Source organism: Ascaphus truei, chromosome 7 (assembly GCF_040206685.1).
Source record: "Ascaphus truei isolate aAscTru1 chromosome 7, aAscTru1.hap1, whole genome shotgun sequence".
Classification (NCBI taxonomy): Eukaryota; Metazoa; Chordata; class Amphibia; order Anura; family Ascaphidae; genus Ascaphus; species Ascaphus truei.
Window position 1 is genome coordinate 443,670 of NC_134489.1, and position 72,089 is coordinate 515,758.

A 72,089-nucleotide genomic window follows, 5' to 3' on the forward strand; every position below is an offset into this window, starting at 1 on the left:
GTACTTTTTCTCCCTTCCTGTTAATGCCACAGACTTCGCCTTTACAGGGCACACGTTTTCTATCTTCCCCGCTTCAGCCCATGAAATATTGAGCTTCAAATGTGTTGTTAACATTGTGTAAAAAAGTTGCTCACAGCTGTTCTAGGAACACATTGTGAAATCGCGTATATCTTTGCTTCTACACAAAGGAATGTATTGTGCTTTGCTTTACACACTATTCTACAGTCAAGAGGAGAGAATTCATCAAGTTTAATAAGCAAATACACTGTATAAGTCGAATTTCAGCATTTTTGTGTAACCGGGAAAACCACAGTCACAAGCCGAGATGCAGTTCCATAGAAACTTGCCATTTTACCGCTGAACCTAAAAATGGGTAGAAAGTACTTTTTCTCCCTTCCTGTTAATACCACAGACTTCGCCTTTACAGGGCACACGTTTTCTATCTTCCCCGCTTCAGCCCATGAAATATTGAGCTTCAAATGTGTTGTTAACATTGTGTAAAAAAAGTTGCTCACAGCTGTTCTAGGAACACATTGTGAAATCGCGTATATCTTTGCTTCTACACATAGCAATGTATTGTGCTTTGCTTTACACACTATTCTACAGTCAAGAGGAGAGAATTCATCAAGTTTAATAAGCAAAAACACTGTATAAGTCGATTTTCAGCATTATTGTGTGACCGGGAAAACCACAGTCACAAGCCGAGATGCAGTTCCATAGAAACTTGCCATTTTACCGCTGAACCTAAAAATGGGTAGAAAGTACTTTTTCTCCCTTCCTGTTAATGCCACAGACTTCGCCTTTACAGGGCACACGTTTTCTATCTTCCCCGCTTCAGCCCATGAAATATTGAGCTTCAAATGTGTTGTTAACATTGTGTAAAAAAGTTGCTCACAGCTGTTCTAGGAACACATTGTGAAATCGCGTATATCTTTGCTTCTACACAAAGGAATGTATTGTGCTTTGCTTTACACACTATTCTACAGTCAAGAGGAGAGAATTCATCAAGTTTAATAAGCACAAACACTGTATAAGTCGAATTTCAGCATTTTTGTGTGACCGGGAAAACCACAGTCACAAGCCGAGATGCAGTTCCATAGAAACTTGCCATTTTACCGCTGAACCTAAAAATGGGTAGAAAGTACTTTTTCTCCCTTCCTGTTAATGCCACAGACTTCGCCTTTACAGGGCACACGTTTTCTATCTTCCCCGCTTCAGCCCATGAAATATTGAGCTTCAAATGTGTTGTTAACATTGTGTAAAAAAGTTGCTCACAGCTGTTCTAGGAACACATTGTGAAATCGCGTATATCTTTGCTTCTACACATAGCAATGTATTGTGCTTTGCTTTACACACTATTCTACAGTCAAGAGGAGAGAATTCATCAAGTTTAATAAGCAAAAACACTGTATAAGTCGATTTTCAGCATTATTGTGTGACCGGGAAAACCACAGTCACAAGCCGAGATGCAGTTCCATAGAAACTTGCCATTTTACCGCTGAACCTAAAAATGGGTAGAAAGTACTTTTTCTCCCTTCCTGTTAATGCCACAGACTTCGCCTTTACAGGGCACACGTTTTCTATCTTCCCCGCTTCAGCCCATGAAATATTGAGCTTCAAATGTGTTGTTAACATTGTGTAAAAAAGTTGCTCACAGCTGTTCTAGGAACACATTGTGAAATCGCGTATATCTTTGCTTCTACACAAAGGAATGTATTGTGCTTTGCTTTACACACTATTCTACAGTCAAGAGGAGAGAATTCATCAAGTTTAATAAGCACAAACACTGTATAAGTCGAATTTCAGCATTTTTGTGTGACCGGGAAAACCACAGTCACAAGACGAGATGCAGTTCCATAGAAACTTGCCATTTTACCGCTGAACCTAAAAATGGGTAGAAAGTACTTTTTCTCCCTTCCTGTTAATGCCACAGACTTCGCCTTTACAGGGCACACGTTTTCTATCTTCCCCGCTTCAGCCCATGAAATATTGAGCTTCAAATGTGTTGTTAACTTTGTGTAAAAAAGTTGCTCACAGCTGTTCTAGGAACACATTGTGAAATCGCGTATATCTTTTCTTCTACACATAGGAATGTATTGTGCTTTGCTTTACACACTATTCTACAGTCAAGAGGAGAGAATTCATCAAGTTTAATAAGCAAATACACTGTATAAGTCGAATTTCAGCATTTTTGTGTGACCGGGAAAACCACAGTCACAAGCCGAGATGCAGTTCCATAGAAACTTGCCATTTTACCGCTGAACCTAAAAATGGGTAGAAAGTACTTTTTCTCCCTTCCTGTTAATGCCACAGACTTCGCCTTTACAGGGCACACGTTTTCTATCTTCCCCGCTTCAGCCCATGAAATATTGAGCTTCAAATGTGTTGTTAACATTGTGTAAAAAAGTTGCTCACAGCTGTTCTAGGAACACATTGTGAAATCGCGTATATCTTTGCTTCTACACATAGCAAAGTATTGTACTTTGCTTTACACACTATTCTACAGTCAAGAGGAGAGAATTCATCAAGTTTAATAAGCAAAAACACTGTATAAGTCGATTTTCAGCATTATTGTGTGACCGGGAAAACCACAGTCACAAGCCGAGATGCAGTTCCATAGAAACTTGCCATTTTACCGCTGAACCTAAAAATGGGTAGAAAGTACTTTTTCTCCCTTCCTGTTAATGCCACAGACTTCGCCTTTACAGGGCACACGTTTTCTATCTTCCCCGCTTCAGCCCATGAAATATTGAGCTTCAAATGTGTTGTTAACATTGTGTAAAAAAAGTTGCTCACAGCTGTTCTAGGAACACATTGTGAAATCGCGTATATCTTTGCTTCTACACATAGCAATGTATTGTGCTTTGCTTTACACACTATTCTACAGTCAAGAGGAGAGAATTGATCAAGTTTAATAAGCAAAAACACTGTATAAGTCGAATTTCAGCATTTTTGTGTGACCGGGAAAACCACAGTCACAAGACGAGATGCAGTTCCATAGAAACTTGCCATTTTACCGCTGAACCTAAAAATGGGTAGAAAGTACTTTTTCTCCCTTCCTGTTAATGCCACAGACTTCGCCTTTACAGGGCACACGTTTTCTATCTTCCCCGCTTCAGCCCATGAAATATTGAGCTTCAAATGTGTTGTTAACATTGTGTAAAAAAGTTGCTCACAGCTGTTCTAGGAACACATTGTGAAATCGCGTATATCTTTGCTTCTACACAAAGGAATGTATTGTGCTTTGCTTTACACACTATTCTACAGTCAAGAGGAGAGAATTCATCAAGTTTAATAAGCACAAACACTGTATAAGTCGAATTTCAGCATTTTTGTGTGACCGGGAAAACCACAGTCACAAGACGAGATGCAGTTCCATAGAAACTTGCCATTTTACCGCTGAACCTAAAAATGGGTAGAAAGTACTTTTTCTCCCTTCCTGTTAATGCCACAGACTTGGCCTTTACAGGGCACACGTTTTCTATCTTCCCCGCTTCAGCCCATGAAATATTGAGCTTCAAATGTGTTGTTAACATTGTGTAAAAAAGTTGCTCACAGCTGTTCTAGGAACACATTGTGAAATCGCGTATATCTTTTCTTCTACACATAGGAATGTATTGTGCTTTGCTTAACACACTATTCTACAGTCAAGAGGAGAGAATTCATCAAGTTTAAATTGCAAAAACACTGTATAAGTCGAATTTCAGCATTTTTGTGTGACCGGGAAAACCCCAGTCACAAGCCGAGATGCAGTTCCATAGAAACTTGCCATTTTACCGCTGAACCTAAAAATGGGTAGAAAGTACTTTTTCTCCCTTCCTGTTAATGCCACAGACTTCGCCTTTACAGGGCACACGTTTTCTATCTTCCCCGCTTCAGCCCATGAAATATTGAGCTTCAAATGTGTTGTTAACATTGTGTAAAAAAGTTGCTCACAGCTGTTTTGGGAACACATTGTGAAATCGCGTATATCTTTGCTTCTACACATAGGAATGTATTGTGCTTTGCTTTACACACTATTCTACAGTCAAGAGGTGAGAATTCATCAAGTTTAATAAGCAAAAACACTGTATAAGTCGAATTTCAGCATTTTTGTGTGACCGGGAAAACCACAGTCACAAGCCGAGATGCAGTTCCATAGAAACTTGCCATTTTACCGCTGAACCTAAAAATGGGTAGAAAGTACTTTTTCTCCCTTCCTGTTAATGCCACAGACTTCGCCTTTACAGGGCACACGTTTTCTATCTTCCCCGCTTCAGCCCATGAAATATTGAGCTTTAAATGTGTTGTTAACGTTGTGTAAAAAAGTTGCTCACAGCTGTTCTTGGAACACATTGTGAAATCGCGTATATCTTTGCTTCTACACATAGAAATGTATTGTGCTTTGCTTTACACACTATTCTACAGTCAAGAGGAGAGAATTCATCAAGTTTAATAAGCAAAAACACTGTATAAGTCGAATTTCAGCATTTTTGTGTGACCGGGAAAACCACAGTCACAAGCCGAGATGCAGTTCCATAGAAACTTGCCGTTTTACCGCTGAACCTAAAAATGGGTAGAAAGTACTTTTTCTCCCTTCCTGTTAATGCCACAGACTTCGCCTTTACAGGGCACACGTTTTCTATCTTCCCCGCTTCAGCCCATGAAATATTGAGCTTCAAATCTGTTGTTAACGTGGTGTAAAAAAGTTGCTCACAGCTGTTCTAGGAACACATTGTGAAATCGCGTATATCTTTGCTTCTACACATAGCAATGTATTGTGCTTTGCTTTACACACTATTCTACAGTCAAGAGGAGAGAATTCATCAAGTTTAATAAGCAAAAACACTGTATAAGTCGAATTTCAGCATTTTTGTGTGACCGGGAAAACCACAGTCACAAGACGAGATGCAGTTCCATAGAAACTTGCCATTTTACCGCTGAACCTAAAAATGGGTAGAAAGTACTTTTTCTCCCTTCCTGTTAATGCCACAGACTTGGCCTTTACAGGGCACACGTTTTCTATCTTCCCCGCTTCAGCCCATGAAATATTGAGCTTCAAATGTGTTGTTAACATTGTGTAAAAAAGTTGCTCACAGCTGTTCTAGGAACACATTGTGAAATCGCGTATATCTTTTCTTCTACACATAGGAATGTATTGTGCTTTGCTTAACACACTATTCTACAGTCAAGAGGAGAGAATTCATCAAGTTTAATAAGCAAAAACACTGTATAAGTCGAATTTCAGCATTTTTGTGTGACCGGGAAAACCACAGTCACAAGACGAGATGCAGTTCCATAGAAACTTGCCATTTTACCGCTGAACCTAAAAATGGGTAGAAAGTACTTTTTCTCCCTTCCTGTTAATGCCACAGACTTCGCCTTTACAGGGCACACGTTTTCTATCTTCCCCGCTTCAGCCCATGAAATATTGAGCTTCAAATGTGTGTTAACATTGTGTAAAAAAGTTGCTCACAGCTGTTCTAGGAACACATTGTGAAATCGCGTATATCTTTGCTTCTACACATAGCAATGTATTGTGCTTTGCTTTACACACTATTCTACAGTCAAGAGGAGAGAATTCATCAAGTTTAATAAGCAAAAACACTGTATAAGTCGATTTTCAGCATTATTGTGTGACCGGGAAAACCACAGTCACAAGCCGAGATGCAGTTCCATAGAAACTTGCCATTTTACCGCTGAACCTAAAAATGGGTAGAAAGTACTTTTTCTCCCTTCCTGTTAATGCCACAGACTTCGCCTTTACAGGGCACACGTTTTCTATCTTCCCCGCTTCAGCCCATGAAATATTGAGCTTCAAATGTGTTGTTAACATTGTGTAAAAAAGTTGCTCACAGCTGTTCTAGGAACACATTGTGAAATCGCGTATATCTTTGCTTCTACACAAAGGAATGTATTGTGCTTTGCTTTACACACTATTCTACAGTCAAGAGGAGAGAATTCATCAAGTTTAATAAGCACAAACACTGTATAAGTCGAATTTCAGCATTTTTGTGTGACCGGGAAAACCACAGTCACAAGACGAGATGCAGTTCCATAGAAACTTGCCATTTTACCGCTGAACCTAAAAATGGGTAGAAAGTACTTTTTCTCCCTTCCTGTTAATGCCACAGACTTCGCCTTTACAGGGCACACGTTTTCTATCTTCCCCGCTTCAGCCCATGAAATATTGAGCTTCAAATGTGTTGTTAACTTTGTGTAAAAAAGTTGCTCACAGCTGTTCTAGGAACACATTGTGAAATCGCGTATATCTTTTCTTCTACACATAGGAATGTATTGTGCTTTGCTTTACACACTATTCTACAGTCAAGAGGAGAGAATTCATCAAGTTTAATAAGCAAATACACTGTATAAGTCGAATTTCAGCATTTTTGTGTGACCGGGAAAACCACAGTCACAAGCCGAGATGCAGTTCCATAGAAACTTGCCATTTTACCGCTGAACCTAAAAATGGGTAGAAAGTACTTTTTCTCCCTTCCTGTTAATGCCACAGACTTCGCCTTTACAGGGCACACGTTTTCTATCTTCCCCGCTTCAGCCCATGAAATATTGAGCTTCAAATGTGTTGTTAACATTGTGTAAAAAAGTTGCTCACAGCTGTTCTAGGAACACATTGTGAAATCGCGTATATCTTTGCTTCTACACATAGCAAAGTATTGTACTTTGCTTTACACACTATTCTACAGTCAAGAGGAGAGAATTCATCAAGTTTAATAAGCAAAAACACTGTATAAGTCGATTTTCAGCATTATTGTGTGACCGGGAAAACCACAGTCACAAGCCGAGATGCAGTTCCATAGAAACTTGCCATTTTACCGCTGAACCTAAAAATGGGTAGAAAGTACTTTTTCTCCCTTCCTGTTAATGCCACAGACTTCGCCTTTACAGGGCACACGTTTTCTATCTTCCCCGCTTCAGCCCATGAAATATTGAGCTTCAAATGTGTTGTTAACGTTGTGTAAAAAAGTTGCTCACAGCTGTTCTTGGAACACATTGTGAAATCGCGTATATCTTTGCTTCTACACATAGAAATGTATTGTGCTTTGCTTTACACACTATTCTACAGTCAAGAGGAGAGAATTCATCAAGTTTAATAAGCAAAAACACTGTATAAGTCGAATTTCAGCATTTTTGTGTGACCGGGAAAACCACAGTCACAAGCCGAGATGCAGTTCCATAGAAACTTGCCGTTTTACCGCTGAACCTAAAAATGGGTAGAAAGTACTTTTTCTCCCTTCCTGTTAATGCCACAGACTTCGCCTTTACAGGGCACACGTTTTCTATCTTCCCCGCTTCAGCCCATGAAATATTGAGCTTCAAATCTGTTGTTAACGTGGTGTAAAAAAGTTGCTCACAGCTGTTCTAGGAACACATTGTGAAATCGCGTATATCTTTGCTTCTACACATAGCAATGTATTGTGCTTTGCTTTACACACTATTCTACAGTCAAGAGGAGAGAATTCATCAAGTTTAATAAGCAAAAACACTGTATAAGTCGAATTTCAGCATTTTTGTGTGACCGGGAAAACCACAGTCACAAGACGAGATGCAGTTCCATAGAAACTTGCCATTTTACCGCTGAACCTAAAAATGGGTAGAAAGTACTTTTTCTCCCTTCCTGTTAATGCCACAGACTTCGCCTTTACAGGGCACACGTTTTCTATCTTCCCCGCTTCAGCCCATGAAATATTGAGCTTCAAATGTGTGTTAACATTGTGTAAAAAAGTTGCTCACAGCTGTTCTAGGAACACATTGTGAAATCGCGTATATCTTTGCTTCTACACATAGCAATGTATTGTGCTTTGCTTTACACACTATTCTACAGTCAAGAGGAGAGAATTCATCAAGTTTAATAAGCAAAAACACTGTATAAGTCGATTTTCAGCATTATTGTGTGACCGGGAAAACCACAGTCACAAGCCGAGATGCAGTTCCATAGAAACTTGCCATTTTACCGCTGAACCTAAAAATGGGTAGAAAGTACTTTTTCTCCCTTCCTGTTAATGCCACAGACTTCGCCTTTACAGGGCACACGTTTTCTATCTTCCCCGCTTCAGCCCATGAAATATTGAGCTTCAAATGTGTTGTTAACATTGTGTAAAAAAGTTGCTCACAGCTGTTCTAGGAACACATTGTGAAATCGCGTATATCTTTGCTTCTACACATAGCAAAGTATTGTACTTTGCTTTACACACTATTCTACAGTCAAGAGGAGAGAATTCATCAAGTTTAATAAGCAAAAACACTGTATAAGTCGATTTTCAGCATTATTGTGTGACCGGGAAAACCACAGTCACAAGCCGAGATGCAGTTCCATAGAAACTTGCCATTTTACCGCTGAACCTAAAAATGGGTAGAAAGTACTTTTTCTCCCTTCCTGTTAATGCCACAGACTTGGCCTTTACAGGGCACACGTTTTCTATCTTCCCCGCTTCAGCCCATGAAATATTGAGCTTCAAATGTGTTGTTAACATTGTGTAAAAAAGTTGCTCACAGCTGTTCTAGGAACACATTGTGAAATCGCGTATATCTTTTCTTCTACACATAGGAATGTATTGTGCTTTGCTTAACACACTATTTTACAGTCAAGAGGAGAGAATTCATCAAGTTTAATAAGCACAAACACTGTATAAGTCGAATTTCAGCATTTTTGTGTGACCGGGAAAACCACAGTCACAAGACGAGATGCAGTTCCATAGAAACTTGCCATTTTACCGCTGAACCTAAAAATGGGTAGAAAGTACTTTTTCTCCCTTCCTGTTAATGCCACAGACTTCGCCTTTACAGGGCACACGTTTTCTATCTTCCCCGCTTCAGCCCATGAAATATTGAGCTTCAAATGTGTTGTTAACTTTGTGTAAAAAAGTTGCTCACAGCTGTTCTAGGAACACATTGTGAAATCGCGTATATCTTTTCTTCTACACATAGGAATGTATTGTGCTTTGCTTTACACACTATTCTACAGTCAAGAGGAGAGAATTCATCAAGTTTAATAAGCAAATACACTGTATAAGTCGAATTTCAGCATTTTTGTGTGACCGGGAAAACCACAGTCACAAGCCGAGATGCAGTTCCATAGAAACTTGCCATTTTACCGCTGAACCTAAAAATAGGTAGAAAGTACTTTTTCTCCCTTCCTGTTAATGCCACAGACTTCGCCTTTACAGGGCACACGTTTTCTATCTTCCCCGCTTCAGCCCATGAAATATTGAGCTTCAAATCTGTTGTTAACGTGGTGTAAAAAAGTTGCTCACAGCTGTTCTAGGAACACATTGTGAAATCGCGTATATCTTTTCTTCTACACATAGGAATGTATTGTGCTTTGCTTTACACACTATTCTACAGTCAAGAGGAGAGAATTGATCAAGTTTAATAAGCAAAAACACTGTATAAGTCGAATTTCAGCATTTTTGTGTGACCGGGAAAACCACAGTCACAAGACGAGATGCAGTTCCATAGAAACTTGCCATTTTACCGCTGAACCTAAAAATGGGTAGAAAGTACTTTTTCTCCCTTCCTGTTAATGCCACAGACTTGGCCTTTACAGGGCACACGTTTTCTATCTTCCCCGCTTCAGCCCATGAAATATTGAGCTTCAAATGTGTTGTTAACATTGTGTAAAAAAGTTGCTCACAGCTGTTCTAGGAACACATTGTGAAATCGCGTATATCTTTTCTTCTACACATAGGAATGTATTGTGCTTTGCTTAACACACTATTCTACAGTCAAGAGGAGAGAATTCATCAAGTTTAATAAGCACAAACACTGTATAAGTCGAATTTCAGCATTTTTGTGTGACCGGGAAAACCACAGTCACAAGACGAGATGCAGTTCCATAGAAACTTGCCATTTTACCGCTGAACCTAAAAATGGGTAGAAAGTACTTTTTCTCCCTTCCTGTTAATGCCACAGACTTCGCCTTTACAGGGCACACGTTTTCTATCTTCCCCGCTTCAGCCCATGAAATATTGAGCTTCAAATCTGTTGTTAACGTGGTGTAAAAAAGTTGCTCACAGCTGTTCTAGGAACACATTGTGAAATCGCGTATATCTTTTCTTCTACACATAGGAATGTATTGTGCTTTGCTTTACACACTATTCTACAGTCAAGAGGAGAGAATTGATCAAGTTTAATAAGCAAAAACACTGTATAAGTCGAATTTCAGCATTTTTGTGTGACCGGGAAAACCACAGTCACAAGACGAGATGCAGTTCCATAGAAACTTGCCATTTTACCGCTGAACCTAAAAATGGGTAGAAAGTACTTTTTCTCCCTTCCTGTTAATGCCACAGACTTGGCCTTTACAGGGCACACGTTTTCTATCTTCCCCGCTTCAGCCCATGAAATATTGAGCTTCAAATGTGTTGTTAACATTGTGTAAAAAAGTTGCTCACAGCTGTTCTAGGAACACATTGTGAAATCGCGTATATCTTTTCTTCTACACATAGGAATGTATTGTGCTTTGCTTAACACACTATTCTACAGTCAAGAGGAGAGAATTCATCAAGTTTAATAAGCACAAACACTGTATAAGTCGAATTTCAGCATTTTTGTGTGACCGGGAAAACCACAGTCACAAGACGAGATGCAGTTCCATAGAAACTTGCCATTTTACCGCTGAACCTAAAAATGGGTAGAAAGTACATTTTCTCCCTTCCTGTTAATGCCACAGACTTCGCCTTTACAGGGCACACGTTTTCTATCTTCCCCGCTTCAGCCCATGAAATATTGAGCTTCAAATGTGTTGTTAACTTTGTGTAAAAAAGTTGCTCACAGCTGTTCTAGGAACACATTGTGAAATCGCGTATATCTTTTCTTCTACACATAGGAATGTATTGTGCTTTGCTTTACACACTATTCTACAGTCAAGAGGAGAGAATTCATCAAGTTTAATAAGCAAATACACTGTATAAGTCGAATTTCAGCATTTTTGTGTGACCGGGAAAACCACAGTCACAAGCCGAGATGCAGTTCCATAGAAACTTGCCATTTTACCGCTGAACCTAAAAATGGGTAGAAAGTACTTTTTCTCCCTTCCTGTTAATGCCACAGACTTCGCCTTTACAGGGCACACGTTTTCTATCTTCCCCGCTTCAGCCCATGAAATATTGAGCTTCAAATGTGTTGTTAACATTGTGTAAAAAAAGTTGCTCACAGCTGTTCTAGGAACACATTGTGAAATCGCGTATATCTTTGCTTCTACACATAGCAATGTATTGTGCTTTGCTTTACACACTATTCTACAGTCAAGAGGAGAGAATTCATCAAGTTTAATAAGCACAAACACTGTATAAGTCGAATTTCAGCATTTTTGTGTGACCGGGAAAACCACAGTCACAAGACGAGATGCAGTTCCATAGAAACTTGCCATTTTACCGCTGAACCTAAAAATGTTTAGAAAGTACTTTTTCTCCCTTCCTGTTAATGCCACAGACTTCGCCTTTACAGGGCACACGTTTTCTATCTTCCCCGCTTCAGCCCATGAAATATTGAGCTTCAAATGTGTTGTTAACATTTTGTAAAAAAAGTTGCTCACAGCTGTTCTAGGAACACATTGTGAAATCGCGTATATCTTTGCTTCTACACAGCAATGTATTGTGCTTTGCTTTACACACTATTCTACAGTCAAGAGGAGAGAATTCATCAAGTTTAATAAGCACAAACACTGTATAAGTCGAATTTCAGCATTTTTGTGTGACCGGGAAAACCACAGTCACAAGACGAGATGCAGTTCCATAGAAACTTGCCATTTTACCGCTGAACCTAAAAATGGGTAGAAAGTACTTTTTCTCCCTTCCTGTTAATGCCACAGACTTCGCCTTTACAGGGCACACGTTTTCTATCTTCCCCGCTTCAGCCCATGAAATATTGAGCTTCAAATGTGTTGTTAACTTTGTGTAAAAAAGTTGCTCACAGCTGTTCTAGGAACACATTGTGAAATCGCGTATATCTTTTCTTCTACACATAGGAATGTATTGTGCTTTGCTTTACACACTATTCTACAGTCAAGAGGAGAGCATTCATCAAGTTTAATAAGCAAATACACTGTATAAGTCGAATTTCAGCATTTTTGTGTGACCGGGAAAACCACAGTCACAAGCCGAGATGCAGTTCCATAGAAACTTGCCATTTTACCGCTGAACCTAAAAATGGGTAGAAAGTACTTTTTCTCCCTTCCTGTTAATGCCACAGACTTCGCCTTTACAGGGCACACGTTTTCTATCTTCCCCGCTTCAGCCCATGAAATATTGAGCTTCAAATGTGTTGTTAACATTGTGTAAAAAAAAGTTGCTCACAGCTGTTCTAGGAACACATTGTGAAATCGCGTATATCTTTGCTTCTACACATAGCAATGTATTGTGCTTTGCTTTACACACTATTCTACAGTCAAGAGGAGAGAATTCATCAAGTTTAATAAGCAAAAACACTGTATAAGTCGATTTTCAGCATTATTGTGTGACCGGGAAAACCACAGTCACAAGCCGAGATGCAGTTCCATAGAAACTTGCCATTTTACCGCTGAACCTAAAAATGGGTAGAAAGTACTTTTTCTCCCTTCCTGTTAATGCCACAGACTTCGCCTTTACAGGGCACACGTTTTCTATCTTCCCCGCTTCAGCCCATGAAATATTGAGCTTCAAATGTGTTGTTAACATTGTGTAAAAAAGTTGCTCACAGCTGTTCTAGGAACACATTGTGAAATCGCGTATATCTTTTCTTCTACACATAGGAATGTATTGTGCTTTGCTTTACACACTATTCTACAGTCAAGAGGAGAGAATTCATCAAGTTTAATAAGCAAATACACTGTATAAGTCGAATTTCAGCATTTTTGTGTGACCGGGAAAACCACAGTCACAAGCCGAGATGCAGTTCCATAGAAACTTGCCATTTTACCGCTGAACCTAAAAATGGGTAGAAAGTACTTTTTCTCCCTTCCTGTTAATGCCACAGACTTCGCCTTTACAGGGCACACGTTTTCTATCTTCCCCGCTTCAGCCCATGAAATATTGAGCTTCAAATGTGTTGTTAACATTGTGTAAAAAAGTTGCTCACAGCTGTTCTAGGAACACATTGTGAAATCGCGTATATCTTTTCTTCTACACATAGGAATGTATTGTGCTTTGCTTTACACACTATTCTACAGTCAAGAGGAGAGAATTCATCAAGTTTAATAAGCAAATACACTGTATAAGTCGAATTTCAGCATTTTTGTGTGACCGGGAAAACCACAGTCACAAGCCGAGATGCAGTTCCATAGAAACTTGCCATTTTACCGCTGAACCTAAAAATGGGTAGAAAGTACTTTTTCTCCCTTCCTGTTAATGCCACAGACTTCGCCTTTACAGGGCACACGTTTTCTATCTTCCCCGCTTCAGCCCATGAAATATTGAGCTTCAAATGTGTTGTTAACATTGTGTAAAAAAAGTTGCTCACAGCTGTTCTAGGAACACATTGTGAAATCGCGTATATCTTTGCTTCTACACATAGCAATGTATTGTGCTTTGCTTTACACACTATTCTACAGTCAAGAGGAGAGAATTCATCAAGTTTAATAAGCAAAAACACTGTATAAGTCGAATTTCAGCATTTTTGTGTGACCGGGAAAACCACAGTCACAAGCCGAGATGCAGTTCCATAGAAACTTGCCATTTTACCGCTGAACCTAAAAATGGGTAGAAAGTACTTTTTCTCCCTTCCTGTTAATGCCACAGACTTCGCCTTTACAGGGCACACGTTTTCTATCTTCCCCGCTTCAGCCCATGAAATATTGAGCTTCAAATGTGTTGTTAACATTGTGTAAAAAAGTTGCTCACAGCTGTTCTTGGAACACATTGTGAAATCGCGTATATCTTTTCTTCTACACATAGGAATGTATTGTGCTTTGCTTTACACACTATTCTACAGTCAAGAAGAGAGAATTGATCAAGTTTAATAAGCAAAAACACTGTATAAGTCGAATTTCAGCATTTTTGTGTGACCGGGAAAACCACAGTCACAAGACAAGATGCAGTTCCATAGAAACTTGCCATTTTACCGCTGAACCTAAAAATGGGTAGAAAGTACTTTTTCTCCCTTCCTGTTAATGCCACAGACTTCGCCTTTACAGGGCACACGTTTTCTATCTTCCCCGCTTCAGCCCATGAAATATTGAGCTTCAAATGTGTTGTTAACATTGTGTAAAAAAGTTGCTCACAGCTGTTCTAGGAACACATTGTGAAATCGCGTATATCTTTGCTTCTACACAAAGGAATGTATTGTGCTTTGCTTTACACACTATTCTACAGTCAAGAGGAGAGAATTCATCAAGTTTAATAAGCACAAACACTGTATAAGTCGAATTTCAGCATTTTTGTGTGACCGGGAAAACCACAGTCACAAGCCGAGATGCAGTTCCATAGAAACTTGCTATTTTACCGCTGAACCTAAAAATGGGTAGAAAGTACTTTTTCTCCCTTCCTGTTAATGCCACAGACTTGGCCTTTACAGGGCACACGTTTTCTATCTTCCCCGCTTCAGCCCATGAAATATTGAGCTTCAAATGTGTTGTTAACATTGTGTAAAAAAGTTGCTCACAGCTGTTCTAGGAACACATTGTGAAATCGCGTATATCTTTTCTTCTACACATAGGAATGTATTGTGCTTTGCTTTACACACTATTCTACAGTCAAGAGGAGAGAATTCATCAAGTTTAATAAGCAAAAACACTGTATAAGTCGATTTTCAACATTATTGTGTGACCGGGAAAACCACAGTCACAAGCCGAGATGCAGTTCCATAGAAACTTGCCATTTTACCGCTGAACCTAAAAATGGGTAGAAAGTACTTTTTCTCCCTTCCTGTTAATGCCACAGACTTGGCCTTTACAGGGCACACGTTTTCTATCTTTCCCGCTTCAGCCCATGAAATATTGAGCTTCAAATGTGTTGTTAACATTGTGTAAAAAAGTTGCTCACAGCTGTTCTAGGAACACATTGTGAAATCGCGTATATCTTTTCTTCTACACATAGGAATGTATTGTGCTTTGCTTAACACACTATTCTACAGTCAAGAGGAGAGAATTCATCAAGTTTAATAAGCAAAAACACTGTATAAGTCGATTTTCAGCATTATTGTGTGACCGGGAAAACCACAGTCACAAGCCGAGATGCAGTTCCATAGAAACTTGCCATTTTACCGCTGAACCTAAAAATGGGTAGAAAGTACTTTTTCTCCCTTCCTGTTAATGCCACAGACTTGGCCTTTACAGGGCACACGTTTTCTATCTTCCCCGCTTCAGCCCATGAAATATTGAGCTTCAAATGTGTTGTTAACATTGTGTAAAAAAGTTGCTCACAGCTGTTCTAGGAACACATTGTGAAATCGCGTATATCTTTTCTTCTACACATAGGAATGTATTGTGCTTTGCTTAACACACTATTTTACAGTCAAGAGGAGAGAATTCATCAAGTTTAATAAGCACAAACACTGTATAAGTCGAATTTCAGCATTTTTGTGTGACCGGGAAAACCACAGTCACAAGACGAGATGCAGTTCCATAGAAACTTGCCATTTTACCGCTGAACCTAAAAATGGGTAGAAAGTACTTTTTCTCCCTTCCTGTTAATGCCACAGACTTCGCCTTTACAGGGCACACGTTTTCTATCTTCCCCGCTTCAGCCCATGAAATATTGAGCTTCAAATGTGTTGTTAACTTTGTGTAAAAAAGTTGCTCACAGCTGTTCTAGGAACACATTGTGAAATCGCGTATATCTTTTCTTCTACACATAGGAATGTATTGTGCTTTGCTTTACACACTATTCTACAGTCAAGAGGAGAGAATTCATCAAGTTTAATAAGCAAATACACTGTATAAGTCGAATTTCAGCATTTTTGTGTGACCGGGAAAACCACAGTCACAAGCCGAGATGCAGTTCCATAGAAACTTGCCATTTTACCGCTGAACCTAAAAATAGGTAGAAAGTACTTTTTCTCCCTTCCTGTTAATGCCACAGACTTCGCCTTTACAGGGCACACGTTTTCTATCTTCCCCGCTTCAGCCCATGAAATATTGAGCTTCAAATCTGTTGTTAACGTGGTGTAAAAAAGTTGCTCACAGCTGTTCTAGGAACACATTGTGAAATCGCGTATATCTTTTCTTCTACACATAGGAATGTATTGTGCTTTGCTTAACACACTATTCTACAGTCAAGAGGAGAGAATTCATCAAGTTTAATAAGCACAAACACTGTATAAGTCGAATTTCAGCATTTTTGTGTGACCGGGAAAACCACAGTCACAAGACGAGATGCAGTTCCATAGAAACTTGCCATTTTACCGCTGAACCTAAAAATGGGTAGAAAGTACATTTTCTCCCTTCCTGTTAATGCCACAGACTTCGCCTTTACAGGGCACACGTTTTCTATCTTCCCCGCTTCAGCCCATGAAATATTGAGCTTCAAATGTGTTGTTAACTTTGTGTAAAAAAGTTGCTCACAGCTGTTCTAGGAACACATTGTGAAATCGCGTATATCTTTTCTTCTACACATAGGAATGTATTGTGCTTTGCTTTACACACTATTCTACAGTCAAGAGGAGAGAATTCATCAAGTTTAATAAGCAAATACACTGTATAAGTCGAATTTCAGCATTTTTGTGTGACCGGGAAAACCACAGTCACAAGCCGAGATGCAGTTCCATAGAAACTTGCCATTTTACCGCTGAACCTAAAAATGGGTAGAAAGTACTTTTTCTCCCTTCCTGTTAATGCCACAGACTTCGCCTTTACAGGGCACACGTTTTCTATCTTCCCCGCTTCAGCCCATGAAATATTGAGCTTCAAATGTGTTGTTAACATTGTGTAAAAAAAGTTGCTCACAGCTGTTCTAGGAACACATTGTGAAATCGCGTATATCTTTGCTTCTACACATAGCAATGTATTGTGCTTTGCTTTACACACTATTCTACAGTCAAGAGGAGAGAATTCATCAAGTTTAATAAGCACAAACACTGTATAAGTCGAATTTCAGCATTTTTGTGTGACCGGGAAAACCACAGTCACAAGACGAGATGCAGTTCCATAGAAACTTGCCATTTTACCGCTGAACCTAAAAATGTTTAGAAAGTACTTTTTCTCCCTTCCTGTTAATGCCACAGACTTCGCCTTTACAGGGCACACGTTTTCTATCTTCCCCGCTTCAGCCCATGAAATATTGAGCTTCAAATGTGTTGTTAACATTTTGTAAAAAAAGTTGCTCACAGCTGTTCTAGGAACACATTGTGAAATCGCGTATATCTTTGCTTCTACACATAGCAATGTATTGTGCTTTGCTTTACACACTATTCTACAGTCAAGAGGAGAGAATTCATCAAGTTTAATAAGCACAAACACTGTATAAGTCGAATTTCAGCATTTTTGTGTGACCGGGAAAACCACAGTCACAAGACGAGATGCAGTTCCATAGAAACTTGCCATTTTACCGCTGAACCTAAAAATGGGTAGAAAGTACTTTTTCTCCCTTCCTGTTAATGCCACAGACTTCGCCTTTACAGGGCACACGTTTTCTATCTTCCCCGCTTCAGCCCATGAAATATTGAGCTTCAAATGTGTTGTTAACTTTGTGTAAAAAAGTTGCTCACAGCTGTTCTAGGAACACATTGTGAAATCGCGTATATCTTTTCTTCTACACATAGGAATGTATTGTGCTTTGCTTTACACACTATTCTACAGTCAAGAGGAGAGCATTCATCAAGTTTAATAAGCAAATACACTGTATAAGTCGAATTTCAGCATTTTTGTGTGACCGGGAAAACCACAGTCACAAGCCGAGATGCAGTTCCATAGAAACTTGCCATTTTACCGCTGAACCTAAAAATGGGTAGAAAGTACTTTTTCTCCCTTCCTGTTAATGCCACAGACTTCGCCTTTACAGGGCACACGTTTTCTATCTTCCCCGCTTCAGCCCATGAAATATTGAGCTTCAAATGTGTTGTTAACATTGTGTAAAAAAAAGTTGCTCACAGCTGTTCTAGGAACACATTGTGAAATCGCGTATATCTTTGCTTCTACACATAGCAATGTATTGTGCTTTGCTTTACACACTATTCTACAGTCAAGAGGAGAGAATTCATCAAGTTTAATAAGCAAAAACACTGTATAAGTCGATTTTCAGCATTATTGTGTGACCGGGAAAACCACAGTCACAAGCCGAGATGCAGTTCCATAGAAACTTGCCATTTTACCGCTGAACCTAAAAATGGGTAGAAAGTACTTTTTCTCCCTTCCTGTTAATGCCACAGACTTCGCCTTTACAGGGCACACGTTTTCTATCTTCCCCGCTTCAGCCCATGAAATATTGAGCTTCAAATGTGTTGTTAACATTGTGTAAAAAAGTTGCTCACAGCTGTTCTAGGAACACATTGTGAAATCGCGTATATCTTTTCTTCTACACATAGGAATGTATTGTGCTTTGCTTTACACACTATTCTACAGTCAAGAGGAGAGAATTCATCAAGTTTAATAAGCAAATACACTGTATAAGTCGAATTTCAGCATTTTTGTGTGACCGGGAAAACCACAGTCACAAGCCGAGATGCAGTTCCATAGAAACTTGCCATTTTACCGCTGAACCTAAAAATGGGTAGAAAGTACTTTTTCTCCCTTCCTGTTAATGCCACAGACTTCGCCTTTACAGGGCACACGTTTTCTATCTTCCCCGCTTCAGCCCATGAAATATTGAGCTTCAAATGTGTTGTTAACATTGTGTAAAAAAGTTGCTCACAGCTGTTCTAGGAACACATTGTGAAATCGCGTATATCTTTTCTTCTACACATAGGAATGTATTGTGCTTTGCTTTACACACTATTCTACAGTCAAGAGGAGAGAATTCATCAAGTTTAATAAGCAAATACACTGTATAAGTCGAATTTCAGCATTTTTGTGTGACCGGGAAAACCACAGTCACAAGCCGAGATGCAGTTCCATAGAAACTTGCCATTTTACCGCTGAACCTAAAAATGGGTAGAAAGTACTTTTTCTCCCTTCCTGTTAATGCCACAGACTTCGCCTTTACAGGGCACACGTTTTCTATCTTCCCCGCTTCAGCCCATGAAATATTGAGCTTCAAATGTGTTGTTAACATTGTGTAAAAAAAGTTGCTCACAGCTGTTCTAGGAACACATTGTGAAATCGCGTATATCTTTGCTTCTACACATAGCAATGTATTGTGCTTTGCTTTACACACTATTCTACAGTCAAGAGGAGAGAATTCATCAAGTTTAATAAGCAAAAACACTGTATAAGTCGAATTTCAGCATTTTTGTGTGACCGGGAAAACCACAGTCACAAGCCGAGATGCAGTTCCATAGAAACTTGCCATTTTACCGCTGAACCTAAAAATGGGTAGAAAGTACTTTTTCTCCCTTCCTGTTAATGCCACAGACTTCGCCTTTACAGGGCACACGTTTTCTATCTTCCCCGCTTCAGCCCATGAAATATTGAGCTTCAAATGTGTTGTTAACATTGTGTAAAAAAGTTGCTCACAGCTGTTCTTGGAACACATTGTGAAATCGCGTATATCTTTTCTTCTACACATAGGAATGTATTGTGCTTTGCTTTACACACTATTCTACAGTCAAGAAGAGAGAATTGATCAAGTTTAATAAGCAAAAACACTGTATAAGTCGAATTTCAGCATTTTTGTGTGACCGGGAAAACCACAGTCACAAGACAAGATGCAGTTCCATAGAAACTTGCCATTTTACCGCTGAACCTAAAAATGGGTAGAAAGTACTTTTTCTCCCTTCCTGTTAATGCCACAGACTTCGCCTTTACAGGGCACACGTTTTCTATCTTCCCCGCTTCAGCCCATGAAATATTGAGCTTCAAATGTGTTGTTAACATTGTGTAAAAAAGTTGCTCACAGCTGTTCTAGGAACACATTGTGAAATCGCGTATATCTTTGCTTCTACACAAAGGAATGTATTGTGCTTTGCTTTACACACTATTCTACAGTCAAGAGGAGAGAATTCATCAAGTTTAATAAGCACAAACACTGTATAAGTCGAATTTCAGCATTTTTGTGTGACCGGGAAAACCACAGTCACAAGCCGAGATGCAGTTCCATAGAAACTTGCTATTTTACCGCTGAACCTAAAAATGGGTAGAAAGTACTTTTTCTCCCTTCCTGTTAATGCCACAGACTTGGCCTTTACAGGGCACACGTTTTCTATCTTCCCCGCTTCAGCCCATGAAATATTGAGCTTCAAATGTGTTGTTAACATTGTGTAAAAAAGTTGCTCACAGCTGTTCTAGGAACACATTGTGAAATCGCGTATATCTTTTCTTCTACACATAGGAATGTATTGTGCTTTGCTTTACACACTATTCTACAGTCAAGAGGAGAGAATTCATCAAGTTTAATAAGCAAAAACACTGTATAAGTCGATTTTCAACATTATTGTGTGACCGGGAAAACCACAGTCACAAGCCGAGATGCAGTTCCATAGAAACTTGCCATTTTACCGCTGAACCTAAAAATGGGTAGAAAGTACTTTTTCTCCCTTCCTGTTAATGCCACAGACTTGGCCTTTACAGGGCACACGTTTTCTATCTTTCCCGCTTCAGCCCATGAAATATTGAGCTTCAAATGTGTTGTTAACATTGTGTAAAAAAGTTGCTCACAGCTGTTCTAGGAACACATTGTGAAATCGCGTATATCTTTTCTTCTACACATAGGAATGTATTGTGCTTTGCTTAACACACTATTCTACAGTCAAGAGGAGAGAATTCATCAAGTTTAATAAGCAAAAACACTGTATAAGTCGAATTTCAGCATTTTTGTGTGACCGGGAAAACCACAGTCACAAGACGAGATGCAGTTCCATAGAAACTTGCCATTTTACCGCTGAACCTAAAAATGGGTAGAAAGTACTTTTTCTCCCTTCCTGTTAATGCCACAGACTTCGCCTTTACAGGGCACACGTTTTCTTTCTTCCCCGCTTCAGCCCATGAAATATTGAGCTTCAAATGTGTTGTTAACTTTGTGTAAAAAAGTTGCTCACAGCTGTTCTAGGAACACATTGTGAAATCGCGTATATCTTTTCTTCTACACATAGGAATGTATTGTGCTTTGCTTTACACACTATTCTACAGTCAAGAGGAGAGAATTCATTAAGTTTAATAAGCAAATACACTGTATAAGTCGAATTTCAGCATTTTTGTGTGACCGGGAAAACCACAGTCACAAGCCGAGATGCAGTTCCATAGAAACTTGCCATTTTACCGCTGAACCTAAAAATGGGTAGAAAGTACTTTTTCTCCCTTCCTGTTAATGCCACAGACTTGGCCTTTACAGGGCACACGTTTTCTATCTTCCCCGCTTCAGCCCATGAAATATTGAGCTTCAAATGTGTTGTTAACATTGTGTAAAAAAAGTTGCTCACAGCTGTTCTAGGAACACATTGTGAAATCGCGTATATCTTTGCTTCTACACATAGCAATGTATTGTGCTTTGCTTTACACACTATTCTACAGTCAAGAGGAGAGAATTCATCAAGTTTAATAAGCACAAACACTGTATAAGTCGATTTTCAGCATTATTGTGTGACCGGGAAAACCACAGTCACAAGCCGAGATGCAGTACCATAGAAACTTGCCATTTTACCGCTGAACCTAAAAATGGGTAGAAAGTACTTTTTCTCCCTTCCTGTTAATGCCACAGACTTCGCCTTTACAGGGCACACGTTTTCTATCTTCCCCGCTTCAGCCCATGAAATATTGAGCTTCAAATGTGTTGTTAACATTGTGTAAAAAAGTTGCTCACAGCTGTTCTTGGAACACATTGTGAAATCGCGTATATCTTTTCTTCTACACATAGGAATGTATTGTGCTTTGCTTTACACACTATTCTACAGTCAAGAAGAGAGAATTGATCAAGTTTAATAAGCAAAAACACTGTATAAGTCGAATTTCAGCATTTTTGTGTGACCGGGAAAACCACAGTCACAAGACAAGATGCAGTTCCATAGAAACTTGCCATTTTACCGCTGAACCTAAAAATGGGTAGAAAGTACTTTTTCTCCCTTCCTGTTAATGCCACAGACTTCGCCTTTACAGGGCACACGTTTTCTATCTTCCCCGCTTCAGCCCATGAAATATTGAGCTTCAAATGTGTTGTTAACATTGTGTAAAAAAGTTGCTCACAGCTGTTCTAGGAACACATTGTGAAATCGCGTATATCTTTGCTTCTACACAAAGGAATGTATTGTGCTTTGCTTTACACACTATTCTACAGTCAAGAGGAGAGAATTCATCAAGTTTAATAAGCACAAACACTGTATAAGTCGAATTTCAGCATTTTTGTGTGACCGGGAAAACCACAGTCACAAGCCGAGATGCAGTTCCATAGAAACTTGCCATTTTACCGCTGAACCTAAAAATGGGTAGAAAGTACTTTTTCTCCCTTCCTGTTAATGCCACAGACTTCGCCTTTACAGGGCACACGTTTTCTATCTTCCCCGCTTCAGCCCATGAAATATTGAGCTTCAAATGTGTTGTTAACATTGTGTAAAAAAGTTGCTCACAGCTGTTTTGGGAACACATTGTGAAATCGCGTATATCTTTGCTTCTACACATAGGAATGTATTGTGCTTTGCTTTACACACTATTCTACAGTCAAGAGGTGAGAATTCATCAAGTTTAATAAGCAAAAACACTGTATAAGTCGAATTTCAGCATTTTTGTGTGACCGGGAAAACCACAGTCACAAGCCGAGATGCAGTTCCATAGAAACTTGCCATTTTACCGCTGAACCTAAAAATGGGTAGAAAGTACTTTTTCTCCCTTCCTGTTAATGCCACAGACTTCGCCTTTACAGGGCACACGTTTTCTATCTTCCCCGCTTCAGCCCATGAAATATTGAGCTTCAAATGTGTTGTTAACGTTGTGTAAAAAAGTTGCTCACAGCTGTTCTTGGAACACATTGTGAAATCGCGTATATCTTTGCTTCTACACATAGAAATGTATTGTGCTTTGCTTTACACACTATTCTACAGTCAAGAGGAGAGAATTCATCAAGTTTAATAAGCAAAAACACTGTATAAGTCGAATTTCAGCATTTTTGTGTGACCGGGAAAACCACAGTCACAAGCCGAGATGCAGTTCCATAGAAACTTGCCGTTTTACCGCTGAACCTAAAAATGGGTAGAAAGTACTTTTTCTCCCTTCCTGTTAATGCCACAGACTTCGCCTTTACAGGGCACACGTTTTCTATCTTCCCCGCTTCAGCCCATGAAATATTGAGCTTCAAATCTGTTGTTAACGTGGTGTAAAAAAGTTGCTCACAGCTGTTCTAGGAACACATTGTGAAATCGCGTATATCTTTGCTTCTACACATAGCAATGTATTGTGCTTTGCTTTACACACTATTCTACAGTCAAGAGGAGAGAATTCATCAAGTTTAATAAGCAAAAACACTGTATAAGTCGAATTTCAGCATTTTTGTGTGACCGGGAAAACCACAGTCACAAGACGAGATGCAGTTCCATAGAAACTTGCCATTTTACCGCTGAACCTAAAAATGGGTAGAAAGTACTTTTTCTCCCTTCCTGTTAATGCCACAGACTTGGCCTTTACAGGGCACACGTTTTCTATCTTCCCCGCTTCAGCCCATGAAATATTGAGCTTCAAATGTGTTGTTAACATTGTGTAAAAAAGTTGCTCACAGCTGTTCTAGGAACACATTGTGAAATCGCGTATATCTTTTCTTCTACACATAGGAATGTATTGTGCTTTGCTTAACACACTATTCTACAGTCAAGAGGAGAGAATTCATCAAGTTTAATAAGCAAAAACACTGTATAAGTCGAATTTCAGCATTTTTGTGTGACCGGGAAAACCACAGTCACAAGACGAGATGCAGTTCCATAGAAACTTGCCATTTTACCGCTGAACCTAAAAATGGGTAGAAAGTACTTTTTCTCCCTTCCTGTTAATGCCACAGACTTCGCCTTTACAGGGCACACGTTTTCTATCTTCCCCGCTTCAGCCCATGAAATATTGAGCTTCAAATGTGTGTTAACATTGTGTAAAAAAGTTGCTCACAGCTGTTCTAGGAACACATTGTGAAATCGCGTATATCTTTTCTTCTACACATAGGAATGTATTGTGCTTTGCTTTACACACTATTCTACAGTCAAGAGGAGAGAATTCATCAAGTTTAATAAGCAAAAACTCTGTATAAGTCGAATTTCAGCATTTTTGTGTGACCGGGAAAACCACAGTCACAAGCCGAGATGCAGTTCCATAGAAACTTGCCGTTTTACCGCTGAACCTAAAAATGGGTAGAAAGTACTTTTTCTCCCTTCCTGTTAATGCCACAGACTTCGCCTTTACAGGGCACACGTTTTCTATCTTCCCCGCTTCAGCCCATGAAATATTGAGCTTCAAATGTGTTGTTAACGTTGTGTAAAAAAGTTGCTCACAGCTGTTCTAGGAACACATTGTGAAATCGCGTAAATCTTTCCTTCTACACATAGCAATGTATTGTGCTTTGCTTTACACACTATTCTACAGTCAAGAGGAGAGAATTCATCAAGTTTAATAAGCAAAAACACTGTATAAGTCGAATTTCAGCATTTTTGTGTGACCGGGAAAACCACAGTCACAAGCCGAGATTCAGTTCCATAGGAACTTGCCATTTTACCGCTGAACCTAAAAATGGGTAGAAAGTACTTTTTCTCCCTTCCTGTTTATGCCACAGACTTCGCCTTTACAGGGCACACGTTTTCTATCTTCCCCGCTTCAGCCCATGAAATATTGAGCTTCAAATGTGTTGTTAACATTGTGTAAAAAAGTTGCTCACAGCTGTTCTAGGAACACATTGTGAAATCGCGTATATCTTTGCTTCTACACATAGGAATGTATTGTGCTTTGCTTTACACACTATTCTACAGTCAAGAGGAGAGAATTCATCAAGTTTAATAAGCAAAAACACTGTATAAGTCGAATTTCAGCATTTTTGTGTGACCGGGAAAACCACAGTCACAAGACGAGATGCAGTTCCATAGAAACTTGCCATTTTACCGCTGAACCTAAAAATGGGTAGAAAGTACTTTTTCTCCCTTCCTGTTAATGCCACAGACTTCGCCTTTACAGGGCACACGTTTTCTATCTTCCCCGCTTCAGCCCATGAAATATTGAGCTTCAAATGTGTTGTTAACGTTGTGTAAAAAAGTTGCTCACAGCTGTTCTAGGAACACATTGTGAAATCGCGTAAATCTTTGCTTCTACACATAGCAATGTATTGTGCTTTGCTTTACACACTATTCTACAGTCAAGAGGAGAGAATTCATCAAGTTTAATAAGCAAAAACACTGTATAAGTCGAATTTCAGCATTTATGTGTGACCGGGAAAACCACAGTCACAAGCCGAGATGCAGTTCCATAGAAACTTGCCATTTTACCGCTGAACCTAAAAATGGGTAGAAAGTACTTTTTCTCCCTTCCTGTTAATGCCACAGACTTCGCCTTTACAGGGCACACGTTTTCTATCTTCCCCGCTTCAGCCCATGAAATATTGAGCTTCAAATGTGTTGTTAACGTTGTGTAAAAAAGTTGCTCACAGCTGTTCTTGGAACACATTGTGAAATCGCGTATATCTTTGCTTCTACACATAGAAATGTATTGTGCTTTGCTTTACACACTATTCTACAGTCAAGAGGAGAGAATTCATCAAGTTTAATAAGCAAAAACACTGTATAAGTCGAATTTCAGCATTTTTGTGTGACCGGGAAAACCACAGTCACAAGCCGAGATGCAGTTCCATAGAAACTTGCCATTTTACCGCTGAACCTAAAAATGGGTAGAAAGTACTTTTTCTCCCTTCCTGTTAATGCCACAGACTTCGCCTTTACAGGGCACACGTTTTCTATCTTCCCCGCTTCAGCCCATGAAATATTGAGCTTCAAATGTGTTGTTAACGTTGTGTACAAAAAGTTGCTCACAGCTGTTCTTGGAACACATTGTGAAATCGCGTATATCTTTGCTTCTACACATAGAAATGTATTGTGCTTTGCTTTACACACTATTCTACAGTCAAGAGGAGAGAATTCATCAAGTTTAATAAGCAAAAACACTGTATAAGTCGAATTTCAGCATTTTTGTGTGACCGGGAAAACCACAGTCACAAGCCGAGATGCAGTTCCATAGAAACTTGCCATTTTACCGCTGAACCTAAAAATGGGTAGAAAGTACTTTTTCTCCCTTCCTGTTAATGCCACAGACTTCGCCTTTACAGGGCACACGTTTTCTATCTTCCCCGCTTCAGCCCATGAAATATTGAGCTTCAAATGTGTTGTTAACGTTGTGTACAAAAAGTTGCTCACAGCTGTTCTTGGAACACATTGTGAAATCGCGTATATCTTTGCTTCTACACATAGAAATGTATTGTGCTTTGCTTTACACACTATTCTACAGTCAAGAGGAGAGAATTCATCAAGTTTAATAAGCAAAAACACTGTATAAGTCGAATTTCAGCATTTTTGTGTGACCGGGAAAACCACAGTCACAAGCCGAGATGCAGTTCCATAGAAACTTGCCGTTTTACCGCTGAACCTAAAAATGTGTAGAAAGTACTTTTTCTCCCTTCCTGTTAATGCCACAGACTTCGCCTTTACAGGGCACACGTTTTCTATCTTCCCCGCTTCAGCCCATGAAATATTGAGCTTCAAATCTGTTGTTAACGTGGTGTAAAAAAGTTGCTCACAGCTGTTCTAGGAACACATTGTGAAATCGCGTATATCTTTGCTTCTACACATAGCAATGTATTGTGCTTTGCTTTACACACTATTCTACAGTCAAGAGGAGAGAATTCATCAAGTTTAATAAGCAAAAACACTGTATAAGTCGAATTTCAGCATTTTTGTGTGACCGGGAAAACCACAGTCACAAGCCGAGATGCAGTTCCATAGAAACTTGCCATTTTACCGCTGAACCTAAAAATGGGTAGAAAGTACTTTTTCTCCCTTCCTGTTAATGCCACAGACTTCGCCTTTACAGGGCACATGTTTTCTATCTTCCCCGCTTCAGCCCATGAAATATTGAGCTTCAAATGTGTTGTTAACATTGTGTAAAAAAGTTGCTCACAGCTGTTCTAGGAACACATTGTGAAATCGCGTATATCTTTGCTTCTACACATAGGAATGTATTGTGCTTTGCTTTACACACTATTCTACAGTCAAGAGGAGAGAATTCATCAAGTTTAATAAGCACAAACACTGTATAAGTCGAATTTCAGCATTTTTGTGTGACCGGGAAAACCACAGTCACAAGCCGAGATGCAGTTCCATAGAAACTTGCCATTTTACCGCTGAACCTAAAAATGGGTAGAAAGTACTTTTTCTCCCTTCCTGTTAATGCCACAGACTTCGCCTTTACAGGGCACACGTTTTCTATCTTCCCCGCTTCAGCCCATGAAATATTGAGCTTCAAATGTGTTGTTAACATTGTGTAAAAAAGTTGCTCACAGCTGTTCTAGGAACACATTGTGAAATCGCGTATATCTTTTCTTCTACACATAGGAATGTATTGTGCTTTGCTTAACACACTATTCTACAGTCAAGAGGAGAGAATTCATCAAGTTTAATAAGCACAAACACTGTATAAGTCGAATTTCAGCATTTTTGTGTGACCGGGAAAACCACAGTCACAAGACGAGATGCAGTTCCATAGAAACTTGCCATTTTACCGCTGAACCTAAAAATGGGTAGAAAGTACTTTTTCTCCCTTCCTGTTAATGCCACAGACTTCGCCTTTACAGGGCACACGTTTTCTATCTTCCCCGCTTCAGCCCATGAAATATTGAGCTTCAAATGTGTTGTTAACGTTGTGTAAAAAAGTTGCTCACAGCTGTTCTTGGAACACATTGTGAAATCGCGTATATCTTTGCTTCTACACATAGAAATGTATTGTGCTTTGCTTTACACACTATTCTACAGTCAAGAGGAGAGAATTCATCAAGTTTAATAAGCAAAAACACTGTATAAGTCGAATTTCAGCATTTTTGTGTGACCGGGAAAACCACAGTCACAAGCCGAGATGCAGTTCCATAGAAACTTGCCATTTTACCGCTGAACCTAAAAATGGGTAGAAAGTACTTTTTCTCCCTTCCTGTTAATGCCACAGACTTCGCCTTTACAGGGCACACGTTTTCTATCTTCCCCGCTTCAGCCCATGAAATATTGAGCTTCAAATGTGTTGTTAACGTTGTGTAAAAAAGTTGCTCACAGCTGTTCTAGGAACACATTGTGAAATCGCGTAAATCTTTGCTTCTACACATAGCAATGTATTGTGCTTTGCTTTACACACTATTCTACAGTCAAGAGGAGAGAATTCATCAAGTTTAATAAGCAAAAACACTGTATAAGTCGAATTTCAGCATTTTTGTGTGACCGGGAAAACCACAGTCACAAGCCGAGATGCAGTTCCATAGAAACTTGCCATTTTACCGCTGAACCTAAAAATGGGTAGAAAGTACTTTTTCTCCCTTCCTGTTAATGCCACAGACTTCGCCTTTACAGGGCACACGTTTTCTATCTTCCCCGCTTCAGCCCATGAAATATTGAGCTTCAAATGTGTTGTTAACGTTGTGTACAAAAAGTTGCTCACAGCTGTTCTTGGAACACATTGTGAAATCGCGTATATCTTTGCTTCTACACATAGAAATGTATTGTGCTTTGCTTTACACACTATTCTACAGTCAAGAGGAGAGAATTCATCAAGTTTAATAAGCAAAAACACTGTATAAGTCGAATTTCAGCATTTTTGTGTGACCGGGAAAACCACAGTCACAAGCCGAGATGCAGTTCCATAGAAACTTGCCGTTTTACCGCTGAACCTAAAAATGTGTAGAAAGTACTTTTTCTCCCTTCCTGTTAATGCCACAGACTTCGCCTTTACAGGGCACACGTTTTCTATCTTCCCCGCTTCAGCCCATGAAATATTGAGCTTCAAATCTGTTGTTAACGTGGTGTAAAAAAGTTGCTCACAGCTGTTCTAGGAACACATTGTGAAATCGCGTATATCTTTGCTTCTACACATAGCAATGTATTGTGCTTTGCTTTACACACTATTCTACAGTCAAGAGGAGAGAATTCATCAAGTTTAATAAGCAAAAACACTGTATAAGTCGAATTTCAGCATTTTTGTGTGACCGGGAAAACCACAGTCACAAGCTGAGATGCAGTTCCATAGAAACTTGCCATTTTACCGCTGAACCTAAAAATGGGTAGAAAGTACTTTTTCTCCCTTCCTGTTAATGCCACAGACTTCGCCTTTACAGGGCACATGTTTTCTATCTTCCCCGCTTCAGCCCATGAAATATTGAGCTTCAAATGTGTTGTTAACATTGTGTAAAAAAGTTGCTCACAGCTGTTCTTGGAACACATTGTGAAATCGCGTATATCTTTGCTTCTACACATAGAAATGTATTGTGCTTTGCTTTACACACTATTCTACAGTCAAGAGGAGACAATTCATCAAGTTTAATAAGCAAAAACACTGTATAAGTCGAATTTCAGCATTTTTGTGTGACCGGGAAAACCACAGTCACAAGCCGAGATGCAGTTCCATAGAAACTTGCCATTTTATTGCTGAACCTAAAAATGGGTAGAAAGTACTTTTTCTCCCTTCCTGTTAATGCCACAGACTTCGCCTTTACAGGGCACATGTTTTCTATCTTCCCCGCTTCAGCCCATGAAATATTGAGCTTCAAATGTGTTGTTAACATTGTGTAAAAAAGTTGCTCACAGCTGTTCTAGGAACACATTGTGAAATCGCGTAAATCTTTGCTTCTACACATAGCAATGTATTGTGCTTTGCTTTACACACTATTCTACAGTCAAGAGGAGAGAATTCATCAAGTTTAATAAGCAAAAACACTGTATAAGTCGAATTTCAGCATTTTTGTGTGACCGGGAAAACCACAGTCACAAGCCGAGATGCAGTTCCATAGAAACTTGCCATTTTACCGCTGAACCTAAAAATGGGTAGAAAGTACTTTTTCTCCCTTCCTGTTAATGCCACAGACTTCGCCTTTACAGGGCACACGTTTTCTATCTTCCCCGCTTCAGCCCATGAAATATTGAGCTTCAAATGTGTTGTTAACGTTGTGTAAAAAAGTTGCTCACAGCTGTTCTTGGAACACATTGTGAAATCGCGTATATCTTTGCTTCTACACATAGAAATGTATTGTGCTTTGCTTTACACACTATTCTACAGTCAAGAGGTGAGAATTCATCAAGTTTAATAAGCAAAAACACTGTATAAGTCGAATTTCAGCATTTTTGTGTGACCGGGAAAACCACAGTCACAAGCCGAGATGCAGTTCCATAGAAACTTGCCGTTTTACCGCTGAACCTAAAAATGGGTAGAAAGTACTTTTTCTCCCTTCCTGTTAATGCCACAGACTTCGCCTTTACAGGGCACACGTTTTCTATCTTCCCCGCTTCAGCCCATGAAATATTGAGCTTCAAATCTGTTGTTAACGTGGTGTAAAAAAGTTGCTCACAGCTGTTCTAGGAACACATTGTGAAATCGCGTATATCTTTGCTTCTACACATAGCAATGTATTGTGCTTTGCTTTACACACTATTCTACAGTCAAGAGGAGAGAATTCATCAAGTTTAATAAGCAAAAACACTGTATAAGTCGAATTTCAGCATTTTTGTGTGACCGGGAAAACCACAGTCACAAGCCGAGATGCAGTTCCATAGAAACTTGCCATTTTACCGCTGAACCTAAAAATGGGTAGAAAGTACTTTTTCTCCCTTCCTGTTAATGCCACAGACTTCGCCTTTACAGGGCACATGTTTTCTATCTTCCCCGCTTCAGCCCATGAAATATTGAGCTTCAAATGTGTTGTTAACATTGTGTAAAAAAGTTGCTCACAGCTGTTCTAGGAACACATTGTGAAATCGCGTATATCTTTGCTTCTACACATAGGAATGTATTGTGCTTTGCTTTACACACTATTCTACAGTCAAGAGGAGAGAATTCATCAAGTTTAATAAGCAAAAACACTGTATAAGTCGAATTTCAGCATTTTTGTGTGACCGGGAAAACCACAGTCACAAGCCGAGATGCAGTTCCATAGAAACTTGCCATTTTACCGCTGAACCTAAAAATGGGTAGAAAGTACTTTTTCTCCCTTCCTGTTAATGCCACAGACTTCGCCTTTACAGGGCACACGTTTTCTATCTTCCCCGCTTCAGCCCATGAAATATTGAGCTTCAAATGTGTTGTTAACATTGTGTAAAAAAGTTGCTCACAGCTGTTCTAGGAACACATTGTGAAATCGCGTATATCTTTTCTTCTACACATAGGAATGTATTGTGCTTTGCTTAACACACTATTCTACAGTCAAGAGGAGAGAATTCATCAAGTTTAATAAGCAAAAACACTGTATAAGTCGAATTTCAGCATTTTTGTGTGACCGGGAAAACCACAGTCACAAGACGAGATGCAGTTCCATAGAAACTTGCCATTTTACCGCTGAACCTAAAAATGGGTAGAAAGTACTTTTTCTCCCTTCCTGTTAATGCCACAGACTTCGCCTTTACAGGGCACACGTTTTCTATCTTCCCCGCTTCAGCCCATGAAATATTGAGCTTCAAATGTGTTGTTAACGTTGTGTAAAAAAGTTGCTCACAGCTGTTCTTGGAACACATTGTGAAATCGCGTATATCTTTGCTTCTACACATAGAAATGTATTGTGCTTTGCTTTACACACTATTCTACAGTCAAGAGGAGAGAATTCATCAAGTTTAATAAGCAAAAACACTGTATAAGTCGAATTTCAGCATTTTTGTGTGACCGGGAAAACCACAGTCACAAGACGAGATGCAGTTCCATAGAAACTTGCCATTTTACCGCTGAACCTAAAAATGGGTAGAAAGTACTTTTTCTCCCTTCCTGTTAATGCCACAGACTTCGCCTTTACAGGGCACACGTTTTCTATCTTCCCCGCTTCAGCCCATGAAATATTGAGCTTCAAATGTGTTGTTAACGTTGTGTAAAAAAGTTGCTCACAGCTGTTCTAGGAACACATTGTGAAATCGCGTAAATCTTTGCTTCTACACATAGCAATGTATTGTGCTTTGCTTTACACACTATTCTACAGTCAAGAGGAGAGAATTCATCAAGTTTAATAAGCAAAAACACTGTATAAGTCGAATTTCAGCATTTTTGTGTGACCGGGAAAACCACAGTCACAAGCCGAGATGCAGTTCCATAGAAACTTGCCATTTTACCGCTGAACCTAAAAATGGGTAGAAAGTACTTTTTCTCCCTTCCTGTTAATGCCACAGACTTCGCCTTTACAGGGCACACGTTTTCTATCTTCCCCGCTTCAGCCCATGAAATATTGAGCTTCAAATGTGTTGTTAACGTTGTGTACAAAAAGTTGCTCACAGCTGTTCTTGGAACACATTGTGAAATCGCGTATATCTTTGCTTCTACACATAGAAATGTATTGTGCTTTGCTTTACACACTATTCTACAGTCAAGAGGAGAGAATTCATCAAGTTTAATAAGCAAAAACACTGTATAAGTCGAATTTCAGCATTTTTGTGTGACCGGGAAAACCACAGTCACAAGCCGAGATGCAGTTCCATAGAAACTTGCCGTTTTACCGCTGAACCTAAAAATGTGTAGAAAGTACTTTTTCTCCCTTCCTGTTAATGCCACAGACTTCGCCTTTACAGGGCACACGTTTTCTATCTTCCCCGCTTCAGCCCATGAAATATTGAGCTTCAAATCTGTTGTTAACGTGGTGTAAAAAAGTTGCTCACAGCTGTTCTAGGAACACATTGTGAAATCGCGTATATCTTTGCTTCTACACATAGGAATGTATTGTGCTTTGCTTTACACACTATTCTACAGTCAAGAGGTGAGAATTCATCAAGTTTAATAAGCAAAAACACTGTATAAGTCGAATTTCAGCATTTTTGTGTGACCGGGAAAACCACAGTCACAAGCCGAGATGCAGTTCCATAGAAACTTGCCATTTTACCGCTGAACCTAAAAATGGGTAGAAAGTACTTTTTCTCCCTTCCTGTTAATGCCACAGACTTCGCCTTTACAGGGCACATGTTTTCTATCTTCCCCGCTTCAGCCCATGAAATATTGAGCTTCAAATGTGTTGTTAACATTGTGTAAAAAAGTTGCTCACAGCTGTTCTTGGAACACATTGTGAAATCGCGTATATCTTTGCTTCTACACATAGAAATGTATTGTGCTTTGCTTTACACACTATTCTACAGTCAAGAGGAGACAATTCATCAAGTTTAATAAGCAAAAACACTGTATAAGTCGAATTTCAGCATTTTTGTGTGACCGGGAAAACCACAGTCACAAGCCGAGATGCAGTTCCATAGAAACTTGCCATTTTATTGCTGAACCTAAAAATGGGTAGAAAGTACTTTTTCTCCCTTCCTGTTAATGCCACAGACTTCGCCTTTACAGGGCACATGTTTTCTATCTTCCCCGCTTCAGCCCATGAAATATTGAGCTTCAAATGTGTTGTTAACATTGTGTAAAAAAGTTGCTCACAGCTGTTCTAGGAACACATTGTGAAATCGCGTAAATCTTTGCTTCTACACATAGCAATGTATTGTGCTTTGCTTTACACACTATTCTACAGTCAAGAGGAGAGAATTCATCAAGTTTAATAAGCAAAAACACTGTATAAGTCGAATTTCAGCATTTTTGTGTGACCGGGAAAACCACAGTCACAAGCCGAGATGCAGTTCCATAGAAACTTGCCATTTTACCGCTGAACCTAAAAATGGGTAGAAAGTACTTTTTCTCCCTTCCTGTTAATGCCACAGACTTCGCCTTTACAGGGCACACGTTTTCTATCTTCCCCGCTTCAGCCCATGAAATATTGAGCTTCAAATGTGTTGTTAACGTTGTGTAAAAAAGTTGCTCACAGCTGTTCTTGGAACACATTGTGAAATCGCGTATATCTTTGCTTCTACACATAGAAATGTATTGTGCTTTGCTTTACACACTATTCTACAGTCAAGAGGTGAGAATTCATCAAGTTTAATAAGCAAAAACACTGTATAAGTCGAATTTCAGCATTTTTGTGTGACCGGGAAAACCACAGTCACAAGCCGAGATGCAGTTCCATAGAAACTTGCCGTTTTACCGCTGAACCTAAAAATGGGTAGAAAGTACTTTTTCTCCCTTCCTGTTAATGCCACAGACTTCGCCTTTACAGGGCACACGTTTTCTATCTTCCCCGCTTCAGCCCATGAAATATTGAGCTTCAAATCTGTTGTTAACGTGGTGTAAAAAAGTTGCTCACAGCTGTTCTAGGAACACATTGTGAAATCGCGTATATCTTTGCTTCTACACATAGCAATGTATTGTGCTTTGCTTTACACACTATTCTACAGTCAAGAGGAGAGAATTCATCAAGTTTAATAAGCAAAAACACTGTATAAGTCGAATTTCAGCATTTTTGTGTGACCGGGAAAACCACAGTCACAAGCCGAGATGCAGTTCCATAGAAACTTGCCATTTTACCGCTGAACCTAAAAATGGGTAGAAAGTACTTTTTCTCCCTTCCTGTTAATGCCACAGACTTCGCCTTTACAGGGCACATGTTTTCTATCTTCCCCGCTTCAGCCCATGAAATATTGAGCTTCAAATGTGTTGTTAACATTGTGTAAAAAAGTTGCTCACAGCTGTTCTAGGAACACATTGTGAAATCGCGTATATCTTTGCTTCTACACATAGGAATGTATTGTGCTTTGCTTTACACACTATTCTACAGTCAAGAGGAGAGAATTCATCAAGTTTAATAAGCAAAAACACTGTATAAGTCGAATTTCAGCATTTTTGTGTGACCGGGAAAACCACAGTCACAAGCCGAGATGCAGTTCCATAGAAACTTGCCATTTTACCGCTGAACCTAAAAATGGGTAGAAAGTACTTTTTCTCCCTTCCTGTTAATGCCACAGACTTCGCCTTTACAGGGCACACGTTTTCTATCTTCCCCGCTTCAGCCCATGAAATATTGAGCTTCAAATGTGTTGTTAACATTGTGTAAAAAAGTTGCTCACAGCTGTTCTAGGAACACATTGTGAAATCGCGTATATCTTTTCTTCTACACATAGGAATGTATTGTGCTTTGCTTAACACACTATTCTACAGTCAAGAGGAGAGAATTCATCAAGTTTAATAAGCAAAAACACTGTATAAGTCGAATTTCAGCATTTTTGTGTGACCGGGAAAACCACAGTCACAAGACGAGATGCAGTTCCATAGAAACTTGCCATTTTACCGCTGAACCTAAAAATGGGTAGAAAGTACTTTTTCTCCCTTCCTGTTAATGCCACAGACTTCGCCTTTACAGGGCACACGTTTTCTATCTTCCCCGCTTCAGCCCATGAAATATTGAGCTTCAAATGTGTTGTTAACGTTGTGTAAAAAAGTTGCTCACAGCTGTTCTTGGAACACATTGTGAAATCGCGTATATCTTTGCTTCTACACATAGAAATGTATTGTGCTTTGCTTTACACACTATTCTACAGTCAAGAGGAGAGAATTCATCAAGTTTAATAAGCAAAAACACTGTATAAGTCGAATTTCAGCATTTTTGTGTGACCGGGAAAACCACAGTCACAAGCCGAGATGCAGTTCCATAGAAACTTGCCATTTTACCGCTGAACCTAAAAATGGGTAGAAAGTACTTTTTCTCCCTTCCTGTTAATGCCACAGACTTCGCCTTTACAGGGCACACGTTTTCTATCTTCCCCGCTTCAGCCCATGAAATATTGAGCTTCAAATGTGTTGTTAACGTTGTGTAAAAAAGTTGCTCACAGCTGTTCTAGGAACACATTGTGAAATCGCGTAAATCTTTGCTTCTACACATAGCAATGTATTGTGCTTTGCTTTACACACTATTCTACAGTCAAGAGGAGAGAATTCATCAAGTTTAATAAGCAAAAACACTGTATAAGTCGAATTTCAGCATTTTTGTGTGACCGGGAAAACCACAGTCACAAGCCGAGATGCAGTTCCATAGAAACTTGCCATTTTACCGCTGAACCTAAAAATGGGTAGAAAGTACTTTTTCTCCCTTCCTGTTAATGCCACAGACTTCGCCTTTACAGGGCACACGTTTTCTATCTTCCCCGCTTCAGCCCATGAAATATTGAGCTTCAAATGTGTTGTTAACGTTGTGTACAAAAAGTTGCTCACAGCTGTTCTTGGAACACATTGTGAAATCGCGTATATCTTTGCTTCTACACATAGAAATGTATTGTGCTTTGCTTTACACACTATTCTACAGTCAAGAGGAGAGAATTCATCAAGTTTAATAAGCAAAAACACTGTATAAGTCGAATTTCAGCATTTTTGTGTGACCGGGAAAACCACAGTCACAAGCCGAGATGCAGTTCCATAGAAACTTGCCGTTTTACCGCTGAACCTAAAAATGTGTAGAAAGTACTTTTTCTCCCTTCCTGTTAATGCCACAGACTTCGCCTTTACAGGGCACACGTTTTCTATCTTCCCCGCTTCAGCCCATGAAATATTGAGCTTCAAATCTGTTGTTAACGTGGTGTAAAAAAGTTGCTCACAGCTGTTCTAGGAACACATTGTGAAATCGCGTATATCTTTGCTTCTACACATAGGAATGTATTGTGCTTTGCTTTACACACTATTCTACAGTCAAGAGGTGAGAATTCATCAAGTTTAATAAGCAAAAACACTGTATAAGTCGAATTTCAGCATTTTTGTGTGACCGGGAAAACCACAGTCACAAGCCGAGATGCAGTTCCATAGAAACTTGCCATTTTACCGCTGAACCTAAAAATGGGTAGAAAGTACTTTTTCTCCTTTCCTGTTAATGCCACAGACTTCGCCTTTACAGGGCACACGTTTTCTATCTTCCCCGCTTCAGCCCATGAAATATTGAGCTTCAAATGTGTTGTTAACGTTGTGTAAAAAAGTTGCTCACAGCTGTTCTTGGAACACATTGTGAAATCGCGTATATCTTTGCTTCTACACATAGAAATGTATTGTGCTTTGCTTTACACACTATTCTACAGTCAAGAGGAGAGAATTCATCAAGTTTAATAAGCAAAAACACTGTATAAGTCGAATTTCAGCATTTTTGTGTGACCGGGAAAACCACAGTCACAAGCCGAGATGCAGTTCCATAGAAACTTGCCGTTTTACCGCTGAACCTAAAAATGGGTAGAAAGTACTTTTTCTCCCTTCCTGTTAATGCCACAGACTTCGCCTTTACAGGGCACACGTTTTCTATCTTCCCCGCTTCAGCCCATGAAATATTGAGCTTCAAATCTGTTGTTAACGTGGTGTAAAAAAGTTGCTCACAGCTGTTCTAGGAACACATTGTGAAATCGCGTATATCTTTGCTTCTACACATAGCAATGTATTGTGCTTTGCTTTACACACTATTCTACAGTCAAGAGGAGAGAATTCATCAAGTTTAATAAGCAAAAACACTGTATAAGTCGAATTTCAGCATTTTTGTGTGACCGGGAAAACCACAGTCACAAGCCGAGATGCAGTTCCATAGAAACTTGCCATTTTACCGCTGAACCTAAAAATGGGTAGAAAGTACTTTTTCTCCCTTCCTGTTAATGCCACAGACTTGGCCTTTACAGGGCACACGTTTTCTATCTTCCCCGCTTCAGCCCATGAAATATTGAGCTTCAAATGTGTTGTTAACATTGTGTAAAAAAGTTGCTCACAGCTGTTCTTGGAACACATTGTGAAATCGCGTATATCTTTGCTTCTACACATAGAAATGTATTGTGCTTTGCTTTACACACTATTCTACTGTCAAGAGGAGAGAATTCATCAAGTTTAATAAGCAAAAACACTGTATAAGTCGAATTTCAGCATTTTTGTGTGACCGGGAAACCACAGTCACAAGCCGAGATGCAGTTCCATAGAAACTTGCCATTTTACCGCTGAACCTAAAAATGGGTAGAAAGTACTTTTTCTCCCTTCCTGTTAATGCCACAGACTTCGCCTTTACAGGGCACACGTTTTCTATCTTCCCCGCTTCAGCCCATGAAATATTGAGCTTCAAATGTGTTGTTAACGTTGTGTAAAAAAGTTGCTCACAGCTGTTCTTGGAACACATTGTGAAATCGCGTATATCTTTGCTTCTACACATAGAAATGTATTGTGCTTTGCTTTACACACTATTCTACAGTCAAGAGGTGAGAATTCATCAAGTTTAATAAGCAAAAACACTGTATAAGTCGAATTTCAGCATTTTTGTGTGACCGGGAAAACCACAGTCACAAGCCGAGATGCAGTTCCATAGAAACTTGCCATTTTACCGCTGAACCTAAAAATGGGTAGAAAGTACTTTTTCTCCCTTCCTGTTAATGCCACAGACTTCGCCTTTACAGGGCACATGTTTTCTATCTTCCCCGCTTCAGCCCATGAAATATTGAGCTTCAAATGTGTTGTTAACATTGTGTAAAAAAGTTGCTCACAGCTGTTCTTGGAACACATTGTGAAATCGCGTATATCTTTGCTTCTACACATAGAAATGTATTGTGCTTTGCTTTACACACTATTCTACAGTCAAGAGGAGAGAATTCATCAAGTTTAATAAGCAAAAACACTGTATAAGTCGAATTTCAGCATTTTTGTGTGACCGGGAAAACCACAGTCACAAGCCGAGATGCAGTTCCATAGAAACTTGCCATTTTATTGCTGAACCTAAAAATGGGTAGAAAGTACTTTTTCTCCCTTCCTGTTAATGCCACAGACTTCGCCTTTACAGGGCACATGTTTTCTATCTTCCCCGCTTCAGCCCATGAAATATTGAGCTTCAAATGTGTTGTTAACATTGTGTAAAAAAGTTGCTCACAGCTGTTCTAGGAACACATTGTGAAATCGCGTAAATCTTTGCTTCTACACATAGCAATGTATTGTGCTTTGCTTTACACACTATTCTACAGTCAAGAGGAGAGAATTCATCAAGTTTAATAAGCAAAAACACTGTATAAGTCGAATTTCAGCATTTTTGTGTGACCGGGAAAACCACAGTCACAAGCCGAGATGCAGTTCCATAGAAACTTGCCATTTTACCGCTGAACCTAAAAATGGGTAGAAAGTACTTTTTCTCCCTTCCTGTTAATGCCACAGACTTCGCCTTTACAGGGCACACGTTTTCTATCTTCCCCGCTTCAGCCCATGAAATATTGAGCTTCAAATGTGTTGTTAACGTTGTGTAAAAAAGTTGCTCACAGCTGTTCTTGGAACACATTGTGAAATCGCGTATATCTTTGCTTCTACACATAGAAATGTATTGTGCTTTGCTTTACACACTATTCTACAGTCAAGAGGAGAGAATTCATCAAGTTTAATAAGCAAAAACACTGTATAAGTCGAATTTCAGCATTTTTGTGTGACCGGGAAAACCACAGTCACAAGCCGAGATGCAGTTCCATAGAAACTTGCCGTTTTACCGCTGAACCTAAAAATGGGTAGAAAGTACTTTTTCTCCCTTCCTGTTAATGCCACAGACTTCGCCTTTACAGGGCACACGTTTTCTATCTTCCCCGCTTCAGCCCATGAAATATTGAGCTTCAAATGTGTTGTTAACGTTGTGTAAAAAAGTTGCTCACAGCTGTTCTAGGAACACATTGTGAAATCGCGTAAATCTTTGCTTCTACACATAGCAATGTATTGTGCTTTGCTTTACACACTATTCTACAGTCAAGAGGAGAGAATTCATCAAGTTTAATAAGCAAAAACACTGTATAAGTCGAATTTCAGCATTTTTGTGTGACCGGGAAAACCACAGTCACAAGCCGAGATGCAGTTCCATAGAAACTTGCCATTTTACCGCTGAACCTAAAAATGGGTAGAAAGTACTTTTTCTCCCTTCCTGTTAATGCCACAGACTTCGCCTTTACAGGGCACACGTTTTCTATCTTCCCCGCTTCAGCCCATGAAATATTGAGCTTCAAATGTGTTGTTAACGTTGTGTAAAAAAGTTGCTCACAGCTGTTCTTGGAACACATTGTGAAATCGCGTATATCTTTGCTTCTACACATAGAAATGTATTGTGCTTTGCTTTACACACTATTCTACAGTCAAGAGGAGAGAATTCATCAAGTTTAATAAGCAAAAACACTGTATAAGTCGAATTTCAGCATTTTTGTGTGACCGGGAAAACCACAGTCACAAGCCGAGATGCAGTTCCATAGAAACTTGCCGTTTTACCGCTGAACCTAAAAATGGGTAGAAAGTACTTTTTCTCCCTTCCTGTTAATGCCACAGACTTCGCCTTTACAGGGCACACGTTTTCTATCTTCCCCGCTTCAGCCCATGAAATATTGAGCTTCAAATCTGTTGTTAACGTGGTGTAAAAAAGTTGCTCACAGCTGTTCTAGGAACACATTGTTAAATCGCGTATATCTTTGCTTCTACACATAGCAATGTATTGTGCTTTGCTTTACACACTATTCTACAGTCAAGAGGAGAGAATTCATCAAGTTTAATAAGCAAAAACACTGTATAAGTCGAATTTCAGCATTTTTGTGTGACCGGGAAAACCACAGTCACAAGCCGAGATGCAGTTCCATAGAAACTTGCCATTTTACCGCTGAACCTAAAAATGGGTAGAAAGTACTTTTTCTCCCTTCCTGTTAATGCCACAGACTTCGCCTTTACAGGGCACACGTTTTCTATCTTCCCCGCTTCAGCCCATGAAATATTGAGCTTCAAATGTGTTGTTAACGTTGTGTAAAAAAGTTGCTCACAGCTGTTCTAGGAACACATTGTGAAATCGCGTAAATCTTTGATTCTACACATAGCAATGTATTGTGCTTTGCTTTACACACTATTCTACAGTCAAGAGGAGAGAATTCATCAAGTTTAATAAGCAAAAACACTGTATAAGTCGAATTTCAGCATTTTTGTGTGACCGGGAAAACCACAGTCACAAGCCGAGATGCAGTTCCATAGAAACTTGCCATTTTACCGCTGAACCTAAAAATGGGTAGAAAGTACTTTTTCTCCCTTCCTGTTAATGCCACAGACTTCGCCTTTACAGGGCACACGTTTTCTATCTTCCCCGCTTCAGCCCATGAAATATTGAGCTTCAAATGTGTTGTTAACATTGTGTAAAAAAGTTGCTCACAGCTGTTCTTGGAACACATTGTGAAATCGCGTATATCTTTGCTTCTACACATAGAAATGTATTGTGCTTTGCTTTACACACTATTCTACAGTCAAGAGGTGAGAATTCATCAAGTTTAATAAGCAAAAACACTGTATAAGTCGAATTTCAGCATTTTTGTGTGACCGGGAAACCACAGTCACAAGCCGAGATGCAGTTCCATAGAAACTTGCCATTTTACCGCTGAACCTAAAAATGGGTAGAAAGTACTTTTTCTCCCTTCCTGTTAATGCCACAGACTTCGCCTTTACAGGGCACACGTTTTCTATCTTCCCCGCTTCAGCCCATGAAATATTGAGCTTCAAATGTGTTGTTAACGTTGTGTAAAAAAGTTGCTCACAGCTGTTCTTGGAACACATTGTGAAATCGCGTATATCTTTGCTTCTACACATAGAAATGTATTGTGCTTTGCTTTACACACTATTCTACAGTCAAGAGGTGAGAATTCATCAAGTTTAATAAGCAAAAACACTGTATAAGTCGAATTTCAGCATTTTTGTGTGACCGGGAAAACCACAGTCACAAGCCGAGATGCAGTTCCATAGAAACTTGCCATTTTACCGCTGAACCTAAAAATGGGTAGAAAGTACTTTTTCTCCCTTCCTGTTAATGCCACAGACTTCGCCTTTACAGGGCACATGTTTTCTATCTTCCCCGCTTCAGCCCATGAAATATTGAGCTTCAAATGTGTTGTTAACATTGTGTAAAAAAGTTGCTCACAGCTGTTCTTGGAACACATTGTGAAATCGCGTATATCTTTGCTTCTACACATAGAAATGTATTGTGCTTTGCTTTACACACTATTCTACAGTCAAGAGGAGAGAATTCATCAAGTTTAATAAGCAAAAACACTGTATAAGTCGAATTTCAGCATTTTTGTGTGACCGGGAAAACCACAGTCACAAGCCGAGATGCAGTTCCATAGAAACTTGCCATTTTATTGCTGAACCTAAAAATGGGTTGAAAGTACTTTTTCTCCCTTCCTGTTAATGCCACAGACTTCGCCTTTACAGGGCACATGTTTTCTATCTTCCCCGCTTCAGCCCATGAAATATTGAGCTTCAAATGTGTTGTTAACATTGTGTAAAAAAGTTGCTCACAGCTGTTCTAGGAACACATTGTGAAATCGCGTAAATCTTTGCTTCTACACATAGCAATGTATTGTGCTTTGCTTTACACACTATTCTACAGTCAAGAGGAGAGAATTCATCAAGTTTAATAAGCAAAAACACTGTATAAGTCGAATTTCAGCATTTTTGTGTGACCGGGAAAACCACAGTCACAAGCCGAGATGCAGTTCCATAGAAACTTGCCATTTTACCGCTGAACCTAAAAATGGGTAGAAAGTACTTTTTCTCCCTTCCTGTTAATGCCACAGACTTCGCCTTTACAGGGCACACGTTTTCTATCTTCCCCGCTTCAGCCCATGAAATATTGAGCTTCAAATGTGTTGTTAACGTTGTGTAAAAAAGTTGCTCACAGCTGTTCTTGGAACACATTGTGAAATCGCGTATATCTTTGCTTCTACACATAGAAATGTATTGTGCTTTGCTTTACACACTATTCTACAGTCAAGAGGTGAGAATTCATCAAGTTTAATAAGCAAAAACACTGTATAAGTCGAATTTCAGCATTTTTGTGTGACCGGGAAAACCACAGTCACAAGCCGAGATGCAGTTCCATAGAAACTTGCCGTTTTACCGCTGAACCTAAAAATGGGTAGAAAGTACTTTTTCTCCCTTCCTGTTAATGCCACAGACTTCGCCTTTACAGGGCACACGTTTTCTATCTTCCCCGCTTCAGCCCATGAAATATTGAGCTTCAAATCTGTTGTTAACGTGGTGTAAAAAAGTTGCTCACAGCTGTTCTAGGAACACATTGTGAAATCGCGTATATCTTTGCTTCTACACATAGCAATGTATTGTGCTTTGCTTTACACACTATTCTACAGTCAAGAGGAGAGAATTCATCAAGTTTAATAAGCAAAAACACTGTATAAGTCGAATTTCAGCATTTTTGTGTGACCGGGAAAACCACAGTCACAAGCCGAGATGCAGTTCCATAGAAACTTGCCATTTTACCGCTGAACCTAAAAATGGGTAGAAAGTACTTTTTCTCCCTTCCTGTTAATGCCACAGACTTCGCCTTTACAGGGCACACGTTTACTATCTTCCCCGCTTCAGCCCATGAAATATTGAGCTTCAAATGTGTTGTTAACATTGTGGAAAAAAGTTGCTCACAGCTGTTCTAGGAACACATTGTGAAATCGCGTATATCTTTTCTTCTACACATAGGAATGTATTGTGCTTTGCTTTACACACTATTCTACAGTCAAGAGGAGAGAATTCATCAAGTTTAATAAGCAAAAACACTGTATAAGTCGAATTTCAGCATTTTTGTGTGACCGGGAAAACCACAGTCACAAGCCGAGATGCAGTTCCATAGAAACTTGCCATTTTACCGCTGAACCTAAAAATGGGTAGAAAGTACTTTTTCTCCCTTCCTGTTAATGCCACAGACTTCGCCTTTACAGGGCACACGTTTTCTATCTTCCCCGCTTCAGCCCATGAAATATTGAGCTTCAAATGTGTTGTTAACATTGTGTAAAAAAGTTGCTCACAGCTGTTCTAGGAACACATTGTGAAATCGCGTATATCTTTGCTTCTACACATAGCAATGTATTGTGCTTTGCTTTACACACTATTCTACAGTCAAGAGGAGAGAATTCATCAAGTTTAATAAGCAAAAACACTGTATAAGTCGAATTTCAGCATTTTTGTGTGACCGGGAAAACCACAGTCACAAGCCGAGATGCAGTTCCATAGAAACTTGCCATTTTACCGCTGAACCTAAAAATGGGTAGAAAGTACTTTTTCTCCCTTCCTGTTAATGCCACAGACTTCGCCTTTACAGGGCACACGTTTACTATCTTCCCCGCTTCAGCCCATGAAATATTGAGCTTCAAATGTGTTGTTAACATTGTGTAAAAAAGTTGCTCACAGCTGTTCTAGGAACACATTGTGAAATCGCGTATATCTTTTCTTCTACACATAGGAATGTATTGTGCTTTGCTTTACACACTATTCTACAGTCAAGAGGAGAGAATTCATCAATTTTAATAATCAAAAACACTGTATAAGTCGAATTTCAGCATTTTTGTGTGACCGGGAAAACCACAGTCACAAGCCGAGATGCAGTTCCATAGAAACTTGCCATTTTACCGCTGAACCTAAAAATGGGTAGAAAGTACTTTTTCTCCCTTCCTGTTAATGCCACAGACTTCGCCTTTACAGGGCACACGTTTTCTATCTTCCCCGCTTCAGCCCATGAAATATTGAGCTTCAAATGTGTTGTTAACATTGTGTAAAAAAGTTGCTCACAGCTGTTCTAGGAACACATTGTGAAATCGCGTATATCTTTTCTTCTACACATAGGAATGTATTGTGCTTTGCTTAACACACTATTCTACAGTCAAGAGGAGAGAATTCATCAAGTTTAATAAGCAAAAACACTGTATAAGTCGAATTTAGCATTTTTGTGTGACCGGGAAAACCACAGTCACAAGAAGAGATGCAGTTTCATAGAAACTTGCCATTTTACCGCTGAACCTAAAAATGGGTAGAAAGTACTTTTTCTCCCTTCCTGTTAATGCCACAGACTTCGCCTTTACAGGGCACACGTTTTCTATCTTCCCCGCTTCAGCCCATGAAATATTGAGCTTCAAATGTGTTGTTAACATTGTGTAAAAAAGTTGCTCACAGCTGTTCTAGGAACACATTGTGAAATCGCGTATATCTTTTCTTCTACACATAGGAATGTATTGTGCTTTGCTTTACACACTATTCTACAGTCAAGAGGAGAGAATTCATCAAGTTTAATAAGCAAAAACACTGTATAAGTCGAATTTCAGCATTTTTGTGTGACCGGGAAAACCACAGTCACAAGCCGAGATGCAGTTCCATAGAAACTTGCCATTTTACCGCTGAACCTAAAAATGGGTAGAAAGTACTTTTTCTCCCTTCCTGTTAATGCCACAGACTTCGCCTTTACAGGGCACACGTTTTCTTTCTTCCCCGCTTCAGCCCATGAAATATTGAGCTTCAAATGTGTTGTTAACGTGGTGTAAAAAAGTTGCTCACAGCTGTTCTAGGAACACATTGTGAAATCGCGTATATCTTTGCTTCTACACATAGCAATGTATTGTGCTTTGCTTTACACACTATTCTACAGTCAAGAGGAGAGAATTCATCAAGTTTAATAAGCAAAAACACTGTATAAGTCGAATTTCAGCATTTTTGTGTGACCGGGAAAACCACAGTCACAAGCCGAGATGCAGTTCCATAGAAACTTGCCGTTTTACCGCTGAACCTAAAAATGGGTAGAAAGTACTTTTTCTCCCTTCCTGTTAATGCCACAGACTTCGCCTTTACAGGGCACACGTTTTCTATCTTCCCCGCTTCAGCCCATGAAATATTGAGCTTCAAATGTGTTGTTAACATTGTGTAAAAAAGTTGCTCACAGCTGTTCTAGGAACACATTGTGAAATCGCGTATATCTTTGCTTCTACACATAGGAATGTATTGTGCTTTGATTTACACACTATTCTACAGTCAAGAGGAGAGAATTCATCAAGTTTAATAAGCACAAACACTGTATAAGTCGAATTTCAGCATTTTTGTGTGACCGGGAAAACCACAGTCACAAGCCGAGATGCAGTTCCATAGAAACTTGCCATTTTACCGCTGAACCTAAAAATGGGTAGAAAGTACTTTTTCTCCCTTCCTGTTAATGCCACAGACTTGGCCTTTACAGGGCACACGTTTTCTATCTTCCCCGCTTCAGCCCATGAAATATTGAGCTTCAAATGTGTTGTTAACATTGTGTAAAAAAGTTGCTCACAGCTGTTCTAGGAACACATTGTGAAATCGCGTATATCTTTGCTTCTACACATAGCAATGTATTGTGCTTTGCTTTACACACTATTCTACAGTCAAGAGGAGAGAATTCATCAAGTTTAATAAGCAAAAACACTGTATAAGTCGAATTTCAGCATTTTTGTGTGACCGGGAAAACCACAGTCACAAGCCGAGATGCAGTTCCATAGAAACTTGCCATTTTACCGCTGAACCTAAAAATGGGTAGAAAGTACTTTTTCTCCCTTCCTGTTAATGCCACAGACTTGGCCTTTACAGGGCACACGTTTTCTATCTTCCCCGCTTCAGCCCATGAAATATTAAGCTTCAAATGTGTTGTTAACATTGTGTAAAAAAGTTGCTCACAGCTGTTCTAGGAACACATTGTGAAATCGCGTATATCTTTTCTTCTACACATAGGAATGTATTGTGCTTTGCTTAACACACTATTCTACAGTCAAGAGGAGAGAATTCATCAAGTTTAATAAGCAAATACACTGTATAAGTCGAATTTCAGCATTTTTGTGTGACCGGGAAAACCACAGTCACAAGTCGAGATGTAGTTCCATAGAAACTTGCTATTTTACCGCTGAACCTAAAAATGGGTAGAAAGTACTTTTTCTCCCTTCCTGTTAATGCCACAGACTTCGCCTTTACAGGGCACACGTTTTCTAACTTCCCCGCTTCAGCCCATGAAATATTGAGCTTCAAATGTGTTGTTAACATTGTGTAAAAAAGTTGCTCACAGCTGTTCTAGGAACACATTGTGAAATCGCGTATATCTTTGCTTCTACACATAGGAATGTATTGTGCTTTGCTTTACACACTATTCTACAGTCAAGAGGAGAGAATTCATCAAGTTTAATAAGCAAAAACACTGTATAAGTCGAATTTCAGCATTTTTGTGTGACCGGGAAAATCACAGTCACAAGCCGAGATGCAGTTCCATAGAAACTTGCCATTTTACCGCTGAACCTAAAAATGGGTAGAAAGTACTTTTTCTCCCTTCCTGTTAATGCCACAGACTTCGCCTTTACAGGGCACACGTTTTCTATCTTCCCCGCTTCAGCCCATGAAATATTGAGCTTCAAATGTGTTGTTAACGTTGTGTAAAAAAGTTGCTCACAGCTGTTCTAGGAACACATTGTGAAATCGCGTATATCTTTTCTTCTACACATAGGAATGTATTGTGCTTTGCTTTACACACTATTCTACAGTCAAGAGGAGAGAATTCATCAAGTTTAATAAGCAAAAACTCTGTATAAGTCGAATTTCAGCATTTTTGTGTGACCGGGAAAACCACAGTCACAAGCCGAGATGCAGTTCCATAGAAACTTGCCGTTTTACCGCTGAACCTAAAAATGGGTAGAAAGTACTTTTTCTCCCTTCCTGTTAATGCCACAGACTTCGCCTTTACAGGGCACACGTTTTCTATCTTCCCCGCTTCAGCCCATGAAATATTGAGCTTCAAATGTGTTGTTAACATTGTGTAAAAAAGTTGCTCACAGCTGTTCTAGGAACACATTGTGAAATCGCGTATATCTTTGCTTCTACACATAGAAATGTATTGTGCTTTGCTTTACACACTATTCTACAGTCAAGAGGTGAGAATTCATCAAGTTTAATAAGCAAAAACACTGTATAAGTCGAATTTCAGCATTTTTGTGTGACCGGGAAAACCACAGTCACAAGCCGAGATGCAGTTCCATAGAAACTTGCCGTTTTACCGCTGAACCTAAAAATGGGTAGAAAGTACTTTTTCTCCCTTCCTGTTAATGCCACAGACTTCGCCTTTACAGGGCACACGTTTTCTATCTTCCCCGCTTCAGCCCATGAAATATTGAGCTTCAAATCTGTTGTTAACGTGGTGTAAAAAAGTTGCTCACAGCTGTTCTAGGAACACATTGTGAAATCGCGTATATCTTTGCTTCTACACATAGCAATGTATTGTGCTTTGCTTTACACACTATTCTACAGTCAAGAGGAGAGAATTCATCAAGTTTAATAAGCAAAAACACTGTATAAGTCGAATTTCAGCATTTTTGTGTGACCGGGAAAACCACAGTCACAAGCCGAGATGCAGTTCCATAGAAACTTGCCATTTTACCGCTGAACCTAAAAATGGGTAGAAAGTACTTTTTCTCCCTTCCTGTTAATGCCACAGACTTCGCCTTTACAGGGCACACGTTTACTATCTTCCCCGCTTCAGCCCATGAAATATTGAGCTTCAAATGTGTTGTTAACATTGTGGAAAAAAGTTGCTCACAGCTGTTCTAGGAACACATTGTGAAATCGCGTATATCTTTTCTTCTACACATAGGAATGTATTGTGCTTTGCTTTACACACTATTCTACAGTCAAGAGGAGAGAATTCATCAAGTTTAATAAGCAAAAACACTGTATAAGTCGAATTTCAGCATTTTTGTGTGACCGGGAAAACCACAGTCACAAGCCGAGATGCAGTTCCATAGAAACTTGCCATTTTACCGCTGAACCTAAAAATGGGTAGAAAGTACTTTTTCTCCCTTCCTGTTAATGCCACAGACTTCGCCTTTACAGGGCACACGTTTTCTATCTTCCCCGCTTCAGCCCATGAAATATTGAGCTTCAAATGTGTTGTTAACATTGTGTAAAAAAGTTGCTCACAGCTGTTCTAGGAACACATTGTGAAATCGCGTATATCTTTGCTTCTACACATAGCAATGTATTGTGCTTTGCTTTACACACTATTCTACAGTCAAGAGGAGAGAATTCATCAATTTTAATAATCAAAAACACTGTATAAGTCGAATTTCAGCATTTTTGTGTGACCGGGAAAACCACAGTCACAAGCCGAGATGCAGTTCCATAGAAACTTGCCATTTTACCGCTGAACCTAAAAATGGGTAGAAAGTACTTTTTCTCCCTTCCTGTTAATGCCACAGACTTCGCCTTTACAGGGCACACGTTTTCTATCTTCCCCGCTTCAGCCCATGAAATATTGAGCTTCAAATGTGTTGTTAACATTGTGTAAAAAAGTTGCTCACAGCTGTTCTAGGAACACATTGTGAAATCGCGTATATCTTTTCTTCTACACATAGGAATGTATTGTGCTTTGCTTAACACACTATTCTACAGTCAAGAGGAGAGAATTCATCAAGTTTAATAAGCAAAAACACTGTATAAGTCGAATTTAGCATTTTTGTGTGACCGGGAAAACCACAGTCACAAGAAGAGATGCAGTTTCATAGAAACTTGCCATTTTACCGCTGAACCTAAAAATGGGTAGAAAGTACTTTTTCTCCCTTCCTGTTAATGCCACAGACTTCGCCTTTACAGGGCACACGTTTTCTATCTTCCCCGCTTCAGCCCATGAAATATTGAGCTTCAAATGTGTTGTTAACATTGTGTAAAAAAGTTGCTCACAGCTGTTCTAGGAACACATTGTGAAATCGCGTATATCTTTTCTTCTACACATAGGAATGTATTGTGCTTTGCTTTACACACTATTCTACAGTCAAGAGGAGAGAATTCATCAAGTTTAATAAGCAAAAACACTGTATAAGTCGAATTTCAGCATTTTTGTGTGACCGGGAAAACCACAGTCACAAGCCGAGATGCAGTTCCATAGAAACTTGCCATTTTACCGCTGAACCTAAAAATGGGTAGAAAGTACTTTTTCTCCCTTCCTGTTAATGCCACAGACTTCGCCTTTACAGGGCACACGTTTTCTTTCTTCCCCGCTTCAGCCCATGAAATATTGAGCTTCAAATGTGTTGTTAACGTGGTGTAAAAAAGTTGCTCACAGCTGTTCTAGGAACACATTGTGAAATCGCGTATATCTTTGCTTCTACACATAGCAATGTATTGTGCTTTGCTTTACACACTATTCTACAGTCAAGAGGAGAGAATTCATCAAGTTTAATAAGCAAAAACACTGTATAAGTCGAATTTCAGCATTTTTGTGTGACCGGGAAAACCACAGTCACAAGCCGAGATGCAGTTCCATAGAAACTTGCCGTTTTACCGCTGAACCTAAAAATGGGTAGAAAGTACTTTTTCTCCCTTCCTGTTAATGCCACAGACTTCGCCTTTACAGGGCACACGTTTTCTATCTTCCCCGCTTCAGCCCATGAAATATTGAGCTTCAAATGTGTTGTTAACATTGTGTAAAAAAGTTGCTCACAGCTGTTCTAGGAACACATTGTGAAATCGCGTATATCTTTGCTTCTACACATAGGAATGTATTGTGCTTTGATTTACACACTATTCTACAGTCAAGAGGAGAGAATTCATCAAGTTTAATAAGCACAAACACTGTATAAGTCGAATTTCAGCATTTTTGTGTGACCGGGAAAACCACAGTCACAAGCCGAGATGCAGTTCCATAGAAACTTGCCATTTTACCGCTGAACCTAAAAATGGGTAGAAAGTACTTTTTCTCCCTTCCTGTTAATGCCACAGACTTGGCCTTTACAGGGCACACGTTTTCTATCTTCCCCGCTTCAGCCCATGAAATATTGAGCTTCAAATGTGTTGTTAACATTGTGTAAAAAAGTTGCTCACAGCTGTTCTAGGAACACATTGTGAAATCGCGTATATCTTTGCTTCTACACATAGCAATGTATTGTGCTTTGCTTTACACACTATTCTACAGTCAAGAGGAGAGAATTCATCAAGTTTAATAAGCAAAAACACTGTATAAGTCGAATTTCAGCATTTTTGTGTGACCGGGAAAACCACAGTCACAAGCCGAGATGCAGTTCCATAGAAACTTGCCATTTTACCGCTGAACCTAAAAATGGGTAGAAAGTACTTTTTCTCCCTTCCTGTTAATGCCACAGACTTGGCCTTTACAGGGCACACGTTTTCTATCTTCCCCGCTTCAGCCCATGAAATATTAAGCTTCAAATGTGTTGTTAACATTGTGTAAAAAAGTTGCTCACAGCTGTTCTAGGAACACATTGTGAAATCGCGTATATCTTTTCTTCTACACATAGGAATGTATTGTGCTTTGCTTAACACACTATTCTACAGTCAAGAGGAGAGAATTCATCAAGTTTAATAAGCAAATACACTGTATAAGTCGAATTTCAGCATTTTTGTGTGACCGGGAAAACCACAGTCACAAGTCGAGATGTAGTTCCATAGAAACTTGCTATTTTACCGCTGAACCTAAAAATGGGTAGAAAGTACTTTTTCTCCCTTCCTGTTAATGCCACAGACTTCGCCTTTACAGGGCACACGTTTTCTAACTTCCCCGCTTCAGCCCATGAAATATTGAGCTTCAAATGTGTTGTTAACATTGTGTAAAAAAGTTGCTCACAGCTGTTCTAGGAACACATTGTGAAATCGCGTATATCTTTGCTTCTACACATAGGAATGTATTGTGCTTTGCTTTACACACTATTCTACAGTCAAGAGGAGAGAATTCATCAAGTTTAATAAGCAAAAACACTGTATAAGTCGAATTTCAGCATTTTTGTGTGACCGGGAAAATCACAGTCACAAGCCGAGATGCAGTTCCATAGAAACTTGCCATTTTACCGCTGAACCTAAAAATGGGTAGAAAGTACTTTTTCTCCCTTCCTGTTAATGCCACAGACTTCGCCTTTACAGGGCACACGTTTTCTATCTTCCCCGCTTCAGCCCATGAAATATTGAGCTTCAAATGTGTTGTTAACGTTGTGTAAAAAAGTTGCTCACAGCTGTTCTAGGAACACATTGTGAAATCGCGTATATCTTTTCTTCTACACATAGGAATGTATTGTGCTTTGCTTTACACACTATTCTACAGTCAAGAGGAGAGAATTCATCAAGTTTAATAAGCAAAAACTCTGTATAAGTCGAATTTCAGCATTTTTGTGTGACCGGGAAAACCACAGTCACAAGCCGAGATGCAGTTCCATAGAAACTTGCCGTTTTACCGCTGAACCTAAAAATGGGTAGAAAGTACTTTTTCTCCCTTCCTGTTAATGCCACAGACTTCGCCTTTACAGGGCACACGTTTTCTATCTTCCCCGCTTCAGCCCATGAAATATTGAGCTTCAAATGTGTTGTTAACATTGTGTAAAAAAGTTGCTCACAGCTGTTCTAGGAACACATTGTGAAATCGCGTATATCTTTGCTTCTACACATAGGAATGTATTGTGCTTTGCTTTACACACTATTCTACAGTCAAGAGGAGAGAATTCATCAAGTTTAATAAGCAAAAACACTGTATAAGTCGAATTTCAGCATTTTTGTGTGACCGGGAAAACCACAGTCACAAGTCGAGATGCAGTTCCATAGAAACTTGCCATTTTACCTCTGACCCTAAAAATGGGTAGAAAGTACTTTTTCTCCCTTCCTGTTAATGCCACAGACTTCGCCTTTACAGGGCACACGTTTTCTATCTTCCCCGCTTCAGCCCATGAAATATTGAGCTTCAAATCTGTTGTTAACGTGGTGTAAAAAAGTTGCTCACAGCTGTTCTAGGAACACATTGTGAAATCGCGTATATCTTTGCTTCTACACATAGCAATGTATTGTGCTTTGCTTTACACACTATTCTACAGTCAAGAGGAGAGAATTCATCAAGTTTAATAAGCAAAAACACTGTATAAGTCGAATTTCAGCATTTTTGTGTGACCGGGAAAATCACAGTCACAAGCCGAGATGCAGTTCCATAGAAACTTGCCATTTTACCGCTGAACCTAAAAATGGGTAGAAAGTACTTTTTCTCCCTTCCTGTTAATGCCACAGACTTCGCCTTTACAGGGCACACGTTTTCTATCTTCCCCGCTTCAGCCCATGAAATATTGAGCTTCAAATGTGTTGTTAACGTTGTGTAAAAAAGTTGCTCACAGCTGTTCTAGGAACACATTGTGAAATCGCGTATATCTTTTCTTCTACACATAGGAATGTATTGTGCTTTGCTTTACACACTATTCTACAGTCAAGAGGAGAGAATTCATCAAGTTTAATAAGCAAAAACTCTGTATAAGTCGAATTTCAGCATTTTTGTGTGACCGGGAAAACCACAGTCACAAGCCGAGATGCAGTTCCATAGAAACTTGCCGTTTTACCGCTGAACCTAAAAATGGGTAGAAAGTACTTTTTCTCCCTTCCTGTTAATGCCACAGACTTCGCCTTTACAGGGCACACGTTTTCTATCTTCCCCGCTTCAGCCCATGAAATATTGAGCTTCAAATGTGTTGTTAACATTGTGTAAAAAAGTTGCTCACAGCTGTTCTAGGAACACATTGTGAAATCGCGTATATCTTTGCTTCTACACATAGGAATGTATTGTGCTTTGCTTTACACACTATTCTACAGTCAAGAGGAGAGAATTCATCAAGTTTAATAAGCAAAAACACTGTATAAGTCGAATTTCAGCATTTTTGTGTGACCGGGAAAATCACAGTCACAAGCCGAGATGCAGTTCCATAGAAACTTGCCATTTTACCGCTGAACCTAAAAATGGGTAGAAAGTACTTTTTCTCCCTTCCTGTTAATGCCACAGACTTCGCCTTTACAGGGCACACGTTTTCTATCTTCCCCGCTTCAGCCCATGAAATATTGAGCTTCAAATGTGTTGTTAACGTTGTGTAAAAAAGTTGCTCACAGCTGTTCTAGGAACACATTGTGAAATCGCGTATATCTTTTCTTCTACACATAGGAATGTATTGTGCTTTGCTTTACACACTATTCTACAGTCAAGAGGAGAGAATTCATCAAGTTTAATAAGCAAAAACTCTGTATAAGTCGAATTTCAGCATTTTTGTGTGACCGGGAAAACCACAGTCACAAGAAGAGATGCAGTTCCATAGAAACTTGCCATTTTACCGCTGAACCTAAAAATGGGTAGAAAGTACTTTTTCTCCCTTCCTGTTAATGCCACAGACTTCGCCTTTACAGGGCACACGTTTTCTATCTTCCCCGCTTCAGCCCATGAAATATTGAGCTTCAAATGTGTTGTTAACATTGTGTAAAAAAGTTGCTCACAGCTGTTCTAGGAACACATTGTGAAATCGCGTATATCTTTGCTTCTACACATAGGAATGTATTGTGCTTTGCTTTACACACTATTCTACAGTCAAGAGGAGAGAATTCATCAAGTTTAATAAGCAAAAACACTGTATAAGTCGATTTTCAGCATTATTGTGTGACCGGGAAAACCACAGTCACAAGCCGAGATGCAGTTCCATAGAAACTTGCCATTTTACCGCTGAACCTAAAAATGGGTAGAAAGTACTTTTTCTCCCTTCCTGTTAATGCCACAGACTTCGCCTTTACAGGGCACACGTTTACTATCTTCCCCGCTTCAGCCCATGAAATATTGAGCTTCAAATGTGTTGTTAACATTGTGGAAAAAAGTTGCTCACAGCTGTTCTAGGAACACATTGTGAAATCGCGTATATCTTTTCTTCTACACATAGGAATGTATTGTGCTTTGCTTAACACACTATTCTACAGTCAAGAGGAGAGAATTCATCAAGTTTAATAAGCAAAAACACTGTATAAGTCGAATTTAGCATTTTTGTGTGACCGGGAAAACCACAGTCACAAGAAGAGATGCAGTTCCATAGAAACTTGCCATTTTACCGCTGAACCTAAAAATGGGTAGAAAGTACTTTTTCTCCCTTCCTGTTAATGCCACAGACTTCGCCTTTACAGGGCACACGTTTTCTATCTTCCCCGCTTCAGCCCATGAAATATTGAGCTTCAAATGTGTTGTTAACATTGTGTAAAAAAGTTGCTCACAGCTGTTCTAGGAACACATTGTGAAATCGCGTATATCTTTTCTTCTACACATAGGAATGTATTGTGCTTTGCTTTACACACTATTCTACAGTCAAGAGGAGAGAATTCATCAAGTTTAATAAGCAAAAACACTGTATAAGTCGAATTTCAGCATTTTTGTGTGACCGGGAAAACCACAGTCACAAGCCGAGATGCAGTTCCATAGAAACTTGCCATTTTACCGCTGAACCTAAAAATGGGTAGAAAGTACTTTTTCTCCCTTCCTGTTAATGCCACAGACTTCGCCTTTACAGGGCACACGTTTTCTATCTTCCCCGCTTCAGCCCATGAAATATTGAGCTTCAAATGTGTTGTTAACATTGTGTAAAAAAGTTGCTCACAGCTGTTCTAGGAACACATTGTGAAATCGCGTATATCTTTGCTTCTACACATAGCAATGTATTGTGCTTTGCTTTACACACTATTCTACAGTCAAGAGGAGAGAATTCATCAAGTTTAATAAGCAAAAACACTGTATAAGTCGAATTTCAGCATTTTTGTGTGACCGGGAAAACCACAGTCACAAGCCGAGATGCAGTTCCATAGAAACTTGCCATTTTACCGCTGAACCTAAAAATGGGTAGAAAGTACTTTTTCTCCCTTCCTGTTAATGCCACAGACTTCGCCTTTACAGGGCACACGTTTACTATCTTCCCCGCTTCAGCCCATGAAATATTGAGCTTCAAATGTGTTGTTAACATTGTGTAAAAAAGTTGCTCACAGCTGTTCTAGGAACACATTGTGAAATCGCGTATATCTTTTCTTCTACACATAGGAATGTATTGTGCTTTGCTTTACACACTATTCTACAGTCAAGAGGAGAGAATTCATCAATTTTAATAATCAAAAACACTGTATAAGTCGAATTTCAGCATTTTTGTGTGACCGGGAAAACCACAGTCACAAGTCGAGATGCAGTTCCATAGAAACTTGCCATTTTACCGCTGAACCTAAAAATGGGTAGAAAGTACTTTTTCTCCCTTCCTGTTAATGCCACAGACTTCGCCTTTACAGGGCACACGTTTTCTATCTTCCCCGCTTCAGCCCATGAAATATTGAGCTTCAAATGTGTTGTTAACATTGTGTAAAAAAGTTGCTCACAGCTGTTCTAGGAACACATTGTGAAATCGCGTATATCTTTTCTTCTACACATAGGAATGTATTGTGCTTTGCTTAACACACTATTCTACAGTCAAGAGGAGAGAATTCATCAAGTTTAATAAGCAAAAACACTGTATAAGTCGAATTTAGCATTTTTGTGTGACCGGGAAAACCACAGTCACAAGAAGAGATGCAGTTTCATAGAAACTTGCCATTTTACCGCTGAACCTAAAAATGGGTAGAAAGTACTTTTTCTCCCTTCCTGTTAATGCCACAGACTTCGCCTTTACAGGGCACACGTTTTCTATCTTCCCCGCTTCAGCCCATGAAATATTGAGCTTCAAATGTGTTGTTAACATTGTGTAAAAAAGTTGCTCACAGCTGTTCTAGGAACACATTGTGAAATCGCGTATATCTTTTCTTCTACACATAGGAATGTATTGTGCTTTGCTTTACACACTATTCTACAGTCAAGAGGAGAGAATTCATCAAGTTTAATAAGCAAAAACACTGTATAAGTCGAATTTCAGCATTTTTGTGTGACCGGGAAAACCACAGTCACAAGCCGAGATGCAGTTCCATAGAAACTTGCCATTTTACCGCTGAACCTAAAAATGGGTAGAAAGTACTTTTTCTCCCTTCCTGTTAATGCCACAGACTTCGCCTTTATAGGGCACACGTTTTCTTTCTTCCCCGCTTCAGCCCATGAAATATTGAGCTTCAAATGTGTTGTTAACGTGGTGTAAAAAAGTTGCTCACAGCTGTTCTAGGACCACATTGTGAAATCGCGTATATCTTTGCTTCTACACATAGCAATGTATTGTGCTTTGCTTTACACACTATTCTACAGTCAAGAGGAGAGAATTCATCAAGTTTAATAAGCAAAAACACTGTATAAGTCGAATTTCAGCATTTTTGTGTGACCGGGAAAACCACAGTCACAAGCCGAGATGCAGTTCCATAGAAACTTGCCGTTTTACCGCTGAACCTAAAAATGGGTAGAAAGTACTTTTTCTCCCTTCCTGTTAATGCCACAGACTTCGCCTTTACAGGGCACACGTTTTCTATCTTCCCCGCTTCAGCCCATGAAATATTGAGCTTCAAATGTGTTGTTAACATTGTGTAAAAAAGTTGCTCACAGCTGTTCTAGGAACACATTGTGAAATCGCGTATATCTTTGCTTCTACACATAGGAATGTATTGTGCTTTGATTTACACACTATTCTACAGTCAAGAGGAGAGAATTCATCAAGTTTAATAAGCACAAACACTGTATAAGTCGAATTTCAGCATTTTTGTGTGACCGGGAAAACCACAGTCACAAGCCGAGATGCAGTTCCATAGAAACTTGCCATTTTACCGCTGAACCTAAAAATGGGTAGAAAGTACTTTTTCTCCCTTCCTGTTAATGCCACAGACTTGGCCTTTACAGGGCACACGTTTTCTATCTTCCCCGCTTCAGCCCATGAAATATTGAGCTTCAAATGTGTTGTTAACATTGTGTAAAAAAGTTGCTCACAGCTGTTCTAGGAACACATTGTGAAATCGCGTATATCTTTGCTTCTACACATAGCAATGTATTGTGCTTTGCTTTACACACTATTCTACAGTCAAGAGGAGAGAATTCATCAAGTTTAATAAGCAAAAACACTGTATAAGTCGAATTTCAGCATTTTTGTGTGACCGGGAAAACCACAGTCACAAGACGAGATGCAGTTCCATAGAAACTTGCCATTTTACAGCTGAACCTAAAAATGGGTAGAAAGTACTTTTTCTCCCTTCCTGTTAATGCCACAGACTTCGCCTTTACAGGGCACACGTTTTCTATCTTCCCCGCTTCAGCCCATGAAATATTGAGCTTCAAATGTGTTGTTAACTTTGTGTAAAAAAGTTGCTCACAGCTGTTCTAGGAACACATTGTGAAATCGCGTATATCTTTTCTTCTACACATAGGAATGTATTGTGCTTTGCTTTACACACTATTCTACAGTCAAGAGGAGAGAATTCATCAAGTTTAATAAGCAAAAACACTGTATAAGTCGATTTTCAGCATTATTGTGTGACCGGGAAAACCACAGTCACAAGCCGAGATGCAGTTCCATAGAAACTTGCCATTTTACCGCTGAACCTAAAAATGGGTAGAAAGTACTTTTTCTCCCTTCCTGTTAATGCCACAGACTTCGCCTTTACAGGGCACACGTTTACTATCTTCCCCGCTTCAGCCCATGAAATATTGAGCTTCAAATGTGTTGTTAACATTGTGGAAAAAAGTTGCTCACAGCTGTTCTAGGAACACATTGTGAAATCGCGTATATCTTTTCTTCTACACATAGGAATGTATTGTGCTTTGCTTTACACACTATTCTACAGTCAAGAGGAGAGAATTCATCAAGTTTAATAAGCAAAAACACTGTATAAGTCGAATTTCAGCATTTTTGTGTGACCGGGAAAACCACAGTCACAAGCCGAGATGCAGTTCCATAGGAACTTGCCATTTTACCGCGGAACCTAAAAATGGGTAGAAAGTACTTTTTCTCCCTTCCTGTTAATGCCACAGACTTCGCCTTTACAGGGCACACGTTTTCTATCTTCCCCGCTTCAGCCCATGAAATATTGAGCTTCAAATGTGTTGTTAACATTGTGTAAAAAAGTTGCTCACAGCTGTTCTAGGAACACATTGTGAAATCGCGTATATCTTTGCTTCTACACATAGGAATGTATTGTGCTTTGCTTTACACACTATTCTACAGTCAAGAGGAGAGAATTCATCAAGTTTAATAAGCACAAACACTGTATAAGTCGAATTTCAGCATTTTTGTGTGACCGGGAAAACCACAGTCACAAGCCGAGATGCAGTTCCATAGAAACTTGCCATTTTACCGCTGAACCTAAAAATGGGTAGAAAGTACTTTTTCTCCCTTCCTGTTAATGCCACAGACTTGGCCTTTACAGGGCACACGTTTTCTATCTTCCCCGCTTCAGCCCATGAAATATTGAGCTTCAAATGTGTTGTTAACATTGTGTAAAAAAGTTGCTCACAGCTGTTCTAGGAACACATTGTGAAATCGCGTATATCTTTTCTTCTACACATAGGAATGTATTGTGCTTTGCTTAACACACTATTCTACAGTCAAGAGGAGAGAATTCATCAAGTTTAATAAGCAAAAACACTGTATAAGTCGAATTTAGCATTTTTGTGTGACCGGGAAAACCACAGTCACAAGAAGAGATGCAGTTCCATAGAAACTTGCCATTTTACCGCTGAACCTAAAAATGGGTAGAAAGTACTTTTTCTCCCTTCCTGTTAATGCCACAGACTTCGCCTTTACAGGGCACACGTTTTCTATCTTCCCCGCTTCAGCCCATGAAATATTGAGCTTCAAATGTGTTGTTAACATTGTGTAAAAAAGTTGCTCACAGCTGTTCTAGGAACACATTGTGAAATCGCGTATATCTTTTCTTCTACACATAGGAATGTATTGTGCTTTGCTTAACACACTATTCTACAGTCAAGAGGAGAGAATTCATCAAGTTTAATAAGCAAAAACACTGTATAAGTCGAATTTAGCATTTTTGTGTGACCGGGAAAACCACAGTCACAAGAAGAGATGCAGTTTCATAGAAACTTGCCATTTTACCGCTGAACCTAAAAATGGGTAGAAAGTACTTTTTCTCCCTTCCTGTTAATGCCACAGACTTCGCCTTTACAGGGCACACGTTTTCTATCTTCCCCGCTTCAGCCCATGAAATATTGAGCTTCAAATGTGTTGTTAACATTGTGTAAAAAAGTTGCTCACAGCTGTTCTAGGAACACATTGTGAAATCGCGTATATCTTTTCTTCTACACATAGGAATGTATTGTGCTTTGCTTTACACACTATTCTACAGTCAAGAGGAGAGAATTCATCAAGTTTAATAAGCAAAAACACTGTATAAGTCGAATTTCAGCATTTTTGTGTGACCGGGAAAACCACAGTCACAAGCCGAGATGCAGTTCCATAGAAACTTGCCATTTTACCGCTGAACCTAAAAATGGGTAGAAAGTACTTTTTCTCCCTTCCTGTTAATGCCACAGACTTCGCCTTTACAGGGCACACGTTTTCTTTCTTCCCCGCTTCAGCCCATGAAATATTGAGCTTCAAATGTGTTGTTAACGTGGTGTAAAAAAGTTGCTCACAGCTGTTCTAGGACCACATTGTGAAATCGCGTATATCTTTGCTTCTACACATAGCAATGTATTGTGCTTTGCTTTACACACTATTCTACAGTCAAGAGGAGAGAATTCATCAAGTTTAATAAGCAAAAACACTGTATAAGTCGAATTTCAGCATTTTTGTGTGACCGGGAAAACCACAGTCACAAGCCGAGATGCAGTTCCATAGAAACTTGCCATTTTACCGCTGAACCTAAAAATGGGTAGAAAGTACTTTTTCTCCCTTCCTGTTAATGCCACAGACTTGGCCTTTACAGGGCACACGTTTTCTATCTTCCCCGCTTCAGCCCATGAAATATTGAGCTTCAAATGTGTTGTTAACATTGTGTAAAAAAGTTGCTCACAGCTGTTCTAGGAACACATTGTGAAATCGCGTATATCTTTGCTTCTACACATAGCAATGTATTGTGCTTTGCTTTACACACTATTCTACAGTCAAGAGGAGAGAATTCATCAAGTTTAATAAGCAAAAACACTGTATAAGTCGAATTTCAGCATTTTTGTGTGACCGGGAAAACCACAGTCACAAGACGAGATGCAGTTCCATAGAAACTTGCCATTTTACCGCTGAACCTAAAAATGGGTAGAAAGTACTTTTTCTCCCTTCCTGTTAATGCCACAGACTTCGCCTTTACAGGGCACACGTTTTCTATCTTCCCCGCTTCAGCCCATGAAATATTGAGCTTCAAATGTGTTGTTAACTTTGTGTAAAAAAGTTGCTCACAGCTGTTCTAGGAACACATTGTGAAATCGCGTATATCTTTTCTTCTACACATAGGAATGTATTGTGCTTTGCTTTACACACTATTCTACAGTCAAGAGGAGAGAATTCATCAAGTTTAATAAGCAAAAACACTGTATAAGTCGATTTTCAGCATTATTGTGTGACCGGGAAAACTACAGTAACAAGCCGAGATGCAGTTCCATAGAAACTTGCCATTTTACCGCTGAACCTAAAAATGGGTAGAAAGTACTTTTTCTCCCTTCCTGTTAATGCCACAGACTTCGCCTTTACAGGGCACACGTTTACTATCTTCCCCGCTTCAGCCCATGAAATATTGAGCTTCAAATGTGTTGTTAACATTGTGGAAAAAAGTTGCTCACAGCTGTTCTAGGAACACATTGTGAAATCGCGTATATCTTTGCTTCTACACATAGGAATGTATTGTGCTTTGCTTTACACACTATTCTACAGTCAAGAGGAGAGAATTCATCAAGTTTAATAAGCACAAACACTGTATAAGTCGAATTTCAGCATTTTTGTGTGACCGGGAAAACCACAGTCACAAGCCGAGATGCAGTTCCATAGAAACTTGCCATTTTACCGCTGAACCTAAAAATGGGTAGAAAGTACTTTTTCTCCCTTCCTGTTAATGCCACAGACTTGGCCTTTACAGGGCACACGTTTTCTATCTTCCCCGCTTCAGCCCATGAAATATTGAGCTTCAAATGTGTTGTTAACATTGTGTAAAAAAGTTGCTCACAGCTGTTCTAGGAACACATTGTGAAATCGCGTATATCTTTTCTTCTACACATAGGAATGTATTGTGCTTTGCTTAACACACTATTCTACAGTCAAGAGGAGAGAATTCATCAAGTTTAATAAGCACAAACACTGTATAAGTCGAATTTAGCATTTTTGTGTGACCGGGAAAACCACAGTCACAAGAAGAGATGCAGTTCCATAGAAACTTGCCATTTTACCGCTGAACCTAAAAATGGGTAGAAAGTACTTTTTCTCCCTTCCTGTTAATGCCACAGACTTCGCCTTTACAGGGCACACGTTTTCTATCTTCCCCGCTTCAGCCCATGAAATATTGAGCTTCAAATGTGTTGTTAACATTGTGTAAAAAAGTTGCTCACAGCTGTTCTAGGAACACATTGTGAAATCGCGTATATCTTTTCTTCTACACATAGGAATGTATTGTGCTTTGCTTTACACACTATTCTACAGTCAAGAGGAGAGAATTCATCAAGTTTAATAAGCAAAAACACTGTATAAGTCGAATTTCAGCATTTTTGTGTGACCTGGAAAACCACAGTCACAAGCCGAGATGCAGTTCCATAGAAACTTGCCATTTTACCGCTGAACCTAAAAATGGGTAGAAAGTACTTTTTCTCCCTTCCTGTTAATGCCACAGACTTCGCCTTTACAGGGCACACGTTTTCTATCTTCCCCGCTTCAGCCCATGAAATATTGAGCTTCAAATGTGTTGTTAACATTGTGTAAAAAAGTTGCTCACAGCTGTTCTAGGAACACATTGTGAAATCGCGTATATCTTTGCTTCTACACATAGCAATGTATTGTGCTTTGCTTTACACACTATTCTACAGTCAAGAGGAGAGAATTCATCAAGTTTAATAAGCAAAAACACTGTATAAGTCGAATTTCAGCATTTTTGTGTGACCGGGAAAACCACAGTCACAAGCCGAGATGCAGTTCCATAGAAACTTGCCATTTTACCGCTGAACCTAAAAATGGGTAGAAAGTACTTTTTCTCCCTTCCTGTTAATGCCACAGACTTCGCCTTTACATGGCACACGTTTTCTATCTTCCCCGCTCCAGCCCATGAAATATTGAGCTTCAAATGTGTTGTTAACGTTGTGTAAAAAAGTTGCTTACAGCTGTTCAAGGAACACATTGTGAAATCGCGTATATCTTTTCTTCTACACATAGGAATGTATTGTGCTTTGCTTTACACACTATTCTACAGTCAAGAGGAGAGAATTCATCAAGTTTAATAAGCAAAAACTCTGTATAAGTCGAATTTCAGCATTTTTGTGTGACCGGGAAAACCACAGTCACAAGCCGAGATGCAGTTCCATAGAAACTTGCCGTTTTACCGCTGAACCTAAAAATGGGTAGAAAGTACTTTTTCTCCCTTCCTGTTAATGCCACAGACTTCGCCTTTACAGGGTACACGTTTTCTATCTTCCCCGCTTCAGCCCATGAAATATTGAGCTTCAAATGTGTTGTTAACATTGTGTAAAAAAGTTGCTCACAGCTGTTCTAGGAACACATTGTGAAATCGCGTATATCTTTGCTTCTACACATAGGAATGTATTGTGCTTTGCTTTACACACTATTCTACAGTCAAGAGGAGAGAATTCATCAAGTTTAATAAGCAAAAACACTGTATAAGTCGAATTTCAGCATTTTTGTGTGACCGGGAAAACCACAGTCACAAGCCGAGATGCAGTTCCATAGAAACTTGCCATTTTACCGCTGAACCTAAAAATGGGTAGAAAGTACTTTTTCTCCCTTCCTGTTAATGCCACAGACTTGGCCTTTACAGGGCACACGTTTTCTATCTTCCCCGCTTCAGCCCATGAAATATTGAGCTTCAAATGTGTTGTTAACATTGTGTAAAAAAGTTGCTCACAGCTGTTCTAGGAACACATTGTGAAATCGCGTATATCTTTTCTTCTACACATAGGAATGTATTGTGCTTTGCTTAACACACTATTCTAGAGTCAAGAGGAGAGAATTCATCAAGTTTAATAAGCAAAAACACTGTATAAGTCGAATTTAGCATTTTTGTGTGACCGGGAAAACCACAGTCACAAGAAGAGATGCAGTTCCATAGAAACTTGCCATTTTACCGCTGAACCTAAAAATGGGTAGAAAGTACTTTTTCTCCCTTCCTGTTAATGCCACAGACTTCGCCTTTACAGGGCACACGTTTTCTATCTTCCCCGCTTCAGCCCATGAAATATTGAGCTTCAAATGTGTTGTTCACATTGTGTAAAAAAGTTGCTCACAGCTGTTCTAGGAACACATTGTGAAATCGCGTATATCTTTTCTTCTACACATAGGAATGTATTGTGCTTTGCTTTACACACTATTCTACAGTCAAGAGGAGAGAATTCATCAAGTTTAATAAGCAAATACACTGTATAAGTCGAATTTCAGCATTTTTGTGTGACCGGGAAAACCACAGTCACAAGCCGAGATGCAGATCCATAGAAACTTGCCATTTTACCGCTGAACCTAAAAATGGGTAGAAAGTACTTTTTCTCCCTTCCTGTTAATGCCACAGACTTCGCCTTTACAGGGCACACGTTTTCTATCTTCCCCGCTTCAGCCCATGAAATATTGAGCTTCAAATGTGTTGTTAACGTGGTGTAAAAAAGTTGCTCACAGCTGTTCTAGGAACACATTGTGAAATCGCGTATATCTTTGCTTCTACACATAGCAATGTATTGTGCTTTGCTTTACACACTATTCTACAGTCAAGAGGAGAGAATTCATCAAGTTTAATAAGCAAAAACACTGTATAAGTTGAATTTCAGCATTTTTGTGTGACCGGGAAAACCACAGTCACAAGCCGAGATGCAGTTCCATATAAACTTGCCATTTTACCGCTGAACCTAAAAATGGGTAGAAAGTACTTTTTCTCCCTTCCTGTTAATGCCACAGACTTCGCCTTTACAGGGCACACGTTTTCTATCTTCCCCGCTTCAGCCCATGAAATATTGAGCTTCAAATGTGTTGTTAACATTGTGTAAAAAAGTTGCTCACAGCTGTTCTAGGAACACATTGTGAAATCGCGTATATCTTTGCTTCTACACATAGCAATGTATTGTGCTTTGCTTTACACACTATTCTACAGTCAAGAGGAGAGAATTCATCAAGTTTAATAAGCAAAAACACTGTATAAGTCGAATTTCAGCATTTTTGTGTGACCGGGAAAACCACAGTCACAAGCCGAGATGCAGTTCCATAGAAACTTGCCATTTTACCGCTGAACCTAAAAATGGGTAGAAAGTACTTTTTCTCCCTTCCTGTTAATGCCACAGACTTCGCCTTTACAGGGCACACGTTTTCTATCTTCCCCGCTCCAGCCCATGAAATATTGAGCTTCAAATGTGTTGTTAACGTTGTGTAAAAAAGTTGCTTACAGCTGTTCAAGGAACACATTGTGAAATCGCGTATATCTTTTCTTCTACACATAGGAATGTATTGTGCTTTGCTTTACACACTATTCTACAGTCAAGAGGAGAGAATTCATCAAGTTTAATAAGCAAAAACTCTGTATAAGTCGAATTTCAGCATTTTTGTGTGACCGGGAAAACCACAGTCACAAGCCGAGATGCAGTTCCATAGAAACTTGCCGTTTTACCGCTGAACCTAAAAATGGGTAGAAAGTACTTTTTCTCCCTTCCTGTTAATGCCACAGACTTCGCCTTTACAGGGTACACGTTTTCTATCTTCCCCGCTTCAGCCCATGAAATATTGAGCTTCAAATGTGTTGTTAACATTGTGTAAAAAAGTTGCTCACAGCTGTTCTAGGAACACATTGTGAAATCGCGTATATCTTTGCTTCTACACATAGGAATGTATTGTGCTTTGCTTAACACACTATTCTAGAGTCAAGAGGAGAGAATTCATCAAGTTTAATAAGCAAAAACACTGTATAAGTCGAATTTAGCATTTTTGTGTGACCGGGAAAACCACAGTCACAAGAAGAGATGCAGTTCCATAGAAACTTGCCATTTTACCGCTGAACCTAAAAATGGGTAGAAAGTACTTTTTCTCCCTTCCTGTTAATGCCACAGACTTCGCCTTTACAGGGCACACGTTTTCTATCTTCCCCGCTTCAGCCCATGAAATATTGAGCTTCAAATGTGTTGTTAACATTGTGTAAAAAAGTTGCTCACAGCTGTTCTAGGAACACATTGTGAAATCGCGTATATCTTTTCTTCTACACATAGGAATGTATTGTGCTTTGCTTTACACACTATTCTACAGTCAAGAGGAGAGAATTCATCAAGTTTAATAAGCAAAAACTCTGTATAAGTCGAATTTCAGCATTTTTGTGTGACCGGGAAAACCACAGTCACAAGCCGAGATGCAGTTCCATAGAAACTTGCCGTTTTACCGCTGAACCTAAAAATGGGTAGAAAGTACTTTTTCTCCCTTCCTGTTAATGCCACAGACTTGGCCTTTACAGGGCACACGTTTTCTATCTTCCCCGCTTCAGCCCATGAAATATTGAGCTTCAAATGTGTTGTTAACATTGTGTAAAAAAGTTGCTCACAGCTGTTCTAGGAACACATTGTGAAATCGCGTATATCTTTTCTTCTACACATAGGAATGTATTGTGCTTTGCTTAACACACTATTCTACAGTCAAGAGGAGAGAATTCATCAAGTTTAATAAGCAAAAACACTGTATAAGTCGAATTTAGCATTTTTGTGTGACCGGGAAAACCACAGTCACAAGAAGAGATGCAGTTCCATAGAAACTTGCCATTTTACCGCTGAACCTAAAAATGGGTAGAAAGTACTTTTTCTCCCTTCCTGTTAATGCCACAGACTTCGCCTTTACAGGGCACACGTTTTCTATCTTCCCCGCTTCAGCCCATGAAATATTGAGCTTCAAATGTGTTGTTAACATTGTGTAAAAAAGTTGCTCACAGCTGTTCTAGGAACACATTGTGAAATCGCGTATATCTTTTCTTCTACACATAGGAATGTATTGTGCTTTGCTTTACACACTATTCTACAGTCAAGAGGAGAGAATTCATCAAGTTTAATAAGCAAAAACACTGTATAAGTCGAATTTCAGCATTTTTGTGTGACCTGGAAAACCACAGTCACAAGCCGAGATGCAGTTCCATAGAAACTTGCCATTTTACCGCTGAACCTAAAAATGGGTAGAAAGTACTTTTTCTCCCTTCCTGTTAATGCCACAGACTTCGCCTTTACAGGGCACACGTTTTCTATCTTCCCCGCTTCAGCCCATGAAATATTGAGCTTCAAATGTGTTGTTAACATTGTGTAAAAAAGTTGCTCACAGCTGTTCTAGGAACACATTGTGAAATCGCGTATAACTTTTCTTCTACACATAGGAATGTATTGTGCTTTGCTTTACACACTATTCTACAGTCAAGAGGAGAGAATTCATCAAGTTTAATAAGCAAAAACACTGTATAAGTCGAATTTCAGCATTTTTGTGTGACCGGGGAAACCACAGTCACAAGCCGAGATGCAGTTCCATAGAAACTTGCCATTTTACCGCTGAACCTAAAAATGGGTAGAAAGTACTTTTTCTCCCTTCCTGTTAATGCCACAGACTTCGCCTTTACAGGGCACACGTTTTCTATCTTCCCCGCTTCAGCCCATGAAATATTGAGCTTCAAATGTGTTGTTAACGTGGTGTAAAAAAGTTGCTCACAGCTGTTCTAGGAACACATTGTGAAATCGCGTATATCTTTGCTTCTACACATAGCAATGTATTGTGCTTTGCTTTACACACTATTCTACAGTCAAGAGGAGAGAATTCATCAAGTTTAATAAGCAAAAACACTGTATAAGTCGAATTTCAGCATTTTTGTGTGACCGGGAAAACCACAGTCACAAGCCGAGATGCAGTTCCATAGAAACTTGCCATTTTACCGCTGAACCTAAAAATGGGTAGAAAGTACTTTTTCTCCCTTCCTGTTAATGCCACAGACTTCGCCTTTACAGGGCACACGTTTTCTATCTTCCCCGCTTCAGCCCATGAAATATTGAGCTTCAAATGTGTTGTTAACATTGTGTAAAAAAGTTGCTCACAGCTGTTCTAGGAACACATTGTGAAATCGCGTATATCTTTGCTTCTACACATAGCAATGTATTGTGCTTTGCTTTACACACTATTCTACAGTCAACAGGAGAGAATTCATCAAGTTTAATAAGCAAAAACACTGTATAAGTCGAATTTCAGCATTTTTGTGTGACCGGGAAAACCACAGTCACAAGCCGAGATGCAGTTCCATAGAAACTTGCCATTTTACCGCTGAACCTAAAAATGGGTAGAAAGTACTTTTTCTCCCTTCCTGTTAATGCCACAGACTTCGCCTTTACAGGGCACACGTTTTCTATCTTCCCCGCTTCAGCCCATGAAATATTGAGCTTCAAATGTGTTGTTAACATTGTGTAAAAAAGTTGCTCACAGCTGTTCTAGGAACACATTGTGAAATCGCGTATATCTTTTCTTCTACACATAGGAATGTATTGTGCTTTGCTTAACACACTATTCTAGAGTCAAGAGGAGAGAATTCATCAAGTTTAATAAGCAAAAACACTGTATAAGTCGAATTTAGCATTTTTGTGTGACCGGGAAAACCACAGTCACAAGAAGAGATGCAGTTCCATAGAAACTTGCCATTTTACCGCTGAACCTAAAAATGGGTAGAAAGTACTTTTTCTCCCTTCCTGTTAATGCCACAGACTTCGCCTTTACAGGGCACACGTTTTCTATCTTCCCCGCTTCAGCCCATGAAATATTGAGCTTCAAATGTGTTGTTAACATTGTGTAAAAAAGTTGCTCACAGCTGTTCTAGGAACACATTGTGAAATCGCGTATATCTTTGCTTCTACACATAGCAATGTATTGTGCTTTGCTTTACACACTATTCTACAGTCAAGAGGAGAGAATTCATCAAGTTTAATAAGCAAAAACACTGTATAAGTCGAATTTCAGCATTTTTGTGTGACCGGGAAAACCACAGTCACAAGCCGAGATGCAGTTCCATAGAAACTTGCCATTTTACCGCTGAACCTAAAAATGGGTAGAAAGTACTTTTTCTCCCTTCCTGTTAATGCCACAGACTTCGCCTTTACAGGGCACACGTTTTCTATCTTCCCCGCTTCAGCCCATGAAATATTGAGCTTCAAATGTGTTGTTAACATTGTGTAAAAAAGTTGCTCACAGCTGTTCTAGGAACACATTGTGAAATCGCGTATATCTTTGCTTCTACACATAGCAATGTATTGTGCTTTGCTTAACACACTATTCTACAGTCAAGAGGAGAGAATTCATCAAGTTTAATAAGCAAAAACACTGTATAAGTCGAATTTCAGCATTTTTGTGTGACCGGGAAAACCACAGTCACAAGCCGAGATGCAGTTCCATAGAAACTTGCCATTTTACCGCTGAACCTAAAAATGGGTAGAAAGTACTTTTTCTCCCTTCCTGTTAATGCCACAGACTTCGCCTTTACAGGGCACACGTTTTCTATCTTCCCCGCTCCAGCCCATGAAATATTGAGCTTCAAATGTGTTGTTAACGTTGTGTAAAAAAGTTGCTTACAGCTGTTCAAGGAACACATTGTGACATCGCGTATATCTTTTCTTCTACACATAGGAATGTATTGTGCTTTGCTTTACACACTATTCTACAGTCAAGAGGAGAGAATTCATCAAGTTTAATAAGCAAAAACTCTGTATAAGTCGAATTTCAGCATTTTTGTGTGACCGGGAAAACCACAGTCACAAGCCGAGATGCAGTTCCATAGAAACTTGCCGTTTTACCGCTGAACCTAAAAATGGGTAGAAAGTACTTTTTCTCCCTTCCTGTTAATGCCACAGACTTCGCCTTTACAGGGCACACGTTTTCTATCTTCCCCGCTTCAGCCCATGAAATATTGAGCTTCAAATGTGTTGTTAACGTGGTGTAAAAAAGTTGCTCACAGCTGTTCTAGGAACACATTGTGAAATCGCGTATATCTTTGCTTCTACACATAGCAATGTATTGTGCTTTGCTTTACACACTATTCTACAGTCAAGAGGAGAGAATTCATCAAGTTTAATAAGCAAAAACACTGTATAAGTCGAATTTCAGCATTTTTGTGTGACCGGGAAAACCACAGTCACAAGCCGAGATGCAGTTCCATAGAAACTTGCCATTTTACCGCTGAACCTAAAAATGGGTAGAAAGTACTTTTTCTCCCTTCCTGTTAATGCCACAGACTTCGCCTTTACAGGGCACACGTTTTCTATCTTCCCCGCTTCAGCCCATGAAATATTGAGCTTCAAATGTGTTGTTAACATTGTGTAAAAAAGTTGCTCACAGCTGTTCTAGGAACACATTGTGAAATCGCGTATATCTTTGCTTCTACACATAGGTATGTATTGTGCTTTGCTTTACACACTATTCTACAGTCAAGAGGAGAGAATTCATCAAGTTTAATAAGCAAAAACACTGTATAAGTCGAATTTCAGCATTTTTGTGTTACCGGGAAAACCACAGTCACAAGCCGAGATGCAGTTCCATAGAAACTTGCCATTTTACCGCTGAACCTAAAAATGGGTAGAAAGTACTTTTTCTCCCTTCCTGTTAATGCCACAGACTTCACCTTTACAGGGCACACGTTTTCTATCTTCCCCGCTTCAGCCCATGAAATATTGAGCTTCAAATCTGTTGTTAACGTGGTGTAAAAAAGTTGCTCACAGCTGTTCTAGGAACACATTGTGAAATCGCGTATATCTTTGCTTCTACACATAGCAATGTATTGTGCTTTGCTTAACACACTATTCTACGGTCAAGAGGAGAGAATTCATCAAGTTTAATAAGCAAAAACACTGTATAAGTCGAATTTCAGCATTTTTGTGTGACCGGGAAAACCACAGTCACAAGAAGAGATGCAGTTCCATAGAAACTTGCCATTTTACCGCTGAAACTAAAAATGGGTAGAAAGTACTTTTTCTCCCTTCCTGTTAATGCCACAGACTTCGCCTTTACAGGGCACACGTTTTCTATCTTCCACGCTCCAGCCCATGAAATATTGAGCTTCAAATGTGTTGTTAACGTTGTGTAAAAAAGTTGCTTACAGCTGTTCAAGGAACACATTGTGAAATCGCGTATATCTTTTCTTCTACACATAGGAATGTATTGTGCTTTGCTTTACACACTATTCTACAGTCAAGAGGAGAGAATTCATCAAGTTTAATAAGCAAAAACTCTGTATAAGTCGAATTTCAGCATTTTTGTGTGACCGGGAAAACCACAGTCACAAGCCGAGATGCAGTTCCATAGAAACTTGCCGTTTTACCGCTGAACCTAAAAATGGGTAGAAAGTACTTTTTCTCCCTTCCTGTTAATGCCACAGACTTCGCCTTTACAGGGTACACGTTTTCTATCTTCCCCGCTTCAGCCCATGAAATATTGAGCTTCAAATGTGTTGTTAACATTGTGTAAAAAAGTTGCTCACAGCTGTTCTAGGAACACATTGTGAAATCGCGTATATCTTTGCTTCTACACATAGGAATGTATTGTGCTTTGCTTTACACACTATTCTACAGTCAAGAGGAGAGAATTCATCAAGTTTAATAAGCAAAAACACTGTATAAGTCGAATTTCAGCATTTTTGTGTGACCGGGAAAACCACAGTCACAAGCCGAGATGCAGTTCCATAGAAACTTGCCATTTTACCGCTGAACCTAACAATGGGTAGAAAGTACTTTTTCTCCCTTCCTGTTAATGCCACAGACTTCGCCTTTACAGGGCACACGTTTTCTATCTTCCCCGCTTCAGCCCATGAAATATTGAGCTTCAAATGTGTTGTTAACTTTGTGTAAAAAAGTTGCTGAAAATGAACGTGCGCGTCTTTTACTCTTCCCGAGGGACTTAGAAGAATTTTGTGATATTTTTTATTAAAATGGTGTATAAGGGTATATATATAAATATATTTTATGCACTGTATATGAGCTGGCGATTTCTAAGTCTGTGGTTCCGAGAGGGGGTAACCAGGCTCACTAGTAAAGGTCAAGCCACTTGGCTGCCAGAATGCCCTCCTTCAGCACAGACCAGAAAGGCATTGTGATAAGCGTATCCCCGGTATAGTCAGGGGTTAATGGGAGTCCCCCCCGTCCCCCCAGTATACGGCCAGAACCATGGACCCGGTACTTGTGGTTCGGACCGTCTCCAACCAGCCATAATGTTGTGAGAGTGAAATTATGTCTAAGTCCAGCTTTGGTACATTAGAAGCAACTGTGAAACTTAACCTAAGCGTTTTTCGAAGCTACTTTTTGGCTAACTTCTTATAGGAAGGTCTAGGAGCTCTGAAAATGAATGTGCGCGTCTTTCACTCTTCCCGAGGGACTTAG